This window comes from Colius striatus, chromosome 14 (genome assembly GCF_028858725.1).
Source record: "Colius striatus isolate bColStr4 chromosome 14, bColStr4.1.hap1, whole genome shotgun sequence".
Classification (NCBI taxonomy): Eukaryota; Metazoa; Chordata; class Aves; order Coliiformes; family Coliidae; genus Colius; species Colius striatus.
In genome coordinates, this window is record NC_084772.1 from 17,700,900 (window position 1) to 17,768,562 (window position 67,663).

General features: G+C 39.0%; 3 protein-coding genes across 4 annotated transcripts; 2 read left to right on the forward strand and 1 right to left on the reverse strand.

Annotated features, from left to right (window-relative positions):
- Window positions 1–25,323: 25,323 nt before the first annotated feature.
- Window positions 25,324–46,010, reverse strand: CMC2 (C-X9-C motif containing 2). Of its 2 annotated transcripts, none has more exons than XM_062007707.1 (4): window positions 45,863–46,010; window positions 31,434–31,550; window positions 27,411–27,482; window positions 25,324–25,587 (listed from the first exon to the last, which is right to left on the reverse strand). In XM_062007707.1, exons 1-4 carry the CDS (start codon window positions 45,914–45,916, stop codon window positions 25,513–25,515), a joined length of 318 nt encoding a protein of 105 aa, XP_061863691.1. In that variant the 5' UTR covers window positions 45,917–46,010; the 3' UTR covers window positions 25,324–25,512. The 2 variants fall into 2 exon arrangements, with proteins under 2 accessions (XP_061863691.1, XP_061863692.1); XM_062007708.1 differs by lacking the exon at window positions 45,863–46,010 and adding an exon at window positions 36,281–36,429.
- On the forward strand, window positions 36,545–44,102 carry CENPN (centromere protein N). Its single transcript, XM_062007705.1, has 11 exons — window positions 36,545–36,780; window positions 36,999–37,180; window positions 37,626–37,671; window positions 38,411–38,467; window positions 38,825–38,901; window positions 40,748–40,924; window positions 41,631–41,732; window positions 42,292–42,349; window positions 42,769–42,881; window positions 43,516–43,636; window positions 43,932–44,102. Exons 2-11 carry the CDS (start codon window positions 37,010–37,012, stop codon window positions 44,045–44,047), a joined length of 1,038 nt encoding a protein of 345 aa, XP_061863689.1. The 5' UTR covers window positions 36,545–36,780; window positions 36,999–37,009; the 3' UTR covers window positions 44,048–44,102.
- A 107-nt stretch (window positions 46,011–46,117) lies between the features above and the next one.
- ATMIN (ATM interactor) lies at window positions 46,118–59,703 on the forward strand. Its single transcript, XM_062007501.1, has 4 exons — window positions 46,118–46,367; window positions 50,176–50,301; window positions 51,283–51,482; window positions 52,446–59,703. The coding sequence occupies exons 1-4, from the start codon at window positions 46,137–46,139 to the stop codon at window positions 54,274–54,276; spliced, it is 2,388 nt and encodes a 795-aa protein (XP_061863485.1). The 5' UTR covers window positions 46,118–46,136; the 3' UTR covers window positions 54,277–59,703.
- The last annotated feature ends 7,960 nt before the right edge of the window (window positions 59,704–67,663 follow it).

A 67,663-nucleotide genomic window follows, 5' to 3' on the forward strand; every position in this document is an offset into this window, starting at 1 on the left:
TAAAATATGAAGTAATGGCTCAAAAAAGAGTAAAGTATATCACAAGACAGTTTTAAACCATCGCGACCTGATCTAGGTGACCCTGCTTCTGCAGGGGGGTTGGACTAGATGATCTCTAAAGGTCCTTTCCAACCCCTACCACTCTATGACTCTACCTCAGGTCTTCTTCTCTTTCAGGATCAAGATCTCCTATCCTTCTCATGACAAGAAAATCTTTTGCTGCTCAACCATTTAGAAAGACTATTCAGATGGTTTTACTTTTACATTTTCCAAACCTGAAACACCAAAATGAATGATTACAAGAGCATTCGCCCTTGCTATTAGTTTTAGAGCCCTCTAGGGTAAGCTATTTAATTCTTGTCTTCAAGGCTAAAAACTATTTTTTCTTCTTGAGAAGCAGTTCAGAGAATGCCACGGGTTTGATCAAGAAAGATTTGAAATACAGAATAAAAAATTCTTCATATGGGCAGATGCTGGGAATCTCTTCCCCTCACGTCTTTTTCTGTCTTTGAGGAAGAGAAATCACTAAAAGTTTAGACATATAAAAAATAACAGCAGCAGCAATTTTGAGGCAATGTATATTTCAGCAGACAGCATATCAGTCAGTTTGGTTTATAGAATCTGAGCAAAGATGTTTTAACTTTGACTACTGCTTCTGTCAGTGTAGAAAAAATGTAGTTTTTCTGCTTTGGAGTACAACAGATAATACTGTCATGTTCAAAATTATACTTATTGCTTATTCGTATCATAACTATAACATATGTCCTGCATTTAATTTAATGTCTGTGTTCTAGTGTTTGCTTGGTTAAAGAAAGAAAAAACAGTATGAGACTGCATGTTTGTTCATGTATGCAAGAGCATTTTTTAACATGCAGTGGAAACAAAACAACAACAAAAAAAGGTGTAACTGCCACTTATTTTAGCGAAGGCAATTCAAAAGCACTATAATATTAACCTAAAAGTTAATTACACCCTAGCTATGGCAACTGCATTTCTGCAACACAATGGCAACAAGTTCAGACCAAAACTTTCAGAACTCTTCAGTTTCCTCCCGCCCACTGTTTGGATAACAATCTCACCAAGCTGCATTGGTCTTTTTCTGCAAAACTAACACATTTTAATGCATTCTTGGTAAATCTTTTCTTACAGAAGATAAAGCTTGAGCAATCATTTTCGTAAAGGTTCACAATGCCAGAAACATCAGGTGTGACATAAGCAGTACCAATGAGACCCAAGAAGGGATGGCTGTCCACTTCCACCCTGAGATGGTACATCCCTGTCATCCCCTTGAATAGCTGTGGTGATTTAGACCAACAAATAAAGCATCATATGATATACCATTCCAGAAACATTACTTCATTTCCACTCTTGGAAAGCTGTCTAGTTAATAAAATGTTATAAATGCCAAAATATTATTATTAAGCCAGAAACATATTATTCAGTCTAACAATACCTTGAAAGAACATGTACAAGTAGCAGTACAGCAAGATCAATTACATTCAGAGGACAAGAGGACAACAGAACCCTGAGGGTTGGTCTGCTTGAGTTAACTGACAATCCACAAAGACTAGATACAACATGTATGCCTGGCAGTTTAGGCTCTTCACAAATACACTGTCCTGGAACAGCAAACTCTCTGACCTTGATGGAACTAATCTCTATAAACCACACTCACTGCCCCCAAAATTCCCTACTGTAGACAGTCTCACAAATTATTGATCTTATCCCTTCTGTTTGAAAAATCATAATAAATATTCATTTCACATTATTCCTCTGCCTTGTCCCTTTTAAGTTCTTCAGGGCAGAAACCAGGGTTTTTTCAATGCTGCAATGAAAAGTACTAAACCAAATACAGCTTTGAGCACTAATTTGCTTTCGGAACAATAAAGGTCTACTTCATCCAAACACTGCTTAGTTGGTCAAGAAGTCTCCTCCTTCTCTGCTTCTTTGCTATAAGTTTACTAAACTTTTCACTGGGCCCATCACTAAAATGAGTATTTGACGGATAGAGGACCTGTAGTAAGACTTCTTCAAGATGTTGCTCTTTCCTATACTTCTATTACTTTCTGTTGCTGGCCCTTCCTATTTTCCTTCTCTGTCTATGCATTATTACGTTCGCGTGCGTGCATTTCCTTCTCTACTCTTTTGAGTTCTTCAAAGCTGCTGGTGTTTACATCAGAGCAAGTACAGTGCTCATCATCAACACACAAAAGCAGTAAGGGAAACAAGTAAGACAATCTGACTTAGGACTGCCTGAGAAATGCTATCAGCTCAGTGGTTCAAATCAGCACCAGCCATTCATGGTCAATGCCCCCTGCCAGCAGTGAGACTCCTGCTGCAGTTCTACAGAACGAATCAGCCCCTTCCCCCACTGCAAGAAATCCCTCCCTAGCCTCCAGCTGCCAGATGGAAGTGACAGCCAAGGGTCAGATCTCCCTTTGTTTCCAACATGCACTTATTGATCTGTGTCCCCCTTAAAGCACAGAACCCCAGCTCAGCCTCAGCTCTCAGACCACAAGCTGATTTAGGTCCTGGGGCAAACAAAACATTAAAGCCTCATAACTGGGACCACAGTGCATAACATTCTCTTTCTTTTTACTCCCCCAGCCAGTTTCTTACACTCACCAGTGGATAACTGGCACAGGAGCCTTTATACCATGGCTGTGAGAGACAGAGCAAGCTGAGAGATGTGAGATGGCAAGGCATTTCTTCACTTCTTTAGCTCTCCCAGGCCCCTTATCATTGCTAAGAAATAACATGATCTCTCTTCTTATCCTGGTCACTCCTGACCTTATATTTTAACACCAAAACTCAAATTCTGAGCTACTGTCCCAAAGAACAGGCAACTATCAACAACAGCAGAGAAGAAAGAGCCTAGGCTAAATGGCAAAAAGGAGAAAAATCACTGAGAGCACCTGTATCCTCACTCTGATTTTCCTTTCCTGCTTCTCCATGTTTTTGTGCTACATTTTTGTTAGTGTGAACCAATATAAGCTGTACCTGCTTACTTGGGGGTGGCATCACAAACTTTGCAAACATCCGTATCTGTACTCTCCAACAGGATGCCATTGCCATCATCTCCTCAGACATGCAGCGTGATCACTGCCTCAAATGTTTCAGCCAAATCTGCCAGGCTACAAGACACAGCTGTAGGAGAGTTCTCTAATTCAACAGACACAGGTTGTAGAATAGCTTCAGAATCAGATGAAGTCTGCACCCATCTCTACCTTCTCATTGCTATCCACCAGGTCAGTATCCTCCAGCAAAGGCAGACAAACACCATTAAGTAAGACTTAGGAAGTGCTCACACAGCTTCTGTTGCAATACAGAAAACTCTTGCAGAGAAAAGATCCTGAGGACAGCAGACTCTCCCCAGCAGCTCAATGATCTGCAAGAATGAGCTTCAGTTTATGCCTCAAGAACCTCTGAAATACAAGAGGTACAAAAGAAGAAATAACTATAGTGTGGATGGAGCAATTACATAGCTGCTCTTGCTTATGTGGCTGAGATGTAGGAGAGCGTACCAGGCAATGGAAAGTAGAGGCAGAAGCAAGAAGCAACTCTCTTAGTCCTTCATAGCATCTCAATAAATCTATCCCTGTGAAAACAATCATTTTAATTTAGTGACATTCTTCCTGTACTTTGCACAAGTATAAACTGTTGGTCAACAAATTGACAAACTGCAGCCTGAGCAAGTGCTGCTTGTGTGTGAGTCACTGCCATTCTCTGCCATTTCTTCCAACTGCCTAGTCACAAAAGCAATCCCTGTGTCCCAAAACTGGCCTGAAGTACCTGAATCTCCAGTTATCCTTCTGATTGGATGTATGCTAATGAGAAAGGGTATTTTCAGAACAGTTTTAGGTATGGATATGAACTAACCACTGTCAGTAAGATAAATAACAAAAACCTTGAAGAATGGTGCAGACTTTCCAGGTATGTAATAACCAGTTGTCTCTAAGAGATAACAACAGCTACAGCACTGAATGCTGAGAAGCCTCTGCTGTCATTTCAAATATTGTCTTATTTTAATACAATCTTGCTTTGATTTTCACTAAGAATCCAGCCCCTTTCCTGCACCAGTAATTTTATGTCTTCTAGACTGCTGTACCATAAGAAACACTCAACACTGTGATGAACACAAGCTCTATTCCAAAGAACTGGTGATGACACGACATGATATTTTCAGAACTAGTTTTAATCCATTCCGCTTGGATGCTGAACAAAGCAGGGGACTTTCCCCTCAGACATACAGAATGGAAAGGCTTGCTCCAGTAACAATATCAACATACATATTAAAGGAGATTCAAAGAAAAACTAAGCTCTATTTCAGAAAGTCTATGCAAATGGAAAACCAGGTACATTGTTAGAAGTATCAGGCGGCCTTTCATAAGATATGAAAGAAATGATGGTGTGTCCAAGTTCCACCCACTCTCATCTTTTGTCTGTATTCTCTATAAGCAAGTTGCTGCCTTCTTGTCCCGCTGTCTTCTATACGAGTTCACAGGAATCTGAGGATATAGAGAGGTTTGCGGTTGTTTTTGGTGGCAAATTCCCTCCCTGAACATCCCCATCCAGTGCTCCATGAATGTGTTCAGTGCTATGCGCAGTGCCATGCACTTCCCAAGGAGTATTCAATCTAAATGCGGCATGGCAGAAGAGTTGTGTAGTGCAAGGCGATAAAGTGTGATTCCTAACAGCATTCAGTAATGAACCAAGTGGAATTATTTGCTTCAGCAGCCTATAGGCTCATCCTAGTTAAATTCATAATATTTAAGTGCACTAGTCTCTCTCTTTTTTCTTTTTTCAGACTAGCAAATGAGGTCACTGTGGACAGCTCAAGTATCTTGTGTTTGCAGATTAAATGGATGCTTCTGTGGGGTTCGCACTACCAATTAACTTTCCCAAGTAATGAGCTATAATCCCCCCTGAGAAAGCCTGCCTTATCTGTCATATAGTCCCTGCAGAAAAGTAGAAACCTCACAGCCTAAGTTCAGATTCATGAGGTTTTTCTTTTTTTATATATTCTTTGAGAAGCTGGAGGAATAAAAAATTGACGTGGGAGCCCTTCTACTGTTTTCCTCTCTGGGATAAATACTATATAATCAGTGAAGAGTGTTTTAATACTAAGAAAGGTAACAATATTTTATAATCAGTGCCCATATAAAGCTATGTGTATTAAAAACTTTCAGCCAATCTCTATAGAAAACAATGAAGATAAATTACTGTTGTGAATTAGTTCAGGACTGCTACTATAAGATGTTTCAGTTTCTCACATATCACAGGTAGTGAAATTTATTATTTATTCTGGGTTTTATTCACTGCCACAACAATTTGTCAGCAATGTAAATAGTTTCCCATCAACATGAACAGTGTCAGTCTGTGGACCTGTATCTGTTTTCACTCAAACTCAAGTAAACCAGAAGTTAACCACTTAAACATTAGCTGCACTGACATAAGTTTCAGAAGGAAGGAGTCAGACCTAAGCATTGATTCTACATGCCCTTTGCCAATGAAACCAGCTCTGCTATTGTTTATAGCCTAATTGAATGCTATCACAATCATTTGGATACAATAAACAGCTTTTGCAGATGGCTGACTGCTAAAGAGAGGAAGAAAAGAAAGAGATGTATAATGGCCACACTAAAAGGCTTTGATAACAACACATCAACTTCATAAACTTGTGTCCTGGAGTAATACAAGTGAACATTCAGTAGACCACAAGCAACAACGGAAAATACTGATGACTTCATCAGCCATTAAGTCTGCTGTGCCCTGATCTAACAGCATGATTCAAAACTAAAATCAAGAAAATTTGTCAACAAGCATTTCCTCAGCTCAGAAGAATCCTCAATTGTTGTGGCTTTCACTCTGCACATTTGGGAGTGTCTAACAGACCATGAATGGGGAGGATTCTGAACAGACTGTCCCTGTACTTTACCAATTACAAATCAATAAAAACAGTCCTCTGAGGCAGAGGCTTAGTCTGTATTGGTTTTAACTTTATGCCAGGGACTGGAACTGATACATGCCATCGTAACTTAGGGTGGGAAGGAAAATTAGTAGCTTCATTTCTTCCTCTTGCACCTAGACCTCCCAGGTTTGTTCAAAGCACAGCAGAGCAAACCCCTGCAAATCCATGTGACAGTGGTCCTGAGGATGGAAATTCATAGTGCCTTTCTGTGTCTGGGGAAAGATTTCTTCAGCAATATGAGTTACATGGAGAACTAGGAACAGATTAGATGAATATTCACTATTCAAAAGTAGGATTAAGAAGTTTTGAGGATGTAATTTATGAAACAGCATGACACAATCCCATACCATTTAAAGAGCACCTTCTCAAACTGCCCCCATACTTTCACACCTACACTTTCTCCCTTCCCTTAAATGTTAAAGAGCTAGGGAAGAGGCCTAGTGCACAGAAACTGCATATGGATATATATCCATTTTTTCATATATTTGTGAAAAAAAATCTGAGCTCTGGAATATGCAGGGAAAAAAAATGCACACAGAAAGAATCATTCCAAGGCATATTTTACTCTTTTAGCCAATAATTTTCTGAAGTCATACATGGGTCAAAATTCGATTTTTCTGATCTAGAATCTTCTCACATAAACACTGAGAGAGTTTTCAGTACCAATATGGGCGATTCATATGCATCTTTACTGGCTTCACGCTGTGCTTTATCAATGAATTCAATCATTTTTCAGTAATTAATGTGTTGAAATGTTATTTTTAAAAACTTCAGATTTTAATCTTATGAACTGTAACATACTCTAAGATATTGATTCGAGTTCTATCCTTTAAAAATCTACTTTTTGGCAGGTGTTCAAGGCAGCATTTCTATAAATCGCAAGTGCAAATATGTCTTGTAAAATGCATTGCAAACAGAGAATTGAGAAGACATTTAAGAAAACACAACTGCATAAAGCAATGACATGGATTACAGGGGAGATTTGTGTTACATATCGGTATTAAGGCAGCTTCGTTCTGACTGAAACACTGTTTTTTCAGACCTCTCTGCTGTGCAGTATTCCAGAGAAGTTTCTTTGTACTCCCAGTTTTCTAGCTTTTATGGGTTTCACTTTCACAGAAAATTAAAGGATTCTGAAAAATTATAAAACCGACCTACAGAGAACCAAACAAACTAAAGCATGTGAAGTAAGTCAAAGCGCTCCACTCATGGCTGAGAATCCTTACTTTAGAGACATGGGAAAAGAAGCAAAGAAATGGAGTTAGCCTGCCTAACCTCACAGACAAAATTAACAGGACAGTCAGGAACAGAATCCTCTTTCTACCTCCTACCCTAAGCACCAAACTACAGTCCTTAGAATTGGGAAAAAATATGCACAAAAAGTCTATAAATAAGAGGGTGGGAGAGGACAGTGCCACTGAGGTAAATACTTGTTTGTGGAGATAACTCACCAACACTCTAGTGACCACCTTGTCTGTACCCATAATTAGGGCAAGCCCCTCTGTAACTGTGTGAGGTCATGTTTTTCTTTCAAGCAGCAGTAAATTACCATGCTTGTTATCACTTCTCTACACAGACTTCCTCAAAAATTAGATTATCTCCAGGGTATTTTGTCAATTTCAGTATCACTCACTATAGGAGGAAAAAAAAAAATCTACATTAAGAGTTTGAGAAAAAGAGATATATTCATATATTAGGAGGGAAAGGAGTAAAAGAAGATCATCCTGAAACTGCCAATTTCCTGTATCCTTTGAGAATTAGATCCAAGCTTATAATTTCAGTCAGCAATTATCTAAATAGAAATGCTCTAATTGCACTAGGATTGTGTTTTCTCTGGAGTGTTATTTCTTTCAAGCATCCTGCTGTTTATTTATATTCAGCTAAATAAAAGGTATGCTGAGCTACCCAGTGCTTTACGCTGCAGTAGGGATGTTCCCATTGATACACAGGAGATCACTGGTGTAGCACAGAAAACCCTCTAGGCTGTTCTAACTTACTAGAACTAAGCCCATTCCAGTCTCTGTCTTATAAACTCACAGTTTAATAAAGAAAACAAAGCAATTCTTCCTGGATGATTGTCAATGAACTGCTTTGTTGCCTCTGGAATCACTGCCAGCTCAGGGAGAAGGAAAAAATAAGGCATGATGCACAATTACCCAAGGAAAACAGCTTACCCAGCTTGGTTCTGCATGGATCTGGAAGCAGAAAACACGTTAAGGGAGAGACCCATGGAGGCAAAACACAGTCACACATATTGTTCCAGCAGTAGGAGTTTACACTGATCATTTCAACATGCTATTATCAATATTACAGACACACTGGGAAAAAAAAAACAGCACTAAGACAAACAGTGAAGACATGACAGATCAAAAAATTACTTATTTTTTAAAGTTTCATAGCTAGTAAGAGTAGAAAGGTTGTAAGGGTTGGCTTCTATCATTATGCACCTTACACATGATTTCTCAAAGGTTAACAAGCCTGTAAGGTGTACACACATTTGAGGGAATCCCTCCTTCACAGGGAATTGTGGTGATTGTTGAAAAATAGCTCCCATTCCTCCTTCTCCAGCTTTATAGTAAAATGCCAGAAAGAAAAGCAGCAAGGGGAAACTCAAATATTGGCACACTCTGCTTGAAAAACAAAATGGATCACTTTAGGAAATCTTGGTGGCAACATCACAATGTGGTATACAATTCTTAAACGCTCAGGCAACGCTGAAGTTTCCTATTGCATGTATTCATATCAAAAGTTACTTAACATCCTAATTTGTGTTTATGTTCACACACAGTCACAGACACAGACACAAAGGGGAAAGGGTCAAAACTAAAAACTTTAATAAAATTCAAGAGAATCCATGAAAATTATGTGTTACAGGTACACCAAGGATTGGGTCAGGAATAATTCCCTAGAAACATCATTGCTTTTTCCAAATTTCAATCAAGAGTAACTGTTTTATGTTAACAGTACAGAAATGATGACTAGCATGTTCCTCCTCTTCTTAACATGTCATCATTAATGGAGACTTGACAGGAGTGGTAAGTGAAGAGACTCTTTATCTACTTTAATTTTATTTCTGTGTAGAATAAATTGTACAATTCAGTTTAAGAATTTTTAAACATGACAACAACTTTTAAAATCATGGGTCAGATCTCATTTCAAACCAAAGAAGCATGACAAATAGGAGCATGCATACAAGCCTAATTTTTGTACGAAATCTTACCATGCAAAAGATGCCCACAGCACCTGTTGATGAGCCAGAAGCATCTGTGACACAGACCAAAAATAAACCACAAATATATGTTAACTAGCAACTAAAACTATAACAGCCGATAAATTCCAATCCCTGACAGGGACTGAAAAACATACATTTTAAAAATACACCTACTTAAAAGCTAATTTTCTATGCTGCTGTAAACACCACCAGCAGAGAAACAGGATCTACTCCACTGTCCTTTAACAATGAGGAAGATGACTGAGAAGAAAATAAACATGACAATTTCTTGCCCAAAGCTGTCACTCAAATTGATGGAGCAACTGGATCTTTCCACAGCTGAATTAAAGCAGACATATACCTGTTAATTTTATTGCTTTTTTCTACTTATCCAACTGAAGTGAGGGCCTTTAGAGCCCAGGACATGCAACATCAGAACAGAGGACTCATATATACAAGCATGCAAAAACCAAATTAGCAGCAAAAAAGTCTGCAGAAACAGACCAAATTCAGAAATACTCTTGAGGGAAAAATCCTACTTAGTCAACTGGAAGTTCTTCTACAGCAGTGGCTTTTTACCCTTTAAGTTCATGCTTCACTTCAGTCACTTAAGAAATATTATTGCCTCACAATATTACTAAATTTTCACACACAAAATTTTCTAAGGCTGGTGCATTTTAATGACTAAGCATTTGGGACAAGAGATACAAATAAATCTTTGCTGCCTTCTCATGCAAGCTTAATACCTCAGAGCCACAAGTCCAAGGATGGAAAATCTCCATGCAGAAGCAGAAATACACAATATTAATTAAGGTGGGTTTCTCCTTCAAAGGGTCTAAAGATCGGTTAAAAGGGCAATGGAATGCTATGCAGATTATAAAGCGTCCTTGACAGCAGAGCACTCAAGAATCCCAGACCAGTCTTCAGTTCTTCCATGCCCCATTTTAGCTGAAAGGGTAAAAATGTGCTAGCAAACAACTTGGTATTTGGGACATCATACACAGATTTCAGTGTCTACTTTTTGCAAATCCTGACTGTTCATCATTCTTTTTCTTCTTGCTACAGATGAGTTCCGAAACAGTGTTAAAAACCAAAGCTTTCATGGGATTTTAATGACCTTGAGATGCCCTGCCCTTTGAAGAAAACCAGGTTCTCTATGTGCTCCAAGGTTGATGCATGCCCTTCTTCATGTAGTATTGATGTTTTCTTTTTACGCGGATATCGTGACGTTCAATGGTGAAAAGAAAGTTTTTCTAAAATATAAATTCTTACCTTGTTCTGTCTTCCACAAAATGAATTTTTTACCATCTAGTTTGGTAAAATGCAATGATACAATTGCTTTTGCAAATTACAGCACACCATTCTGATTTCCAGAACACAAGTCTATTCCAGAAAACTATATTTAGAATTGAAAACCTGGAGGGTACTCAATAAAGCAGGACCTTAAAATATAAACACAATTGGTAGTAAACCACGAACTTGTAGCAATATTTTTCACCACTTATTCTCAGCATATAGCAAAGACAAAGGACAATTTGTATTTGATCATAAGAGCCTCAATATTTATTATATACTCCCTACTAAATTCAATTATGTTGCTATCACTGCCAGTAAGTCCTTCTCTGGTAGATTCATTCAGTTGGTCCCACTATTTCAGCAGAGTAAGGATTTTAGGATGGTGTTATCTATCAACTGAATCTGTGAATTCAATGTGTTCTGTTTGTTAATATACCATTGAAATAATTGGAATTATAATAACCTATTACAGATTCATTACTGACAAGTTATCTAATTTCAAGACAAGCTCATGCTCCTTGACCTACTAGTTTCATTGAATAAAAGTTAGATATTTTCTGGCTAGGATGAAAAATAGTTGAGATCACTAACTGTAAGACAAAATATGAAGATCAGTTTTCTCTACCATTAATTTGGTATTTTAATTTTCACAAAACCATTCAATGAAGGCAGTATCATGAAGACTCTGAGTTTCCTAGATACTTAATGGAAAACCTCAGGATTGTGAAGCCACAGTTTGTATCTCAAGCTTAAATTTTACTTCATCTTTGCTTCATTATCTCCACCACAGTGGAAGACATACTGGTTTCTGTGTTATTACTGGTTGCACTAGTATTGTATTTCTACTTATTATTCACACAGCATTCTCTCACCACACATTCTTTTCTAGCTGCTTCAATGCTGCTGACTTTTTAAAATATATTCTTTGAACTGTGCTCTCAATTTCTTGTGAATTTCTCTCTCTTACTTTCAGCTGTCTCCTAAGACAGCCTACTCTCTCACACGTATTCAAACATCAAATAGAATTTGTATTTCTACTGTAACTTATTCATTTTTTTGATAATAATAAAAAACCAAGACTTTTAAAGCAAAAACGAAATCAATGTTCCAGTCAGATTCCTCAGAGATTCCAAAAACAGTGGATTGGCTGCTTTCCTGGTGGAATTTTACCTAGAGTTTAATTTGGCAATGCTGGTTAATACAACCGAACAGATAGGCACTGGCCCCTTTCACAAGGAACAAACTCACTCTGTTCTGTTAGTATCCAAGAAACAGGCAAGCTCAATCAGTTATACCACCACAAGAAATTATTCATCATCAGTGTTTTTAAATACTCCCTCTACTTATGGACAAATATTTTCAGTCCCATTCAGTGCACAGGCCACCATAATGAATCAGACACAGGCATGCAAACTGTTTTCACACACCATTTTCATCCTCAGTCCTCACCTTTCATCCACAGCAGACACAATACACACATGCAGAAATAAGCATTTTATTGTCACCTTTTATGCTCCAGAGCAATCACAGTTTTTCACTTAATTTAAAGTAAGTATTTGAAGCCACCACTGTCTCCATTAACTGTTCTTCTCTAACTTAAATGAAGGGAAACCTCATGCTGTCTCTGAATTACATGTTTTTCATATTATTTCTGTCCTAAAGTGGTCATTAAGTGAAGATGTTTAATTGCAAATGAAGAAGTAGCTACACTATGTTGGCACTTGAGGCTCTAGGAGTAAGTAAAACGCTAGGTTTGAAAACTTTACCAGTTTGCAAAGTTTGTGAAAGGCAGAGCAAAAAGAGATACTGAACTTAAATACACAGAAGTAATTGAAAGCTTACACTAAATCTATGCATCATGTTCCACAAAGTGAAGAAGACAGTATCAAATGGGTTCATATTAAATAAGGGGAGAAAAATGAGACTATAAGACAAACAGAAGAACAATTGCACAATTTAGCATATTTGTACTTGGGTCAGATCCAATTGATTGCTTTGGAAAAGATTCTGCTCAAAAGGAAAGGTGAATGGAGGAAGGGAAATCAGGAAGGAGGTAGGTGTTTGTCATTAAAAAATAATTTGGGAAGATGCAATGATTAGTGACTGAACAATGTTGAAGTAAACACTCCAAATACTCAAAAAAGTACTCAAATACTGTAGCAGTGTATTCATTCCCTGGATTGTTAGTAAGTAGAAGGCAAACAAATGTTTCTTCGCAGAAACAGAGCTTGGAGCTCTGCCAGGAATGGTCATGTCTAACACACATTATTTATGACTGTATAAAGTGCAAGAATATTAGTCATTTAATGAATAGCTGGAGGATGTCTGTCACGAGACATGAAATGCTCAGAACTTTTTAAAGGTAAAGAAGGGTAAAAATGGGAATTTCTTCACTCAGGAAGCTGTTGTGAGGCCAATACAGTCTCCACCTCAAGTGTACGGAAATGCATTTCTAACTTCTGCTAAAACACTCATCACAGGCATCACTGATGGCTTTTCAAATGCAAGACTTGTCTTCTCCTTATTGTCTCTTACAATCCCCCATCAATATCTGACATGAAAAATTACTCATCTCTCACTAAAACTTCAGTTTGGTACTCCCAGTGGACTTCCTCCCTGCCTTTCTTCTCAGAGCTACATTCTCTTCCTCCTCCTCCCTTCAAACACTGTGGACATTTTCCAAGGGGCTCTTCTCTACCACATTTTCACATTTTCTGTCTTTACTCTTCTGTTGACTTCATTCACTCGTGTGGTCTTCTCCTCAAGCAGGGACTGACAACCCTCATAGATTCCTCTTTTGCATATCTACCCCAGCACTTTTCTCTCCTCTCATAGATATTGCAATACTAAATATAACAATAGAATTACATGTTTATCCCACCTGACCTTATTCTAACCGTTTCCTTTCTCTTCAAAAGAACTCTTTTACACAGCTACAGATGATGGATTTGAGACAGAGCAGTCATAAGATTTTTTAAATTTATTTCTCACTTATTTTTCTTTTTTTTATTATTTATTTGGATACTAAAAAAATGCTCATTAAGTTCAGGGAAAAAAAGAGCACTCTGAGAAGCAGAAATTCTCTTTGGATCTGTATTCAAATAAGGAGATAAAACAGGACATCAAGAAACAATAGTGCTTTTTTGTTGCTCAGAAGGTACCTGAAATTTCATGAAACACAGAGGCCTCTATATATGGAATCTAATTACATCCAGTGTTCTGTACCTCTGCTGCTGGATTTTGTGAAGCACAGTGGGTTACAGGCTTTGTTGCTTGTTGTTTTTTTTTTTTAATTCTGGTTTTACACTATTTTGTCTCTTTTAAAGCAGCTCTCCATTTTCCTAAAGAACGGATGTTTCCAGTCATCAGACTTTGCTTTTGCTGCCTCTGCTATAACCAACTGACCATGCCTGGCTAACTAGTTGTTCGAACTCTTTATTCAGTTTCCAACACAGCTCAGGCTAACACAGTATTTCTAGCATCATACATCATATAGATCATGCAAAAAAATTCTCTCAAGCATAATCATGGCTTGTAAAATTCAAAATTTGCCACACAATGACAAGGTCTCCACATTACCAGAATTACATTCCCTCCTCCTCCACCCCCACCCAACTACTCATCAGTCTCTATCATGACTCAACCCAGTTGAAAAGCAGGAGGTTTACAAGTCATTTCATTTCCTTCAAGGGAGATACATCATATGGAGGAAATAAACAAAATGTTTTACAAGAGTTATTTTCAGTGCCTGGTCTCTGGTGGATAACAGGGTCTAGCCAGTTTCATAAACTGCTTCTAACTGAGGATTTTCCTATGTAAGTTTGGCTTAACCAGCATGATGTCACCATTTTGAAGTCCACTCTATGATGGCAGCAGAATCATGCCCAGTAGCACATCAACGTTTCCTTCCAACTCTTTAAGCTGACAAATGCATTTTGGACCTATTCCTGTTTTTACAATTACTGCCTTATCTCCAAGACTGCGGGCAGGGGAAAAACTGCCTTTGCACAAATACATTTTTCCTAAGGTCCTGTGCTGAGGGCCATCTTTCACTTGCCAAAATCCCAGCCAGAGGTTTTCAACATATTTTTAACAATTTCACTCCTAAACAGTAGGCAGCTTATTGGCTAGCCAAGAGTTGTTTATGTATATGTTCTTCTTTGTCTCCCTCTCACTGGCCCATTGTTAGTGTGGTGAGCTGTGTTACAATTTATACAAAAGAGGGAAAAAAAGAAAATTACTGTCATGTATCATCCTGAGGAAAATGAAGTTAAAGTATCTTCTTTCCAGTAGTCATTAGGGATTGAAACAAGAAGCAAACATTTATCTGGATGTAGCAGAAACTGATACATCATTATGATTGCAGCTTCTTTTTTTTTTTCCCCTACAAATTCCACGGTGTTAAATTTTGAGGATTAATTATGCCAAGTTTTGAGTATCCTCTGCTAGCTGCTACTTGCTCTTACTTCTAGTCAAATTGCATGAACTGATAGCTGACAGCACTGTGCAGAATTCAGAGCCCTCTTGGAAAAGCATCCCTAAACCTATAAAAATAACTGGAAAAGAATCAAATGGGGGAAGTGAGAAAAAAGACCAATGAGGGCTAACAGAGGAGAGGACTGAAAAGGGCCAGGTAGTAGCTGAAATTTCAGTATCATAAATAGGACATTATGTAGCTGAACTAAAAATAGGGGTTTTATTTTTACTTAATGTTCCTCACTGCTGGCTGCTGACCTAGAGAAAGAGGACTCAGAAAGGAGAATTAAACAAGTCCCCACAACCATGCAAAACAAAACCACTAGCCTGGCTCCAGTGTCTATTTGTAAACTAAGAATACTGTTTCTTAACCAATTTCAAAAGATGTCTAATTGAAAGAACTCCCTAATGTTGCTGTGAAAAGAATGTAATAGAATACAACAATTTCTGCAGAAAACCAACTGCAATTACAAATTCCCTGTCTACATACTTGCTTATAACAGAAAATCACTGGTGTACCTAATCTGATTCCTTCATGCACTTTATATGTAGGCAATTGTTGTCCTATGCTGTAAGCAGTCCCTGCTCAACAGTAATAATATATTATCATTCCAGTACTTGGTTTCAAGTCAAGATTGAGAGGCCCAGCACAGGTCTAGAGGAAAATGTTATGTCAACCTGCCACCTGCCAACTGTCTCAGGGCAGCATCTTCTGTTCTTCCCCTTCCTAAGGACCAGATAAACTGAGAGTCCTAATTTAGCTATGGTAAAACAGCAGATTATATGGCCAGCGAAGGAGGTGTTCATACTTTGTTTCATTAAAAAAAAAAACAAACAAAACAAAACAACTCAAACCCAAAACTAGCAGAAGCCTAAACCAACAGATCTGGATTTAGTTTCAAGCCCACTCATCTAATCCTCAGAACAAAAGAGACTTGAAACCATGGTTTTGGTTCTGCTTACAAAGACAAAAGGAAGCTGTAAAGTAAAAACAGATCCGAATCTGGACTTAAGTTCACAGATGTTTAAGTCTGCAGCTTTTTGGGGGGCCTATCACTAGCTAAAATCCAAGTGTCTCAATAGATTTGAGGTTTCCCCAGGCTATTTTTGGCCATATCTGGTAAATACTGGATTTTTGTAATGTACCATAGGTCCCAAGGGGCTATGTGTAAGTATTTATTCATCACCACTTTCATAGAAAGCTGAAATAAAGATGAGAATATGGTGATTTAACTTTGAAGAGTAACCCACAATTACTTTAAATAATTATGGCAACAACAAAGATAAACTGCATTACTTGTCATTGCCGCTTGAGTTGAAATAAAGCTAATTATTATTTTAAAATATTATCATTATTTAAGGAAAAATACTTAACATTTGTGTAGTCTGTATGCAAATCTACTAGCCACTCATGCTTTCTCTTGGGCTGAAAAATGGTAAATTCCTTATTTGCTGTATTTTTACACTATTTGCACCCTGGTATTAGCAATCTGATGCATTTGCGAATGGAAAGATGCAGAACATAATTCTGCACTTAGCTTCAATAATTTTAAAATGCAGATTAGCACAGAGGCAGATGATAATTCAAAACTTCTTGCTGCTATTTTAGTTTGTCTTACTATCAAAGCCAAGTCAAACACACCTAAATTAAAATGCCTATATGCAGTATCTCAAAAGACAACAGAAAGATTCATGTATTTTGTTTTTTCTCTTGATTTTAGGTAGTGTGTTTTTTTTCAGATGCTGAATCAAAACCCCCAAATAAAAGTAAACATCATCACTAAGGTTGTGCTGTTGTACTACCGCTGGGTTTCAACAGAACAGCCACCTTCAGAGGAAAATAAGTCATGCACCTTCCATATTTGAAATGTTGGCTAAATCTGACATTTCCTTTCTTTCACTGTTTTACTAATTTGTACCCATTTATACATACACATATATTTACATGCACACACAACACCACTTCAAGTCAGATTATTGGATCCACATTATTGCATGCTACTAATAATTTCAACAAATTTACATTGCTCCCTTTACTTGTTCTTCATCCCCTTCCCTAAAAACTCACCTAAGACAGATACGAATTGCTGTGCAACCTCTCAGCTGCAAATGGAAGGCAAGCCACCAACTAAGGAAAAAAGAGCCAAAGACCTAGCTTCACGTGATCTGCACTTGCTGGGCATGAGCTACATCACTTAAGCACCATTTCTGGTGTATAGATAGGAGGAAACTTCAACTTAGTGCTCTACGATGCACTACAACTGGCCTGTTGATCTATAACCACAAACAAGACAAGCCCCATCAAACCACAAATAAAAGTTCCTATGACTAACATCCCAAGTTCTTTCCCAGATAGTCAACCTAGTAAACCAAAGATATTTTCATATGTGCATGGTTTCCTGCCTGCCATTCTGCTCAAAGGGAGAATTCTCACTTCATTTGCAGGTATGGCCTTTCTGCTTCTCCAGTATAACATATAGTACACATCTTCTGTACCCAGTATCTTCTAACATCTGGTAAGATCTAATAATAGAGCCAACATTACAACACCAGCACTGGACACTGGAATTGGTTTCCACTTGATACATCACTCCCTGAAATAATATGCAACTCCCAAGGAGGAGATTTAGTACAACTACATCAATTTCCCCCCTCACTTTGACACAAACGCAGAAAGAGAAGCCCTTGAACACAAGTTCAGCACAGAAAAATTCAAGGGAGAACGTTTTGCTCTTGTCATAACTAGAACATGATATAAGAGTTTCCACTTTGAAGACCAAGAAGTTACAGAGGGAAGTTTCAGGTTTCCTTGTTGCTACCCCTCTTTAGCCTTCATGCTATCTATTCTTGGCCATCCTGCAAAACAGAACCAACAGCAGTACAGCTGCATCCAAACCAGGGCAAAGTGACTTTCTGAAGAAACTTTTAGTATTTAAATCTTTTTCTCACACAAAATCTTGTAATTCCAATACCCCTCTTCAATTTCCCTAGTTAAAATAAACAAACTCTTTTATCACAAAAAAAAAAAAAGTATCTCAAAAGCCATTCTCTATAGTGGCCATCTGCTAGCTGTATGACAGTGAACAGTGACCAGATTTTGGACTGTTTGCTGTCATATATCACACACTTGTACATCCACCCAAATGAAACCACTGTGGACTAATTATGAAAGATTTGTTATTCCACTTGGAATGACTCATTTGGGGATTTGATTTTTGATTTGTTTTCCTCTGAGGTTTTTTGGATGCACTAGTGGGATGAAGATTAAATTAAACTGGGACCATGAGCATCCAAAAGACAACTATGCAGTAGCACACATTTAATATTGATTTAATATGATTATGTGGGCTGGTTGGAACCACAGCTGTATAACTAACACCACAAACACACAAAGTACTTTATATATTCATTACCAGTAACGTTAGAATTTGAAGTGAACCAAAATATAGCAAAATAATCCACACATTTAACTCTAAAAGCTACAGAAAAGTGGAAGAATTAAAAGCTGGAATTTTAAAGACAGCTCAGGTGGATTTTTTGTCAATCACACGCAAAGTCTAAGGTGTTACTGGATACACAATATTACAGAATATAAAAAACAAGTGAAGAACCAACAACTACGCTGCCCAAAATAAATCACCAATAAAATAAATTGCAACAATGCCAGGTGTCTTTGAGGATGACCTTGTGTTCCTTGCCAGTTTCAGTGCCAGGTCCATCTAGCAGTTCAAATATCCTTCTGAGTTTTGGAAAACAGGAATGCTTGTACTAATGCTTGTATTAGGGCACATCATTGCTGTTTCTAAAATACTATTATAGCTCTACCTACAAATCCATAGGGGTGGAAAAAGAGTGAGGTGTCATCTTCCAATCCTACCAAACACCATGGAGAGGATTATTGACGACATCGTCGTGCCCTGCCCTGATCTGTGATCACACTTCATGCCCTGTGCTAGGGCCCTGCCCAAAGCCAAGCACTGCAAAGTCCAGCCAATTTGCTTATTTCAACAGTGCTGTTCTGAGCACAACTCAACTGATATTAAAAAAAGTGATAAAGTAGGATTGTGCAAGAGAATTTGCCATCAACAAGTGATCAATGGCATCCCTTCAGTGTTTCAGGGCACAGGGGCCACCTGTGAGAACTTTGGCCCACAGCACTCACTGGCAGATGAGTGTATCATTTTACCTGAGGCAAAGGCCGTAGTTGGATTGCAGAGACTTCAGGGGCGATGGCAACCATGCAGAGGCCTTCGGAGGACCGCGGCCATTCCTCAGCACGACGCCCAGCTCCTGAGCACAGCCAGGCTGAAGCGGTGCCCGACTGCCCGGAGAGGCGGGCGGGGGCCAGCGCCCACCCAGGGCCCCTTCAAGATGGCGGCCCGTCCACACGCCGCCCCACCCGCGCAGGGCGGCGAGGCCGCGGCGTCTCGGTGCGCCCGCGCGGCCGCTAGGCGGCGGGCCGGGCCGTGCCCCGCGGCTGGCGGCGCTGGCGGCCGGGGCCGCGGCGCTAAGCGAGCGGCGCCCAGCCCCGGCGGCTCGCCCGGCAGCGGCCCCAGCAGGCAGCAAACGCCGCCCAGCGCAGCTCTGTGCCGGCGGCCGTGCCCGCCGCTGGGGCCGGCCCGGGGACGGCTGCGGCTGGGAGACACGTCCGGTGGCTGTTACCGTGGCTGGGAGCAGCAGTGCGAGGGCTCGGGGAAACGACCGAAACGTTCCCCGTGTTGTTCCTTGGCAGGCGGCACACGACGGGTTTCCCCGACGCGGCCGAGCGCCTGCAGGGAATTGCCTCCGTCAGGGGAGCTGGAAATGCAAAATATCATCCTGAGCCTCCCAAAAAACCCAAAGGCAGTGATCCAAACGTGGGGAAGCGCCACTTCGGCCTAGAGCTGGTGGAGAAATTAGCTTAATGCTTCACATATTTACTTAGCGTTAAAACAGTCGTGTCCAGGATTGCTCTCAGCAAAGGTCAAGCACGGGTTTTAAACAAGGGGTTTGTAAAGCACAGTATTGCTATTAGCAAACAAAACGTGCTTTGTAATGTGTTCTTTCAGCACCTTAATGTTGGGGATGAGATGGTCCTATCCGAGTTCTGTAAAGTAACCCAGTCACACCTCTCTGTCCTGAAAGGTATATGATGTTTTTCTCCAAGCCAAAACAAATCACGTAGGGCTGATGTCTGTGCTGGGGATGAGTTTTGTCAAGCCATCGGATAATGAATACCCCAAAAGACATTTCTGCACAGTTACCTTTTTGAAATGTACCTGGTTTTATCTAGGGTTCTACATAAAAAATAAGAACGGTCTAACTGGTTAAAGTGACAGCTCCATATCAAAATTCACAGCCTTTAAAATGTCACCAAATACTTCAAAATAATAACTTTAAAGCATGGTAATTCACAGGAATCAATTTTAAGCTAAATATATATTTTCTTCCTATTGATATGTCTTTTTGATACGTAGCAATTTAAATGGGCTTGGGGAACCCTGATGTGAATTTAGTATTCACTTAAAACCTTTTATTAATAGACCTTCATTTACCAAAACACAGGTTGTATTGATTAGCATGGTTACCACTGAGCCTCAGTTACACCAAATACCTCCTTGCCTTGAGTGATTCAAACACCTCTCCAGAAGAGGACAGACCATGAACTTCATCAGGTTCCTGCTGTTACGCCAAGCAGAGTTAGCATTAGCAAATTGCACGTGAAAGGCTCTGTAAAATAAAGATCATCTAATGGGGCAACTAAGATTTACAATGACACTCTGTTTTAGTGAATGTTAATAAAATTGAATGAGCAACTTAATTCTATAGCCCTAAAATCCATTATGCTGTTCAGGTAGAGAATCCCCTTTGCTTAAGCACAAGTGTTAATAATTCACTTCTAATTAAACTCTCGGATTCTTATACTACAGTTTTCCTGTTGTTCATGTCATTTGAGGTATTCAACAGAAATGTTTTTCATTCCTGTGAGAGATTTTATACTACGTGTCACGTGTTCTTTTGAAACACAGGCAGTGCCAACATGAAGAAAAGCCTGAGAGCTGAAGCCCCCTTGCTCATGGGGTGGTGTCGTGGTGTAACCCAGCAGGCAGCTAAGGCTGCACAGCTGTTCACCTGCTCCCCACAGGGACACAGGGCAGAGAACAGGTAACAAAGTTAAATTCCTGGGTTGCGATAAAGACAGTTTAATAGGACAGAAAAAGAATGGCAAATAATGATAAAAGAATATGCAGCACAAATGATGCACAATGCAATTGCTCACCACTTGCAGACTGATGCCCAGCTTCCGCACTGGCAAGGCAGGGTGACAAGCTGGAAGGTCCTTGACTTGTGTAAGCCCTGTTCAGCAACCATCAAAACATCAGTGTGTTATCAACATTATTCTCACACTAAATCCAAAACATAACCCTGTACTGGATAGTAGGAAGGAAATAACTCAGTCCCAGACAAAATCAGGTGTAGAGCTTTAGCAAAGCGTGTAACATCAGAAATGTTCACTACAATGATTCACAATTACAGTAGACAGAACTAACTTTTCAGGTGTATCTTTTACTTATAGTTATACATATCCATTATTCCTGTGGAGTGTGTACCAAGACTACATTTCTTAAAAGGGTTTTTCTGAGTACACTCTGATATTCGGTTATGTGCACCTATACATTCACAATCTTCTCACCCCTGCCTTTGTGAGTAATTACCCAGCTGAATAATCAGTGTATCAGCTGGGAATCAGACAGGCTGGAATGCTCACAGAACTGCAGTCCTCACCCAAACTGTACAGTCAGCTCAACTGAATCGAGGTTTTACTGCAATGTCTAGAAACTACACATAGACTTTACCTACAATAAATGCTTCTGCTATAATTGTTACCAACCAGACTGAATGTAGTGGGTTGACTCTGGCTGGATGTCAGGTGCCCACAAAAGCTGCAGGTGGATCTCTGCTCCTCTGTGGCCTCCATGGTTGCAGCACCATGTCCTCACCATGGGCTACGCATGAAGCTCTGCTGCAGCACCTGGAGCACTTCCTCCTCTCCTTCTTGCTGTTCAGAGTTGTTTCAGTCATATATCATCACTTCCCTCTTCAGGCCTCTGTTCTGCAGTTTTTAATCCATCTTAAACATGTTACCACAGTGGCATCACCACCATCACCAATGGGCTCGGCCTTGGCCCACAGCAGGTCTGACTTGGAGCCAGGCACTCTTGAACACAGAGGAAGCTTGAAGCTTCTAGTAGCTTCTCTCAGAAGCCACCTCTGTACCCCACTGCTACCAAAACCTTGACAAACAAAAATAACACAGTGAAACGAGGAAAGACACACAATATATTCTTAATATATTACACTCAGCACTGCAGCTTAACAGTAATAGCAGATTGAAATCCTGTTGTATAAAGAACCGTGCAGTTATGGCACAGTTTGACCCCAATGCCAAAAAGTCCAAAACCCGAGGCAAAAGAGATGCAGGCTATACATGAGATGTAAAACACTATAAAAAAAGAATCATGAAAGCCAGTATTATAGCTCTTTATCAACTTAATTATTAAATTAACTCCAAGAAAGCACAGATGAAGGTTAAGCTGGATAAATAGATGGTGATGTACTGAATTCTAACCTCCCTGTCAGTGTGGAGTCCACAAACGCAGATGCAATCAATGCTGCTTATGCTCTAGTATTTTGCTTGCAAGGCAAAGCCATGCTGCAGCAGGCCACTCACTGCAGATTCAGGGTGTCCCAAGTTAATTTATGGCCAACTAGCCACTGAGCACTCACTGGAATGTATCTCACATTCATTTTCCCTGACAGACAACTATTGTTTCAAACTATTCCTAGTAGAATTGAGCATCAGTGCAATGATCTTTGCAGGCAGAACTTAGCACCAGAGCATGAACTAGCCCTGCTGCCCTTACATTTTGCTGCTCTTAGTCAGTAGAATAACTTTCCTTCTGCTGGGAAAAAAAGAAATAAAAAAGGGAAACCAAGATATTAGCAATTCATTTTCTGAGAAAATGCATTACTGATAGTGTTACCAAGAGTTTCTGGGGGATCTGGATGGATTTTGCTAGGTAGTCATCACTCCCTTGCACTTATACTTCTCTTGTCTGTGTATTCTAGACTTTTGTTGCACTTGAATATGGAAAAAACAACACTGCTATGGCCAGGTCTGTATTACTGCTGCCACTTTCCCTTTCTGTTTGTTTCTCCTTTTTCACTTTCCCACATGAAGTGCCCAAGAGCTTCTCACATGATGCAACACAAAATTCCATCAGATTTCTTTTTTTTTTAATTCCCTCTCAACCCTGCTCTTTCAGAAAGAACAATGGGGAATATGCTTCTACACACAGATGGCCTTACAATAAAGTGTCTTCAAAGTCCTTCTAAATGAGGTTTATTTCATGCAAGGTGTCCCTTACCATTCAGCTCACATTAGGAAACAAGAAAACTACATTTACCATTTCACCCTTACCCTCTTTTTCTGTCAGGAAAAACTTAAGTATTATTGCATTAGAGTTTCACAGCTTCAAGATCAAATTAGCAACAGAACTCCTCAAAAAAAAAAAAGGGAACAAACTCACAGGAATCAATGGGTGGTCTCACATCACACTACCTGTGGGCAACTGGCAAAGACAAACGGATGAACGCGACCATTATTTTTACTAGACAAATAAAGGTTGTCTGTAAAATAGATTTATTGTGAAATGCAGTTCAAGGTATTAATAGAAACTGTGCATGCCATTTGGTCTTTCATTCACTAAGCACACTGATACTTCTGTTGCTATCCCAGTGAAAGATGTGGACTTATAGAAGCTGATGAAAGAAAGAAAAGCTTCAGTGTTTCTGTGCTCAGATACAAACTTCTCAACATAATCTTTAGGACAATTCTCAATTTATGTATTTACTTAAAGATTAAAAACATCATTTACTTAAAGATTAAAAATATAAATCCCATTTAAGAGCTTGCCTGAAGTAGATTTTGTCACCACAAATGAAAGAAGGATCAAGGATACACAGTTCCTAGTTAGGGAACTTCACTAAAAAATACTCTTCAAAAGTCTTCTGAAGAGTACCAATAAAATGACTGCACCACTTCCAGCCACTCAAGTACTTAATTCAAATACACATTTACTTCTAAGAAAGCAGTCATCATGTCAAAAGGTGCAGAAGGAATTGCTTTAGATTTAATTTTAACTTTCACTGAAAATGCTGTTCTATCAATTTAACTGGGTCCATCCAGGTATTGAAAAAATAAGTGAAATTATTCTAATTAAACTTCCAAAATAGATCACAAGATGCAGCTTTCTTCCAAAAACAGACGCATGCGCTAATTTCAAGAATGAGTCTCAACAACAAACTGGAGTATTCATTGTGGAATGGGCACCTTTTTTTCTAAAGCTTTAAAGACACTCAGTGTATCTGGCTCAATAAAATCTATTTTTTTTAATAGTTTTTTGTGGCTAGGCAAAACAGCAGTCATTTAAAAATAAGACAAATCCAGAGGACACCCAGAGAAACAGAGCCATCACTGTACAAACCAGCCTCTTTTAACATCAAATCTTCTGAATTTGAAGACTTGCCTTTCTGCAGTTTGATAGTAGATTTTGACAGCTCTTACAGGCTAACAAGGCAACTTGGTTAACACAATACTACTTGACTTGCTTAACTAAAAGGCAAGTTACACTTTCTTTCACTTCAATGGGAGTTTTCAACAGCAATATTCATGACTTACCTTCACCTTTGGATGAGAGTAAGTGGAAGAACTATTTAGCTTGTATTTTTGGCAGCACTCCTCTTCAAAAAAAAATAAAGATAAAAACCCAACCCAAATCATTCAGCACACATTGATTGTACCCAATTAAAATCAAGGCAAAGCTTTGTAAATCCCTGGAAGCATTCCATCCTGATTTTCTAAAGCTGCTTGCTTTGAGTATGATGAACAAATTGTCTTAAAACAGTCTACACTATACATACAGTTGGCAGGAAGGATTTTTAATCTTCTCAGTATAAGATGGTAGTTTCATCATTTCAGCTCCAATAAAAATACTAGAACTTCAATTATGACTTGAAAGGCAATTTACAATCTCAAGCCACATCTGTTTAAAATTTCTTTTTGCTAATTCATTTAAGCAGTGTTAGCACAACACTACGAAGAGTAATGAAAAAGACATTCAGTGTTTCACAGGAAAAAAAAAAGATACGAAAGAGAAACTGCTAAACACAAAGAAATAAATACAGCTCCACACAAAGTAGGGAATAGAGCAGCATTGGATATATAATACTTCACACACACTGATTCCTCATTGCTTAACAATCATAACCAATCTATTTCAAGAACAAAGACTTGCCACAATACTTTTTTTAGAGGTCAAAAACTAAGTTGTGAGTGATCATTTATTATACTTCTTTTTTCCACATTGTTTGCCTTGCTAGCAATGAGTACCTATTAGGTGCATTTATATTTTCACCATCTCACAAACAGGCTGAGCACTGGTGATGGGAAAGTTTTATTCTGTCAACTTTCTGCTGAGTGTCCCTATTGAGATGCAGCTGTCCAGCTGAGCACAGATCACTTCTCTGACTCTTTCTGAGCATTAATTTGCTTCCACCGCTTCGCCTGGTTCCTGGCTCTGTTTTCTTCATACTGGAAAAGAGATAAGGAAATTAACAGATCAGCTGTTACCATTGAATTGATAAGTCAAACTTAAAAGTGTAGAGTGTTTATTACACAGTAACAGAAAGAAAATCTTTGACTCATGCATTAAAAATGCAATTCTTATTAATACCTATATATTGCTTCATTTTTACTTTGAAATTAATATTTATTTTATTAAAATACATTTTTATGGGTTTGAGGTTATTAAGCCAAAGGGTATTAGAACATTCTAATAAAGCAGATTCAGCTAATCTTATGGAGAAACTTAATTATACAGCTATCTTATATATGACAGCTATACTGCCCACATGAACTCGGAAAGAAGTTGCATTGGTGCTACTCTAGGGCACAGGTCATCCTTTTAAAAGCTACTGATTAATGTGTGTCTGCCTTCTGAAACATGAATTTGTCATCACAGACTTGGTCTATTTTTGATGCTGGTGATTAATTATGTGCATAGATGAAGTAATATAACAAGATGAAAGAAACTATAGCAAATTTAGGGGTTTGGGGTAAGGCATTTTGGGGTTTTTTTTGTGGTTTAAAAAAGAAACACAATGGAGACGGGATTTCCATGTAAAACAGAATCAAGAAAGCCTTCACAGTTTACAAATATGCATACAAAGTCCATGCTTTCAAGCATGCCCCTGCACTAGCAAAAGCCTGAACACTGAAGAACCTAACTTTCTTTCATTGCAGCCAAAAAGGAAACCTTTTCATGACTAAAAGAAATCAAAAATTACAAATCAATGCATGACTTGATATAAATTTCATGAGAAGCAAATTATTCCCAGCCTGAAGTTAGAGGATAGATTTGTTCAATTTTTTAATAATTGGTATCAAGAATAAAACTCAAGTAACCCACAAATACTCAGTTATCCATCTAATGTAATGGACTAAGGAGATTGATTTTGGAAAGGATTTGCCATTTTTCACTCATTATACTGATTGGTTTACAACTGAAATAATGGCCCGAAACATTACTTACCATTTACAGAATGCTTAACTTTTCCCCATGCCAATATTTACTTTTTCAATAACTTATCCATGTTTTTATGTAGAATGAGAACAACAGATCTTGAAAAGCTACACCTGTATCTTTTCTGTACTCGTGAACAGCCTTTCAGGGGCTTCCTACCAATAGCACATCAATGTAACCATATTTTAAGAAGGCAGGCAAATATGGCCACCAAGAACTTTAATGTAAAGACTTCAGTGGAACAAAGAAAAAAAAAAGATTACACAGAAAGAAACATTACTTTATTATCTTCCAGATCTGTGCTACAGTTTTTACAGAAGGAAAAAAAGAAAAGCTATTTCACACAAGCAGATGAACTTAATTCCCACAGACTGGCAGAGGGGAAAATAGGGAGCCTGAACTGTTCTGGGTCTCATGCACTTGAAGTTTCCCTTTTCAGATATGATTGTGAAATTTATGTCTAAATTAGCAAGTACAATTTCAAGTCAAAAGGTGTGTGAAAATTTAATTTACCACTACTAAAAGAAAAAAAAAAAGAAAAAAAAAATCAGAAGCAATTTGGAGTGTCAGTTCCTACTTGCTTGGTTAAAATGTGTGTTTGCCTATTTTTATGTATCCAAAAAAACAGTTTATGTCATTTGTTCCAGACAGATTTTACCTGAAAAGTTTATCCAACAGAAGTTTAAGTTTGGTCTGAAATGCCCACTCCAGAATCTGCTTACATTTCAAGATCTATTTACTGATTTGTACTACATAGTAAAAAGCAACTCTATTTATATCCCATGGACTTTTTTTACTTATGCATTTAACTTGTAGTAACTTTCTTTCTTACCTCTTTCTTTAAGCACTTCCGCATCTCACGGTCAATATCATTGCAATAGCCAAAAAATTTCAAAACGTTGTGCTGGCAAGTTAGGGAGAGAAAAAAAATACAATTCAAAGGTTTCCTCCTCTGATGCTCTAAATTTCCTAGAAGTCACTTGCATCTTGCACATATCCTGGTCTTCCTTTTCTCTCGTTATGAAAAATGATCCTTCGTAATTTTTTTAGAGTAGTTAGAAGTCAGAGCTGCTCCTGAACCTCATTTGAGCCACCCTGCCTTGCTGAAAGTTGGAGATATTCACCATGCTCTATAACCAGACTAAAACAGGATACTTAAGCTGAAGCTTTGAAGTTTGAATGTAGAACAGACATTGTATTGATCTAGGGATCAGTTGTACAACTTTCGCTCACACTTGCTTGAATAACATACAAAAAATAAACACCGTGAGCTCCGCATCCTGGAGACAACGTCCTCTGTGCTTCATTTTGTATTACTTCTTAGAGGCAAAAGACTTGATGCACCACCATCTTAACCACATGAAGAATATGTTGTTGAAGATGCAGATACTCTGCTTAAATGACTGAAGTGTAAGAACCAGTATAAAAACCAGGGTATTAAGCTTCTCCAGATCGTGAGGTTAATAAATGAGATGTATTTACCGTCATTATGAGACAGCTCTGCTGTGGACTTTATGCATACTTGTGTTACTAGTTTCTGAAAACCTGATGATACTCACCATAAAAATCGGTATTCTTAACATGTCTTTCCTAAAGTAATTCATATTACCAACAAATCACTCAGAATGCATCCTTCTAAAAAGACTACTTTTTCAGAGTGATGCTTACTACCATGCCACGGAATCTCATAGCAGAACCTGGTAGCAGAGCTTCCAAGCAACTCAGAAGACCTGAAGAAGCAAAGGTTTTAGTGGCTATTTACATCTATACAATCAATAGAGACAATCTGACCAATCTTTTAGAGAACTCATGAATTTCAAAAAATAGAGCTCATGAAGAACTTTGGAACTTCCCACTTCAGAGGGAAAGCTACGTATACTTCTGTAGCTGCCGAACAGCTGGATGGATTTATACAAGTCATACAGGAATACTATTAAGAATTCAAATAGTGGACAAGTTTTCAGCCAACAGAACAAATGGAACATGACTCTGAAAGTAGCAGCAGGTTAATAAAGTTTATGACAAATACTTAGCTATAGCAGTGCTATAATTAGCTTGTTTATACCTCTGTGCTTTATAAAGGGCATCAGATGACACTCTGAAGCAGTTGCATGGGATAAACGACAAGCTGATCTTGCTTTTACAACATTTTCATTTTAGCTTATACAGATCTAATTTTGTATTCTAGTCCCATACCTGCATGTTAAATTTCAAGGTGAGTGCTCACATTTCAGGCTAACCCCACTCTTACTACTGCATACAGTAAGTTAAATCCTCATTTATATAGCCAGATTCCTATGCTGTCAACTTTTTGACTCAAATGATGAGGAAAAAAAATAATCAGTTTCTCAGAAGGAGTTATTATGCCCATTACAATGATTCAATTGCAAGACAATATGTGTTTCTTCGACCTGCCACCTGTAAAATAAAGTCTCTTTAAAGTATGCACTTAGGACCAGAGCAGAGTTGTTAAAAAAACCCAAAAAACTCACAATGACATCAAATAGGAATCTCATTAACCTCTCTTCACAAGATGCAAAATTTTATATAAAGGGCAGGTTCTAGATTAGGAATAAAGTAAATTAAACTGATTTCTGTGAAAACGCACACACAGGACACCCAATTGAAAAAATAATGCTTTTCAACCCTCAGGAATGTTAATTTAAGTCGCATACGAAGGTTCTTACAACATCTTGACATTATAATAAAATAGAAGGTAGTCACTGGTAACTGATTAAGATCATTGACTTTTCAGATTTTGGTAACTTCAATTTTAAAAGAATATCTCAGTTCATTCTCCCTGAATTTTAAATGAAAAAGTATTGCTTCCTTTCAGCTGAGTGTGGAAGAAGCCATCTTCACCCTTTCTGTACTGAGATTTAGCACAAATACCCTCTCATAGTTAAGCACAAGATTGATAAAAGTAATTCCTCTTCATATAAAGATTAACTTCAAACAAAACCAAAAGAATATAATCCTGTGCATGACTATTATTGCTGCTCCTAGACCCTTCATAAGTCAAATTGACAATAGATTCCTTTGATCACTTGCTGCCAAGGAATATAAGTACACCTTTTTAGTTCCCATTGCCTCTTAAACTCACACTAGACTACATTACACAAAAAGCCTTTGACACTTGTATATTAATATCCATTTTTATTTAGAAACAAAAGATAAACCAAAAACCCACTCCAAAAAACAGTGCAAATCTGAGTGTATTTTCTTCCCTGAATGGATTTGTTTTCACAATTATGAAAAACTAATGACAACATATTTAATTTTATATTGCCTATTGTACATTTATATTGTCCTTTTAACTGATAGTCATTTTTGTTTGGCAATCCTGTTGATACTATAGTAGTTAATGTATAAGGAGAGTCTTCTGAATTCTAGCTACTGAACACTTTTAGCTACATTACAACATTAAATTTGTTGAACAAAAAAAATCAGTTAAAAAAACCCACAAACAATGAAGGTCTCCACAATCTCTCAAATTACCTCAAGCATTTTCAGGCAAATAAATTTTTTACCTAGCATAACTCCTACTCGTAATACAACTTTTGTCTATATTCTGTAGAACTTTGTATCTTAGGTTCCAAAAAATTGAGACAGTGAATGGAACAGACAGGAAATGGTATGGGAAGTGCCACCTATGAGATGACAGATTCCAGCATGCTTACATTTTAAGTTATTTCACTATAAATGCCAATAAAAATCATTGAATTGCTGAACAAGTCCAGTACAGCATACTTATTGCAAATAAATGTTAGTATTAAAACTCTGCACCCTTCATTGTTGTAACTTATAAATCAAAGTGTGGTACTGCTGAAGTTTGGTTTATGTTAGTTTAGCTACTTTGAAATCTGTAAAAGTGTTATCCCCTTTTCATGCAAAACATCTTCCCTCACATTTCTTGTATTATCAGCCTTGTTTTTGCTCTCTGCAGTAACTTTTGCAAAGAAATATTTAGAATTCCACTCACTCAAAACAGGAAAGCTAACACTTGGTATTGTCTTAAAATGTATGGACAACTGTATTAAAGAGAGTATACTAATCACATCTGAACACAGAGGTGAAACTATTGTAGATTGTGTGTAATGGTGTAAACCATTGTTTTCACATTCATATTCAACATTGAAATATATTTTTGTCTCAGTGGAAACTAGGAAATCAAGCTTTTTACACATGTAGAACATCTATTTGGGGTATATGAGAGAACTGGGAAAATAATGAACAGTATTGCAACAATGCTGCAGATAGCTTGCATTGACTCTGCCACATCTAGAGGTTTCTACAGAGCTAATTTTTAAAAGGGGTTTTAAATGAGTGAGGTGAAGATTCTGCCTTCTTGAACCAATGAAACACCTTGAGAAACCCGAAGACAATTTGGTATGTACATCTTTGTGTAGATGCCTTTTAAGAACATGGAAGTCAAACAGTAATTTGCATTTAGCTCTCCAAGCACTGAATGTACAGCAGTTGCGTGTCCAGATCCCCATCAGCACATCTGCTTATAAACAAACTGAAGCATCTGCCCAGTGGACAGTTGGAATATGAAAATGCTGTGAGCATACTGAAAGAGAGCACAAAATACTGAAAGATGTAGAAGTTATTTCAGTTCTTAAAATAGGTCCATACTTGTCAAGCTGTAGCACAGACAATTTTAGAGCACATTTTCTTTCCTAAAGAAATCACTGGCAAAGTTTTACACACAGTCATCAGATACTACCTACATTTCATGATTGTTCTGCCTAGAGGAGGTTCTTCTCTCTAGGATCATAGAATATTCTCACTATTTTACCTGACACTCATTTCCCCAACCCACCAACTCTTTTCTCTGCTTAAAACTCCTTACCTCCTTGTGACACTTCTTGAGCAAGTTGATAATTATGTTACATTCTTCAGTGTGCAGATGAGGGGACAGGTCTGGATGCATCTTTACTTTGGGACAAGAATCTGAGAAAACTTCCACCTGTCAGCATTAAAATATGAAAGTATTAACTAAAAGGTTTGAGTCAACTAAAGATCTCACACAGTCTTATTTTAACAAAAAATATTTTAGATCAAAATGCAGCTCTCATATTGCGCAGTTCAAGTAATTAAAACCAGAACACCTCTGTTCTTCTACTCAGCCAAAATGTTAAAAATTAACTAGGAGTTTATATTCTGTGCTTTCATGGACATAAGCATGTATTTGGGATTTTAATTTCAAGGATTCTCTAATAGCATTTCTCTTTCTTGAACCGCAGATTATCTTTTCATTTTTTACTTCAGTTCTCTTCTTTCTAGCTTTAAAAAAGCTAAGTAAATGTAATTTTCTTTCTACCTTCCACAAAGTTGGCCCAGAGAAAGAAGCACAATGGTATTTCATTACAGCACTTTGAGAGCTGGCATCTATTTTGGTTATCTACATGCATTTAAAAAAAAAAATCCTGTCCCAAACCAATGACAGTGCTTTAAAAACCAGTACTAATCACTTCATCTAAACAGTAATGATTCATTATGCAGAATTGGAACATCCCTTCTTGCAACTTCACATTGCTGCCTCTGTCCCTTTCATCATGCTCCTCTGAAAAGCCTCTGGATCTGTCTTCTTTATGAATCCCTCACTCTATCAGATAGGGGAAGGCAGTATTGAGGTTTGCCTCAAGCCTTCTCTTTTGAACACTAAAGCATCCTAGCTCCCTTCGCCTTGACACATATACCAGCTCTTCCACCCTCCTGACCCTTTGCTGGGCTCATTTTTTTTATCATCTCTGGTTAGACCGTGGGATCCAAAGATGAATACAGTATTTCAGATACAGTCTCAAGACTGCCAAGAAGAGGGGAGTAATAATTTCCCTTGAGCTGCTCGCTATGCTTCTAACACAGCCTGGGATGCTGTCAGCCCTTGTTGCTGACACTATCCACACTACCAGGTCCTTTTCTGCAGGGTTCTGTGAAGCAGGAGCAAACTTCATTCTAGAAATAAATTTCTGTATTATCAGATGTTTAATAAATATTCCCAGAAGTAATTTTCAAGATCTTTTGTTGAAAAGGATGAAAGCATCGTATGATGGTGGCTGAAATAAGATGACACCTTTGTTGTGGAAGATCACTTCACCAGGGAAGGGAGAAGTTCATACCAGGACAAAAGGGCTCACCTTGAGAAAATTCTACTTGTATGACCCATATTGCCACTGAATTTAAAAGATGCCCTTTGTGCTTGTTTACTTAGTATTTTTACATTTCCTCTCCTCACAGAGATCACCTTTCTAGCCACAGTGTATTAGGCAAACATCGCTGCAAGTTGAACCAAGTAGGCATCTCTGTTTCAACACCCCAGCTAAATAGACAAGGTAAATACTCGTGGTCAGATTTTACAATTGCAAAATCTGGATATTCAGCTGCAGTGCTGGCAGTTATAATCTACACTGCTAGTCCCAGAATATTCAAGTCATATATTTGGCTTGAAGAGGCATGTACACTAATGTACCCACTATTTCCCATCATGTGTTCAGCTTAACAGGAGTTTCATTCCCACAAGCCAACTAAATCTTAAAAATCCAAACAGATTTAAAAGCCTGTTGAGACCCATGAGAACATGTTCCAAGTAGCGCTGAAAACACACAGAGTGATTTCTTTCTAAATTTTTCCCTGTACTATGTAGCAGTCTAGTATTGTACTACATATACTCTTAGCATCGAAGAAGTGGGGAACTGTACAAGTTGCTTAAGGATTCTATTCAACAAATTAACAAATGAACCTTTTAGAAATTTGACAGCAGGAGCATGACTGTAACAGCAAAGTGATTAAGAACCCTGCTGTGTTATTGCCACCAGATTTTTATTGCATGCCACACAAAGTCAATATGTTTTGAATTTATCAGTAGATTTTTTTGATAGCACCAGAGTTAGCATTCCCCAGAGAGGGTGACCTGCTCAGTGACTGCACATTACTGTAACACTTGTGAACCCAGATGATTATTAAATCTCTTCATCATTCAGCCTCCAACCGTACTTCCTAAAATTGTCATCTCAGCTGGCTGTCTCAGAAGGAGAAAGCAAGCACAGTGTGCTAGTGAAATGGGTAGCACACACATCAGCACAGGATACGAAGTTAAAGGGAGCATTTCAAGGAAAGATTCATTATTTCTAAACTAAGATTAGTAATCACCGACAGTTTACAAAATTATTCAGATAAAGTGGATGAAAGCTATCAATGCCACAAATAGGTGACAGTGCACTTCATCAATTAAAAGCCTTCTACATTTCATTAAAACATGTTAGAAGGCTACAACTTTGGCTATTCTATTTTTCATGTTGCACATAAAAGTAATTTTTTTTCAAGTTCCAGTATTAAAAAATATGAATTCACATATTGCTCAGAAAAAAAAAAAAAAGACTTCTTAAAGCAAAATGCAAATCCTTGTTTACTAACTCTGAAGATGAAAAATGCACCTGAGCATCTACATTGTTCATCATGAAGCTCCTTAACCACAAACACGGAGGTTCCTACAGTACTACGGGACACAAGGTGTTTGCTGCACTCACTCAAACAACATCCACGAGGCGGCAGCACGACCGTGCAAAGGAGAACACGGACTGAGGGAAAGGCAAACATCTGCACATTCGTATGAAGCCACTGCATCACTCACCATCTGTAACATTTACTTTTGCACCTCATTTCAGCGTCTAATTTGAGTAAGATCAGACATTTTGGGTTTAAGCTCTCGGTTACTAAGTACTGTTTGGCTTTGGAGAAAAATACTTACAAACCAACCAGGAATTTGTTTACCCAAATCATGGGTGTTTTCTGTGAGATTATACAAAGTTTTAGCATTTAAAAAAGCATTCAGCTCCACAGCTAACTCGTTGGTGTTCAATGCAGGCACCACTCCTAGTACTTCAGTAGAACTTCTGCATTTGTAGTGTTATCTTTTATATATCAAGTATTTTTATTACAATAGCTTAGAATGCTCAGAAGATCAATCAATTCAGGGAAATGATAAATCACAGTTATGAACACCATTTCAAAAACCTGGTGAACTCTGAACTATAGATCCTAGTTTTAGCTTTCAGGAACACGGTTAACATCTTCCAAACCAGGATATTAAAGTATCTCTATTCTGCTGTCTTTCAGGTTGTAATTAGGAACACTGAGAATGACTCTTAACTTTCCAATGTTTCCAAGAAATTTAGCCAGACATCTTCACTTCAATAAGCCAAGTTTAACTAGATCTTCTAAAAATTAATCACAACCTCTTGAATTTTTCAAGACTACACAGTAGTTTTCCAATATTACATATTAGAATGGGGGGGGGGGAATAATTTAGATATGTATCTATGAAGACTTGTGAACAGGAAGGAAATACAGAAGGGGCTGGGGAGGAGATTATGTCTACTTTTAAAACATTTATATAAATGTATTGTATTTAGATTGTGTTTACTTTCCCTGAGCATAAATTATAACAATACTTTTTAAAAACTTTGATTAATAAGACTTATAGGATTTTAACTGTATTTTTACGTGACCACTTTTCACCAACAATTCAATATCCCTTACATCAGCACAATGAGCACTCACCTGCTGCTTTTTAGAATAATTATCTGATAAAACTATATCATACCTGCTTAGTAAAAGCAAGTTAAGAAAGCGTTAGTCCTAATGAATAAAGCAAGTTGAGTATCAAGTAATTTCTACAGTTTTATTTCTGGCTAAACTAAGTGATCAAGTGAAGCACAATAGGGTATTTTCATCTCCTGGCTATTATTTAAGGTCATACTCAGAATGAAAGCATAGTTACAAGACAATTACTAGAATGTTTTTATTATAATATGCAGCAAATTGCACTGCACAATATATGATTATATCACAAAAGATTACTGAAGCAATCTTTCTATTCCTGCTTTGTCTATGAAGACAAGAATATACAGTCAAGGATGATGAGAACCAGCCAGTACACGAGTAAAGCATGCTGAAGATTACACTGTTGCCAAATGTCTGTTTTGCAAGCTGCTCTTGTACTTCAGCTCTATCCACTAGACTAAGCTTTATTTTAGTACTACTGCATTCATTTCCCAATCTAGCAGCTAAGAACACTATGAAATTAGTGCTGCTGAAAGAAATTTGTGGTTTACTGTAGAACCACTTTTCCCCTTCTGAAAGAAAGGGATCAAGAGGATCGTGCTCCCCAAATGCATCAGGCAGAACCTCATCCTTTGAGCAGCGAGAGGCCCTCAAGAAAAAACACAGAGCACTTGGCAGAACGTAAACACTCTCAGTGGAACACAGCTTTGCTATCGGGTAAAAGGGGCTGCTATACTGTCATCAACAGTTACAGCTGAAGGGCGCCCTGAACTAACTCAGTTTTCAGTCTGTAGTTCTTCGGTATTCCAAAGAGTCCTTTCAAATAGCGAGGGATACACAGGGACAAGCAAGCTTACGGCAGTCTCAACGGCGTACCCCCTGTTCCTACTCAGAAGAGCCCTTTCAAAAGCCCTCCATGAGCCCCGAAGAAGAATTCGGGCTCAGCAGGGGGGCCCAGGTTCCAGTCCCGAGTTCAGGTAGGGCACGACTGTCCCAAAACCAGGCGGTGGGGAGAGAAGCAGGCGATGGGAGAGGAGTCTCTACACGTCCCTTTTTTTCCTTCAGGGATAGAAAGGAAACACTGCCCGCTCGGGTCCGGCCAAAGCCTCCCCTCTCAGCCATCCTCGCACTTACTCCAGTCCTCAGAGGACGAGCCCGGTGAGGTCAGCACCGAGCGCGGCACACCAGCCACGCAGGGCCGGGAACAGGCACCGGCAACCCCCACAGCCCGGACCGGAAACCCCCTCAGTGCTCCCGGCAGCCCCGGGAAGAGCCCTCACGGCGTCAGCGGCAGCGCGCTGCGGGGCGGGAGGCGGAGAGCTTTCTGATTGGGCGGCTGAGCACGGCGCGGAGGCTGATTGGGTGCTTCGAAAGGCGGGCGGTGGTTGGCGGGGCGCGAGCCGCGCGGCGCGCGGGAAGGGTCGGTGCGCGGCTCTGCTGTCGGGCGAGCGGGCGCTTTGCTGTGGCTACTGGGGATCTGGCGTTCTGTTCCACCCCTCGCTTCCTTTCGCGTCTGCTCACGCTGTCTGTGGCCCTCAGGACACTCACGGGGCCAGCCCAGGCCTGGCAGGGAGTAACGTCCCACAGCGAGGGCCAGTGCCCTGTTACTTTTCAGAAGCTCAGCCCAGGCCTCGGTGAGTATGGGAAACTTCTGAGGGCTTCAGGAGAAAATACTGTAGAAACTCGCTGTTGTTGGTATCTGATGAAGTCTGTAGTAGTCATGTGCTTAGGACTAATGCCAATGTTCTGCTAGTCCTGCCTAGGTGCAGCTTTCTACACCTTACTAAGTGAGCGAATCTCTTGAGCCTTCCTGTGCCTTGGTCTTTACTTCTTTAACGTCTCCGCTTTTCAGGTGGCTTCATCATGGATGAAATTGTCGCTGAGTATATCCGAAGAACTGTACTAAAAATACCACGAGATGAAATCAAGACGATGCTACAAAAATGGGGGTTTCTCTCTGAAGCGCAGCTGCAAACTGTAAACTTTCAGCAGACAAAGGAAAACATTTCTCAAGAAGTTGTTCAACTCTGTGAGGTAATGATTTTCTTTGGGAGCTGCCTGTCAGTGACATACGGAATGCACGTTGAAACACTGACCAAAAAAACCCATTCTTCGGAAGAAATTAATTCTTTTTGGCTATAACAGCATCAAATTACAGTCTGGCAAATGTAAAGCTGAACTGGTAATACCATTAATTTTGTCTGATGGATAGGAGTTCAGGATTGACCCATATCCAGTACAGACATACGTGTTTCTGAGCTCTAAGTTGCTCAAGATGTATAAAAGCTCAGTATGAACATTGGGATTGTAATTAGGAACACTGAGAATGACTCTTAAGTTATAGAGTCTCTGAAGAGAGTGTATATGCTGTGGACTTCAATGCAGTGTAATTTAAACTACAAATACAGAGGTTTTTCACTTAGTGTGACTGAGCAATCTGGACTTGCAGTTCACTGTGCGCTGTTATTCTCCTTTCTAGGAAAATTCTACAGACATAAAGCAAGCAGCTGTCCTAGACATAATTTGTAAGTAAAAATGAATTAAAATAACAGTTTTAGGGGTTTTTTTCTTAGAAACTCGATAAAGCCTTATTTACATAATGCCTCAGTGAGTTACAGATGTGTTTGCTATAGAGATTATGTTTTAGATGATGAATCTTACTGGATCTGACCTTCTTTAAAAAAAAAACTTCAGAAGCTCAAAATCAACAAAAGCATGTTTGCTTCTTCTGAGATGTGACTAGCTCTAAGCCTGTAGTAAGTCCCATCCTAGACAGAGATATAAATGTAGAGAGATATGTTTGTTTTTACTATGCACTGAACCCTAAAATCAGCAATATTGTGCTCCAATATGGTGACAAAACTAATGAAAAAATCCAGTTGGAACTCTTAAATTCCATATTAATTCACAAGTTGATAATATAATAGTTTAAAATCTCAAGGTTTCTTTTAACAGTCTACACTTTTTATTTTGTGTTTAGACTGAATTTCAGTCACGTTTGGTAAAATCCCTCTTTAAATGTTGAACCTCTGAGTAACCCTTTATTGGTTGGTTAACTGAATTACAAAAGATCTTCCCATCTCTTCTAATAAAAAACTATTTGCTTTTAGGTTTGCTGTGAGTAGTAGTTAAGAATACTGAATAAATGCTATTGCATTATCAGAAATAATCTTTAAAATAAACTGTGCATAACAATATTGTAAAGTTATTGTTCCTTTAATTACCATTTGATATATGTTATTGAGCAATTCCCATTTTTCTTAGACAACAACATCTACCCAAACAAAAGGGTGTGGAGTGTTTACCAGATGAACAAAACAGGTAAAATACCTTTCTTTGCTGTAATCTCACAGTTCAGCAACTTACTGCAGTTCTGCCTTGTATCATACATTTTAAACACAAATATAGTCTAGTATGGATTTTTTTTCAATGGAAATACCTTTAGAGGTTTCAGAATGCTTTCTTTTAACTTTTCCAGCAACTATTAAATGAATAGCTACTAATTAAATATTAACCTTTTCTCTATGGGAATAGTGAAGCTCAAATTTACAGTTTTTCATGTAAGGCTATACAACTTCAGCTTTTTCTGCTTATTTTTGTTTCAACAAAACTAAAAATAGCTCTAAACTAGTTCTTGGAAACATGATTTGCATTTCTTTCTTTTTTCTCATGTAACAGGGGAAGAAATGGAATTTTTTGACTTAACAGAGTTCAAAAAAAAATTTAAAAGACACCTTCGATCAGCCTTGAAAAATGTAAGAGTAAATCCCTTCTCAATTTGTTACACAGCTTTGGTGTCAATAGATTGTTTTCATGGCTTTAGCAAGGTATTTTTTATTCTTCCACTCTGCATCAAAAGTTATTCATTTGGAAATGGTAGGAACTGCATGTGAAATAAGAAACATGTATTGCTTATGTGTTCTAGCAACTTTACAACTATGCTGGAGTTAAAGAAAATGTGAGTTTGCCTTAAAATATGACTGGCTTCAATTAAGGCAGTATGTTTCTGTTTTCTTTCAAATCTTTGCTCTGTTTGAGTGTCCTTTTTGCCTAGGTAAGTTGAGAACTCCTTTATCCTGTTACCCGGTAAAAATACACAAACAATAAGAATTGCAGCAAATAGAAGACAGGGACTTTGAAGTAGCCAGTAAACAGGACAAGGAAGTTTAGTTATTGTGACTTAACTGATACAATTTTGCTACTAGTTTTTTCTTTTAGTTCTGAATTTGAAATGATATTTTGTGATGTCTATGAGAACTTGGCACAGGTACTTAATTACATTATAATGACTAGATGACCACTGTCAATAGCAAGAAGCAACTTTTAGTCTATAACTGTCATCTCACTTTGTTACAAAGCAATTTCCAGAAGCCTTTTCTTGGCTTTAGTTCACTGGTTTCATTTAAGCAGGTTAACAGAAAATGCCTCTGCTTAGTTAGCTGTGTCACTTCCTGCTGCACAAAGGATTCCCACTGGCAACAAATACAAATCAGGCTAATAGATAATAGGCTGCAGTTCATGTAACTCCTTAGAATAAAACTTTGAAATAGTTTCAAATTTTAAAACCACAAAAACCTTATGAGAAGAGGTATTGCTCCAGCAGTTTAAACAGTTTTATCATCTAGTTGAAGTAAAAGCTTGGCTAATGTGTGCTTCAGTCAAAGGGAGGAGTTTGGTTTTTAAAAGGACGTTTTCCTCACTCTTAAGTCACCCAGATTGATTTAAGGTAAAAAGAAGTAACCAAGGTTACTAGGTCTACCAGAAGAGGAAAGGAAATCTTTACATTTCTGATTGTGTACTTTTGAGCAGTGATAAATTATATTCAGGCCTAAAATCACAAGTTGATTGAAAGTTTATATTCTCAGAAAATGGATGTACTGGAAATATTGCCAGAGGAGACTGAGAGGAGATCTTACTAACATTTACAATAATCTAAATGGTGGGTGTCAGGAGGTTGGGACACCCCTTTTTTCTATAGTAGCTAGCAACAGGACAAGGGATAATGGGATGAAGCTGGAACACAAAAAGTATATTTAAGAAAAAACTATTTCACTGTTGAGGTGAGGGTGCAGTGGCACAGGCTGCCCAGAGAGGGTTTGGAGTCTGCTTCCTTGGAGGGCTTCAAGACCTGCCTGGACATGTTCCTATGCGACCTGATCTAGGTGACCCTGCTTCTGCATGGGGGTTGGACTAGATGATTTCTAAAGGCCCCTTCCAACCCCTACCATTCTATGATCTAAATAGACACCTTTTGTTATGTTGTTATTTTCCTAAAAGAAATCAAGGCTTTTGTAATAAGCTATTTTTATTTTCACCCTTCAGAAGAAAGTATGTATCAACAGGAAGAAAAGTGTAATATATTACTGTTTGAAAGGTGAATTGTTATTTTTTCTCATAGTTTTTGAGGTTTTCTTTTTTTTGTGAACATTTAATCTTTAAATACAGTCCTGACCATACTAGTGGGATTTGTTTCTTATTCAGGCAGTGGTGTCCTCAATTACGTTTAGGTCTTGTAAACACGGGGCTAAGAGATGACAAATCTTTACGGACAACTGAGTGTGCTGGTAAATCTGAGCTTTGCTTTTTTTTTTTTTCAATTAGGTCACCATCAACTTTAGAGAATACGAAGATAATGCAATCTGGATCCGAATTGCCTGGGGAACACCGTATACAAAACCAAACCAGTATAAAACCAGCTATGTTGTATACCATTCACAGACTCCTTACGTCTTCATTTCTGTCTCAGTGCTGAAGAGCAACTTGCCTCTGTTGTGTCAGGTACAGAATAAAACAATGTAGAACCTGACCTCACCACAGTCATGCAAAACTGTAATTGTGTTAGCTTTTGAGAGAATGGGTAAAGATTCACCATGTAACATAATTTGCTACATTACAGTCTTTTTTATCTTATCTCCGGATGAAAATGGGGCAAAAGCCAATCTTTGTGGCCTTTGGAATAGTGCATCGTGAATACATTCAGTTTATTGGATTTTTGCTGACCTTGAATTGTTCTAATTTCTTAACTGTTAGGCAATACTCCGTTAAATTGTCTCATAGAAGTTGAAGAATATTACACCAGCACAGTTAACTTCAAGAACTAAATGTATGAGCTCATGAGGGAATGCTATTAGTTTTAAAAGACATTTTCTGTCAGCTCGTGGTGATCAGCATTGGTGGCCTTTTATTTTTTAATGCATTTAGCAGATTTCCATTCTTGTAACTACATTATTTTCTTCAAGTGTTTGTTTATTTTTCAGCTGATAAAGCTATAGGCTTATCTGGTTAATGCTGTGAATGTTCTTAAATATTAAGCTTAGTAGGAGTCTACTCATCATCTCCGACATGAGACTCCTGCTAGTTAAAGGGCAGTTGCTTAACTTGAAACAAAAACATTGTGGTCTAGAAATACTTTATTTCTTCCAGATTATAAACACAATGATAAGATTAAGAGTGATGTTAAAACAATTTCAATTTTTATTTAAAGGCCCTGATCGCTGCTTCCAATTACCATCACATACGTGAAATGGAGCTTCGAAGTCATTCCTTAAACTCTCTTAAAGATATTGTGTTTAAGAGATACAGCCAGGTGAGCCACTTCACAAGTATATCCTAAGATAAGTCTTGCTTTTTGTTTCAGGCCTAGTTCTCACCCCCTACGGGGGGAAAAGTCACCTCTTCCAGGAGACCGTCAAGTTAAAATAATATTGAAGTACTGAGGTGGACAGCTTTTCATTAAGGTAACATTGCAATGGGGATGTCATTACTTGCTATCCCATCTACTCTTTATTATTTTTATCCTTGATGGTTAAGCTTAGTCTAAAAATTGTATTACTAATTCAGTCCTAGGACTTTTTAGCATCATTTCACTTTGCTTCCTAGAGCAATAGTTTGGAGGCTGTTAGAATGGGCACTTAATCTGCTCATCCATTTAATACTTAAATACAGAAATATTCACAAATATCAGAGGCTAGGCATTCTTTTCTCAAAGTAACACTGGGCTGTCTGACTTCCAGTGATTGTCAAAAATTGGAAGAATATTCACTTTTAGAATGAGAAGTAAAAAGAAATCTGGAATGTTCTTTTCATTTGCAGCCTCTAAAAGTGTAAGTGGACTAAGATATTTTTTTTTCTTTTCCCTCATTTAGAACTTCCAAACTTATCATCCGAGACCTCTACAAGAAAGGAACGGAGCACTAGAATGTGGTATGTATATTTTAAATTCAGTGGCATTTTGACTGTCATTACTGCTCTCTTAAGAGATGAGACTCTGCATGGGAGATGTAAATATGTTACATTTACATTATATTATCCATCCTTGGTGGAATGTTGGAATAGTGGCTATCACCAGGAGAGGGAAATATTTCCCCATGACTGTTATTGGATCGGTTATGGAACCAAAAACACCCAGTGCCCAGAGTCTACTTATATGTAACCTTGTATTTTCTCTCTTGGTAAGAAAATGGAGACAACTAGCTTGTGTGAAACAAAAACTTGATTAGTTATTTAGAATTATTATTTTATTATTTTCACTGGACCAATTACCTGATTAGAAAAACAGTATTATATCGGCTAAATAAGTTGTCTTTCTGCTTTTTCTCCTCCTTTCCCTTTTCTCCCTGTAGTAGATTTAAGGATAGTTCAAGAAAACAAAAAGGAGAAAGAAAGAATACAGAGATTGAATCGGGAAGCTTTTGGCGATGGTCCCCAACCAAAACTTGAATTTGCACAATATAAGGTAGGAAAAACAGGAACAAAAGTTTTTATATCATGTTTAATGATATAAATATTTAGTAGCCACATTAGAGAGCAAGTTAAGACAAATTTAGTATTTCTTCAAATGTTAGAGAAGACATTTTAAAATAAGTGAGTTAAAAGAGTCTTTAAGAAACATTTGCACTGCGATTTGGTCAGACTACTAGATCGTGTTTCAGTCCTTCAGCCTTGTGAACTAAGCATTTTGACTTGTTTTTGTGATAACGGTGGACTTAAACCAGCACTGTGGTGAATGAGGAATCAGTTTATTTGAAGTACACCCAAAACTTACTCTGCATACACCACCGTAATTTAACCTCTTGGATGATGCACAGATTTTTATCTGATGAACAGAAATACTGGAAATTCTTAAACCTAATATTTTACAGTATCACTCAACAAACTGCCTCTTTCAGCAGAAAACTCTTTACCACATGGTGGCACCCTCTGATTTTATTAAAACGTTCCTACAGCCAGAATGATGTTAAGGTTAGCACTAATAGACAAATAAGATACAGTTTTATTAGATACTACATTAAAAATGTGATGTTTAAATAATAACATGAATAGAATATATTAATTGCTTATATCCCCTGCTTAAATTTTTGTGTTAACAGCTTGAAACAATATTAAAAAGTGATCCTAAAATGGATGTTTTGGATAAAAACCCATTCAGATGTGTGGTCAAATTTTCTAGTCCACATCTTTTAGAGTCTCTGAAATCCTTGGCACCAGCAGGTAAGTATTCCAACTCTGTACAACGGAGGAAAAACCCACACTTGAATATTTTTGTCATCTTACATTCTGGTTGTATCCCTTACAAGGGAAACCCTTCGCGGTTTGTTTAAAGTACAGATAAATGCAGCAGAATATAAATGTTACCACTATAAAAGCTTAGACTTAAATACATACCAGTTTGGTCTTAGCATTAGTCTTTGTATATAGATGCTGTAGTTGTGGTTTTAGTTTTATAGTAGTCATGAAAGGTAAATATGGTTTGGGTTAAGCTATAATTATGTGTCTCTCTCCCCAGGTATGGCTGATGCACCACTTTCACCACTACTTACATGTATACCACAAAAAGCTAGGAATTATTTTAAAATTAGAGAGAAAAAAGGTGTCTTTCCAGAAAGCTTTGTAAGCCCTTAATTTAAAATTGATTCATAGAGCTCGTTCATACAGCTCATTTAACACTGGTATTTAATGTAAATCACAGTCAACTTGAGTGCTGTAAGATTTTTAAAAAATAACTTATTCTGATAATCCCTTAAACCATAGTTTCTTTGAACTATTTTTTCATGTGTGTCTAACAGAAGTTAGCCCTTAATAAAAACCCATTAGCTGCAAAGCTGAAACAGAGATCGTGGTTATTTTAAATTTGAATGGGAACACTGTTCTTAACTACATTTTAATAGTATTTGTGAAGTTAAAGCTTAGTAAAGATACAGTAAGGCAGCTGTGGCTATTCTGTTTGCTCTCCTAGCTGTAGATGGCCCAGCTGCTTTATTTCAGCTCCAGTTCAGCACTGTAAGGGAATACAGGCCCCAGTTTGAACAGGTGAATAGTCCCATTCAAAAAAGTGGGACTGCCTGTCTGCAGGTCAGACTTAAAACTGACTGCAGGTCAGTTTTATCTTAGTAGACACAGATTATATTCAGACAGGCATGGGGAGGAAGGGACACCTCCCCATAAAATAGAGATTTCAGTAAGAAGTTCCATCCATCTTTAATGGACATTAATTCAGATCCAGAGGTTTTACTCACCAAGTGAAACAAAAACCTGTGATTTGATATTAATGCCTTATGAAGTTTTATCTCTACAATGAAACAGGCAATAATTTTCTTTTGAGGAAGTCTGGTTTTAAAAGTATTTCATTTAAGCTTGGATCCTTCTGCGCCTTTGCACGTTACCACTTCCTTTATGCTTGGCAACACAAAGATTGAAGGATCAACAGGGCAGCCTTCAGTAACACGAACAGCAGCTTTGCATGGCAGTTCTTTAGGGACGCTAAACTGTAATGAGTGATCATATAGATATTTCTATGTAATTTTCTGCATCATTTTTCATTTGAGATGGATTTGATCTAAAGATTCTGTTATCATGTACAAGTATTTCTTTTTAATCCTGCTACTTGGAAACTTGCATATACTGTGTGTATATGGAATCTACAACTCACTTTGGATGGGTCAATGTGCAGCAACAGTCTTCATAACTTCACACACTGTATAAATATTTTGTGAAGTTGCATGGGAATATCTTTGGTTTTCAAACTGTAAATAAATATGTAAATTAAGTCTTCTAGAAGTTTGTTTGGCCTGACTTAGAAACACAACTTAACCTACACTGATTTGTTTCATGGGTTTGCTTTTCTCTAACTCACCCATAAAAGGAAGAGACATTAGCACTGTCTGCTAGTGATACATTTTTAGGAGTTCCACCTTTCTGATTTAAATGTTTCTTGGGAAAAATACTTACCATAATGTTAGGATTCTGAAGCAATTCCAGGTTTTGTGTATGAGGCTGTGATAGGCATTAAGCAGTAGTTCTTGAACCCTCCCTCAAACCCTCCCAGAGCCTTCCGGGATTCAGACCCATTCAGGTTCCCATACCATTTCACCCTCTGCAACTTTTTCTTCCCTGTGCTCTCTCCCAAGTAACCTAAAAGCCTGAGGTGACAATGATTTACCATAAGGTTCCAAAACATAGTGAGTAGCTGGCCTCTTCCTGCCTTTCATTTCTAGGAAAGGTACCTCCATTCTCTTTTTAACAAGTGAAAAGCTGTATATCTGATTCAAGGCCCTTATAGGAACTATGAAGCACTTCTAGACAGGCAGGCAAGCACTAATCACAAGCCCCAGAACCTCTGCAGCTTGAGAGGACAGCACTATAGCTGAACACGAGGTCCCAGCACCTCCTGGGAGCTCCCCTCCTCACGTCCCTTTTCCCCAGTTAACTGTATCGTACATTTTTTCCTTGAAAGGGCCGACTTCTAGGGCAAAACCTCCTGGACTTCAGCATTGCTTCTTTAACACGAGTACAGGCTGCAACGTAGGCGGTGTGCGGAGCGGTGCGGGCGCTGCTCCCGCCTGCGCCGCCGCCCCTGCTCGCTCCCCAGCCCCCGCCGCGGGGCGCTGACGTGGGGGGCGGGGCCAGACCACGCGCCTGCTGAATATTCAACAGCGGCGGCGCCTATTGGCGGCCGCCCCCGGAAGCGGGGGGCCCAGCAGCTGACAGCAGTATGGCGGCGGCAGCAGCAGCCGGGCGGCGTGGCGGGGGACTGGGGCGGCCCCCGGCGCCGGCGCCTGTGCCCGTGGGGGACCTGCCGCCCGTCGGCGAGCTGGTGCGGCCCTCGGTGACAGAGCTGTCCCAAGTGAGGACCAACATCCTGTGCACGGTGCCCGGCTGCGGCAAGGTCCTGCCCAACAGCCCGGCCCTCAACATGCACCTCAGCAAGGCCCACCCGCTCCAGGTACCGACTCGGGCCCCGCCGGGCGCCTCCCTCCTGCTCATCCCCGCAAGGGCTTCGGCGGGGGCGGCCCCGCCCCTCACCTTAGGTCTGTGGGGCTCTGTAATGGCGCAGCTCCTTCCGCTCCGGGCCGTAACGCCCGGGGCCACGGCGGGGGCCTCCCAGTGGTCCGGCCTCGCCCCGCCAGGCCCTGGCGCCTGGGCCTCCCCTCCGACCCTGCCCCGCTGCGAGGAGTCGCCGCAGGCTGCCGGTTGCCGCGGGTGAGGGGATCCGCTCCTGCTCGGCGGGAAAGCGAGGCTCCGCGGGGACCTGCGGCCGCGTACAGGCCCGAGGGGCGGCTGCCGCGTTTGGCTTTGGTGGGGTTTTCTCAGTGGAGCGTGTAGTAAGGCAGGGGGCGGGGGGTGTCCAAAACGGGAGTAATGTTGCGTTTGTCCTTGTCTCGTGTCTAACTCTCCCCCGGGTGAATAGTGTGTGCAGGTATGCCTATAAACACACAAGTGTGTGTGTGCACTGTCTGGCCTCTCATGTGGAGAATTCCACTAAGACTTCGTGTATAAAATAACAAATTTTATACAACCTTTAAACGTGACTACTTAAAAGTTGTTTAGCACTCGGTTTCTTGTATTTCCTTTGCTTATCACTTGTCTTTCTGCAGTAAGACATTCTAGCCCCACTTGTGAGGTGCTATACAAACATACTGCATTTCCTACCCTGAGCAGTTGGCAAGCCATCATAACTGAAATGCTGAGTGCTTTCATGCTGGGCTTTTTGTGTGTTTTTTTAAATGTCTGTGAGCCAAAAAAGCCCTAGATGGATGCCATTTTGGAAACAAGCCCTCATTGCCATAGTACTCTTGAGAAAACATGTACAGGGGTGGGGAAGAGAGTCACAGTTCAGGAAGTGTGTATCTGAATATGAGCCTTTCAGAAAGATATTGTTATTTTTCTCAAAATGGTAATGCCAAGTGTATGAAGACAAATCCTATTCCTGGAAAACTTCAAATGCAGCATTCATAGCTGTATGCTGAAAATGCAGCTCCAGTGGGCAAACAATAAACATAAAACATACTTGTTTTATGAAATGGCTAATTACAGAATCAAGTGTGTGTTAGATGATCTTTTGCAATGAACAAAAGGGAGTAGTCTCAAGCATACTTGCAGTCTCTTATCTGTTTTACGTTTACACTTGCCAGAGCTATTTGGTTGTACACACATGGGCATTCAGGGCAACGCTGCTGTGAGAAGGGCAGGCCTAAAATGTCAGAAGGATATTCTATCACTGCTGTAGGTTAGGAATCTGATTCGAACAAGCTAAGATGACCTCTGAAGAGGTGTAGAAAGGGCTACTCAGGATGATAAATAACAACTGTGTCTGACAAAGTGAAATTAGAAGATTTTGTCTTGTTTGCCCTAACAAAAGAAGACATTACAAAGTGTTGATATGTGTTTGTTTTGCATCTCTCCTTAACTAAGAGAATAAAACATGAGAACAGTGGGTATAAACTGGCACTGAATTAAGGCCTGAAATTAAAAAAAAAAAAAAGAAAACTCTTTGACCTTTTGTCTGTGATATTTTATAGAGAGAAGGGGAAGACTTCTGTCTAGTTTAAAAATGAAGCTAGAGGAGTTCAGATAAAGGAGAGGATTCTGGGGACTCCTATGATAGGAGGAAGGCTGTAGCCAGTAGTGAACTGGAAAGGGTAGCTTACACTTAAAAAGTGTCATGGGGGTGACCAGGGGGCTGGACCAACTAGATTTCTTTGAGTGATGTTCCTGTTTTGGACAGTGGCTCTAGGAAGTGCAAAAATAATCACAGGAATCATTCAGCAGAGCTAAAACAGGGCTGTTCATGAATGGTTTGTCCATGGGGAAAACTACTGTACATAAAGACACTCAGAAGGTTAAAATTATACATGAAAACTCCCTTTTTAGAGAATTATTCCAGGTTTTCTTGATAAAATGGCAGCTGAACATTTTGGTGAAGAGGCTTTAAACTTTGCCTGAGTATGGTATGTCATTTAATAAAAATAAACTTGAGGCAGTGTTAGCCAGTAGCAGTGTTGAGTGTGTGGAAATAAAACTGAAGTACTGCTTGAAGGGATTACATTTCACATGTAGTATCTCAGTTTAAGAAATGATTTGAGGAAAAACAAAATCATTGAAGTGTCCCACTCAGCTGCTTCATAGTTTTCCTGATGTGTAAATGAAATGAATACTTGAAAAGCAGGTTAGGAATAGCTCAGCACACAGAGCTGTTGGGTTATGAGTGACTGTAGCTAGGTAAGCAGTGGGGGCATGAGCAGTGAACCCCTTTACATTCTGGCAGCTGCAGGATATACTTTTTGTTTGCTTCACATGGGAGGACTATTGAGAGTTGTGGATTCGTTATGTTTGGACTAACCTGTGTAAACACAAAGCAGCTCGAAATCTGCTCAAGGAGGGTAGTTAGGGAGCAACTGGTGTAAAATCAACTTTCTGTCACGAACTGTGCTTACTGTCACTGTGGTCAGGCTAAGGCAAATTAGGTGTAGAGCTCAAACATGGCATGCTCCAGTAATTCTTCCCTGAATAATCATCTTGGGGATGCCACCATGGGCCGCTGTCACTGGTTCTGGTGACTTGATTGGCCTCTTCCTCTGTCTCAGCATGTAAGGAGACTCATAGCTACTCTGAGCATCAGATTTATAATTTTTTCCTTGGACATAGATACTTGATACTTCCACTGAGACTTTTGCAGATAGATGTGTCTAGAAGAATACATCTTGTCTGGTTTCCATAACTGTGTTCTCAATAGCAGTAGATTCTATGTGGTTGGACAATCATGGCTATTCCACTAGTATTCCACTATGTATTTTTGAGGTCCTCTTTGAACAAGTTCTGTTGCTTGCTTCTATTGTGCACGTGTGATGGTCAGCAAGGCAGATCACATGAGAAGCACAGGTGTACCAGTCAATGTTTGAAGCTTCAGAATTAGCATCCCAGTTGCTAACTTCATAGGCTTAAATGAGATTGGCTTTATGATCCGAATTAAGTGGCAGAGTATACTTGGCATTTTTCACTTTATTACAAGTAAACTCTAAATAATGCCAACAGAGTTCCAACGTCAGGGAAGTGTCGTGTTACACAGCGGGTGTCTAATTTCAAAGGAGCTTCAAGTAGACTGTGCTACTAACAAATAAAAGCACAATGAATTGGCAGTACACTGTAGAATCATAGAATCATAGGATTGTTTCAGCTGGAAGAGACCTTTAAGATTATCTAGTCCAGCCTTTGTCCCAGCCCTATCAACCACTAGACCATTTCCCTGAGTGCAACGTCCACCCAGCTCTGAAACTCCTCCAGGGATGGTGACTCCAGCACCTCCCTGTGCAGCCCATTCCAATGACTGACAACCCTTTCAGGAAAGAAATTCCTCCTCATACCCAGCCTGAACCTCCCCTGGTGTAACTTGAGGCCATTTCATCTTGTTCTATTGCTTGTTACTAGTATCCGTAGGGAAAGCTTTTTGTCTCAACTCAAAAGGTGGTTATGATTGTCTTGGGGCAGCGAGTATCTTGATAAAGGTAAGTAGTATAGTACAACTGCATTGTACAGCTTGTCATTTCACTTGGTAATTTTGATGATATTTTTTGCACGATAGTGTACACATAGGTCTGAAAAACTCCATTTAAACTTTCAAATCACTTGGGAAAGTGCCTTGAATTCACTGAGGTGTGTAAACTCAGTGAGCCAAAGTTGATGTGTAATCTTGAATGTCTACAATTCTACAGGTTTGCATATTAAAAACAACTTGTCAATTGGTTCTTTTTCAGGGTGGAAAGCATAATGCACCAATAAGAAAGGGTTTGAAAACTTCACAGAAATTCTACTGCTGTCCTATTGAAGGCTGCCCTAGAGGACCAAACAGACCATTTTCCCAATTTTCTCTTGTAAAACAGGTATTCCTATTTCCTAAAATATTATTTTCATATTGATATAGTCATGACTGTCTGCACTCCAAAGAGCATACACATTTGCATTCAGATCTGAGCAAAGCCTCTCAGTGTTTATACAGAAGTTGGAAAATTTATGCAGAAACTCTACATGGGCATATGGTGAATGAATTTGCATGTTTGCATGTTGATATTGGAGGACTTAAACCTTTTGATCAGGCAAATGCCAGTACATTTTGCTAAACTAGAAGACAGCCCCTCTCCACAAATTAAAAAGATGGAAAAAGATCAGAAGTGATTGGGGAAGAAATCACAATAGCAGCCAATAAAGGTTTTAAAATGTGGTTGATGCTTTTAAACTGCTTTTTCAGGTAGTCAAGAATTGAGACTTTTTCTCTCCTTCAGTATCAAAACACATTTCTTTACTAATTACCTGTTTAAGAATGTAAGACTTGTTTCTGCATGAGTGAATTACAAAAGCTCTCTTCTGCTGTTAATTACCTGTGATAAGATGGGGAGGCTATAAGAGATGTGTGACTAGCATTGGGTGCTGTCAATGAAAAGGAAAAATTCTGATATTTGCTGTGAAGTTGACCTGTTTGACTTGAGACTGTCTGCTGAGTTGTAGATCTTCAGGAGTGTGCACATGTTGCAACATTATGTTTACTGTGCTTTTTGGCAATATTCATCTATGGCGTCATTAATATCCATAGGAAAACTCCAATAGCATTAGGACATGTAAACATTTATCTGTGTTTTAAGATGCATGTAGCACAAGCAGATTTGCAAACTGTAAATTCTTTCTGTTTGTTTCTTTAAGCTTTTCATTCATTCCTAGTGACACTTCAAAAAAAAATTAATTCTACTCTCAGTGCTATTTAATGACTGAAAAAATGCAAATATTAATGTCTCCTCTAAACATGATATTCTTTCCTTTTTTGTTATCTTGGCTGAAGGCTAATGTTTACTTTTCATTGTGTATTCTAGCACTTTATGAAAATGCACGCTGAAAAGAAGCACAAATGTGATAAATGTAGTAACTCCTATGGTACAGAATGGTATTTGAAACGGCATATAGAGGTCTGTGGCAAGACTTTCCAGTGTACTTGTGGGTGCCCTTATGCCAGCAGAACAGCATTACTGTCTCATATTTACAGAACTGGCCATGAAATTCCTGCAGAACACAGGTAAAAATAAAAGCAGTTAAAGTAATGATGTTTATATTCATCACCAAGTCCTCTGTCTGCCATGCACTGGCTTTTTGTCTCCTTTCTATGGATTAAATTAGAAATAGGCTCACATTGGTTTAGCTGTAAAGCAGTTTGCAGTTTCTTTGTTCTGTTGCTTTTGCTAGTTTCTGTATTGTTGTAGGCAATGATGATTATCTAATGAGTAAGATCAGGTTTCCACTCATAGAAAAAGTACTGATGACATTGCAGTGCACTGCATAAATGCTAGTGGCTCTTGTTGCATCTCCCTTCACAACTGTATGAGAGTAGAGATGATTTGGAAATGTTTACAGCTCATAACTGTGGTATGAATGCAGTTTATTTTCTTTTATAGTCTAGTCATCTTTGTAGGTATTAGTGGATTATTTTTTTATGCCTATATAGGCATGTTTAGTTCTACGGTTGTCTTAATGTGTCCATATACATCATAAAGGATAAGCTGTTTCCTGAGGCCTAGCCTGTTTGTCTTGGAGATTCAACTGCTACGAAATAAAGTTTTCTGTGAAGGAGTGCTAACTGTATCTTCAGTTCCCACGAGAGACTTTTACCTGTACACTCATTTTAAAAGTGCTGTCCCTTCAATGCTCAGACTTTGATCCTAACTCAGAAATAAATTAAACGTGTCTTCAAACTCTGATTAGAAATGTGGGGAAACCACCTAAACTTCCACCTCCATTTAGAAATAGGCCTCCATGAAAGAGGTAACCTTTTTATTCCTTCTTAAATGGGAGAGGGAGTAATGAAATTTTACAGAAGTGAAGTTCATAAAGTCTTGTGATGTTTTAATGAGGATTAGTTGTCATCTCGTATCCAACCTCATCTGTGACTTCATTTTATATTTTCAATGCAATGACTCAAAAGAATGGAAGGAGGATGTTTTGTGCTTGAAAGGAGTATAAATTATTGATCTCATGTTCACAGGGATCCTCCTAGTAAGAAAAGGAAAATGGAAACCTCTGTACATAATCAGCAGTTGGCAGAGAAAGCAAATGAAGCATTCATCAACAAAGACAATAATAATCCTGGCTCTCAGGAACTGGAGTCTTCTGAAGTGAAACTAGTGGCCTCCCTTGAAGGCTCCTGCAGCTCTAACTTCACAAACCAAATGCAGCCAAAATGTACACCGAAGATGCTTTTACCAAAGCCCAAGGTGGCTTTGGTTAAACTTCCAGTGATGCAGCTTGCTCACTTCCCTGTATATGTACCTGCAACAGACTCCTCTGTTAAACCTGCTGTAGTGGCCGTTGATAATCAAGGTTCAGTAGTAAGTGCTGTTCATTTATTGCCTCAATCTATAGGAATTCTGATTCCAGCACTGGAGGCAGAAACACTTGTATTTAAAGACAGTATGCCTGTTTCAAAAGTGACTAATTCTGGTGACCATGAACCAGTAAGTACTGGTGTACAGGTTGAGTTGGATAAGGTTGCATCGAATAACACTGGGCAAGAGCTGGGGACTGTTTGTCACAAGGCTAAAGTTTCTTCAGTAAACATACAGACTGACTTATCTTGTATTTCACAAAACTTTGTACCAGCTCCAGCCTGGACTCCCAGTTCTTCTGTATCCTCTTGGTCTCAGACAGATCTGTCATTCAGTTCACAGGTTTCATTACCCATCAATGTACAAACACAGACACTACTGCCTGCTTCCAAACTGACTTCATCCATAGCTGCTCAGACAGATGCTTTTAGTCAGGTTTGTTTTCCATCGTGTGGCATTTCTAGAGAGACTCAAACCAGTAGGATGCAGGACTCTGTTGATGGAAGAGTGCAGATGGACCAGGCTGTAATGTGCAGTGACATCTTTGACAATGTTCATTCATCATATGATGTTTCTACTCACATTGAACTTCCGGAAAACAACTTAATGACTACAAACATAGATCAAACCTTGCTGCAAAGGAGTAATTGCAAGAGCCTAAGTCAAGATACGGAAAAGTCTGAATCCCTTATCAGCTTCAATACACAGACTAATTTACTTCCACCTCAAAATACAATGGATAATCAAACCCAGACAATGGACCTACTAAGTGATCTGGAAAACATCTTTTCAGGAAACATGTCTGGCCAGACACTGGATAATCGTGGCCTTTTGTCCGAGACGAGTTCTAATGCTGACACACATCTGCCCTCTGGTCCCTCACAGAGCACGGGAATAGACTTTGACATTGAAGAGTTCTTTTCAGCATCCAATATCCAAACTCAGACTGAAGAGAGTGAGCTTGGTACCCTAAACTCTGAGCCAGTTTTGGAATCACTAGACATTGAAACTCAGACTGATTTCTTATTTTCAGATAGTGCCACTCAATCATATAGCTGCCGAGGAAATTCTAACTTCTTAGGTTTGGAGATGTTTGATACGCAAACACAGACAGACTTGAATTTCTTTTTGGACAGTAATACCCATCTGCCTTTAGGAAGTATTCTGAAGCAGTCTAGTTTCTCCATGAGTACTGACTCATCTGATACAGAAACCCAGACAGAAGTATATCCAGCCACTAAAAATGTACCTACTCAGAATATTGAAAGCAAAGTCCAGCTCAGTAGCACTGAAACACAGACCATGGATAGCTGCTTTGAGAATCTGGGGAGTTTATTCCTTACCAGCAATGAGACACAGACAGCAATGGATGACTTTCTTCTGGCTGACTTAGCCTGGAATACAATGGAGTCCCAGTTCAGTTCAGTAGAAACACAGACCTGTGAAGAGCTGTGCTCCTTGTTTCAGAGCTCTGACAAGCCCAGCCATTGAGTGCTACATAATATAACTGTTTCCTGTGGTTTAAAATTAAGTTATTGGGGTAGGAGAGATAGCTTGACCAAGTTATCCACTTTGCATTATTGAATGTAGTTATCGTAAGCAGTTGGCCTAAAAGACTTTTCATGGAGAAGGTACTCTTTTGAATATGTGACTTCACTTAAGTTAGGTGTGTGTACAAGGGGGGAAGGGGAGGCTGTAACACGTTAATGTACATTTGAACCTTAACAAAAAATGTGGTGCCTAGTTTTTCCTCCAACTTTTTTACAAAGCTGATAGTGCTTTCAGTTAAACAGAACTTTTAAAGTTGTTCTATATATATCTATATCTATCTATTCCAGCTTACATATAGGGTTCCAATGTGCTGGACCAAAACCTTGACCTGTCCAAGTCAGCTGCTTCCCTGAACTTACGGGGGAGGATTCTATTAGTGTAAGCTACTTCTGTTTACTTTTTTTAGTAGCTTGTATTTTAAATCCGGCATGAACATTATAAGCCGTATTGTCTTCTTTTCTTTATGCCTTCAGAGCTCTTTCTCCTGCATAAGTTGCTATTTTCCAAATAGCTGTCCAACACACTAGACACATAGAGACTCTTGAATTGTTATTTATTAAAAGTATGTAGAAAGCAATGTTTTTTGGTTTTTTTTTCCCCTTAGCAGCACTGATGCCCTTGGAAGGGTTGCAAAATACTTTGAAATACATAATTATAGGGAAAATGAGTATGTTGTCCTTTTAGCTAGTGTAATAAAGGGGACTAACATTTTTAGGGTCTTCAGAAGGGATTTGCTTAACTTATTCTGTCTGTAAGAAATGTGTGTGCCTCAAAGACTGGAATAACCTGTTTTCACTGAAATTCTCCTAGCTTTATTACGCTACAAGTTGAAAAATGTTACAGTGGTTTATACCTCTGTTACCTTAACAGAAATCTTAAGAAATGGGGAAATTAAATTCTCTAAAATATTCACTCTCCTAGACTTGTTTTCGGACTTCCTCCTCCCAATACCAATTGGGTTCTTTACAACAGAGCTGGGAGCTCAGCTCACAGAAGCCCTTTCAGAATGGCTGTTACCTTGCTTTTGCACATTGATCTGCAGCCCTCAGTTGCTGCAGCTTTTGGGGAGTTTTTCTGAGTATAATCCAATTCAAGCAAACTCTTCAGAGGAGAAATGTGTGACCTCATGGGATTTTTTTTTAATGTTCATCTTGCCTCTTAAACCATTGTTTGCAGTATTTTTTATTTGCATGAAAAAAAAATAGGCCAGTTGTGAATGTACGTTGGAATTGGGCCTTAACTAATTTTTATCTCTTGCTATAATACCTACAAAATATCATCCTCTGGTTTTTGTCTCAGACAAGTTTTGGTTTCTGTTACCTTAAATGAAAAGAGAAACCTTCTGGTGTCAGGTTCCTGGGCCTGTGCCAGACTTTACTCTTCCACTGTGAGAGAAGGTGGTGTTGGCTGCCTATTTACTAGGCAGCCCATCAGTACATATGTATGTCCAAGCCTTAGTTTTTGATGACTCGCTATGCTTTCTGCTTCCTATCCTCAGCTCAAGGGCGTGGGAGTTAAGTTACTCATCCATTGCAGCTAGCTTGTTTTGTTGAAAATGAGCAATACCTTTTTTTGTCTCTTCCTACCACTCTCTTAAATTGCCATAGGTAACAGGCCAATATGGTGTCTCTACTTTTACTGGAATTTAACTCTTTAGATTAACCCTGAAACTCGTCTTTTCCTCCTGAAAAAATTCCTGAAACTGCAGCTGTGTTATCTGGTTTAATTTGTCAACATTTTTGTGTAAGTTCAGACACTTCCAGTCTTTGGCTGAAGAAACTGCAGACAGGGATCTTACTGTTACCCTCAGAAACACAGTAATTCTGTGTTAGGGAAAGTCCTCCCGGGTTTCATAATGCCTAGAGCTCTGATCTTAGAGGTGGGATATATTACAAAAGGGAGGCATTGCTTGTAATTCTGTTTCTTCTAAAGATATGACTGTTTCATAAGTACCTACTTACTTTGAAACTGGGAGATAAGATAAATGACAAAATTAGGGGGTTTTTTTTAGTGCAGTTTTTTTTTCTTTTGTAATGTTGCATCTCCAGGTTTTAAAGTGTTTTTTCTTCTCGTTTCTTACCCCTGTCTGGAGTAGCAGAGAACAGTTCATACGTAGGCTTCTGTGTTTCCCATGTGCAAGTTGTCTGTACTGACACATGAAAGAGAGCACTTACTATACTCATTGAGGAAAGCTGCATTTTCCACAGCTGCAGAAGGCAAAAGTGGGAAACTGGTTTATTACCTCTGGATTACCTCTGCAAGAGCAGGAAGGTGATGAGGAGCAGAGTTACAGGAGGCTTTGAATTATAGCCATCTGAGAGGTGATGCAATCTTACAATGTAATTGTTACTTATTTAGTGTGCTTTGTAATTAAAAGTATTTGAGCTTTGTGTGTTTTATTAGGACATGCAAATACCATTCCCTTCCCTCATCTTGTGGACTTAAAATAGTTTGAACTTTAATTAGGTGAACACAGTTCTGCAACGTGAAATCATTTACTGAAATTGCAGTAGTAAGAAATTATTAACCATGTCTGCAATGTCTCGGTGAAGTGGCTCATTCTCATCAAAATTAACTTCTTTCTCTACTAATCTGCTTCTCCATAAATTATTCATAAAAGTCAGAGATGGGTTTGAATCTGATGTTGCTGGCAACATGATATCTCTCGGTTTGGATGTCCTAAGTACCTTTGTGAAAACGTGAAGACCGCAACCAGACTTCGGTTTCCTGAATCCACAGTAAACCTAATGAAACTTGATCTGAAATACTGAGTATTTGAACAAGTTATTTAAAATGGCTAAGTTTCTGTTTGGGTCATTGTTTCAAAACTAAACGTCCGTCAGAACTATTTATTGGTAGCACTAAAATAATAATTATCTCCCTTTTTCTGCAGTTTTGTCTCTGATTTGATTTTCAAGGCACTGTCTCTATTGTAAGTATTGGTCAGCAGAGACTTCCTACTTTGCTTATTCTCTTTTGTATTGCTATTTTAACTTCTGTTTGAAAAGTAACATCAGATTCTCTATAGCCTCTTAGCACAAACGTTATTCACAAGTGAGACTAATATTGCTCGTACTTAGTCTTTGCATTTCCTGCTTAGTTCTGTTACACTGTGATTGCTGGATCTTGAGTTGGATACCTGTGTAAATGCTACTCTAAAATTGAATTAGTTTTGTAGTTTCACTTGAGCTTTTCTTTAGTATATTAAAAAAATCAAACGATAGAGCGGAGTTGGGACATGAGAACATAAGCACAAAACAGCTGAAAGATGAGAGGTCTGTCCTGTTGCCTTCCATGTTTGTTTGTCACAGTGCTAAAAATTCCTGTGATGGTAGATGTTTTTTCTACTTTTGGCTTTGTTTGCATCTATTTCCACTAATATGCTTGTAAATACTTCTTTCCGTGTTCAGTGGGGAGAGAATCCTCCCTCAAGTCTTCTTGTCAGCATAGAGAAATTGGTAGTTTGAAGTCAGAGTTTTCTAACAGTATGTATCCTTAGCTATGCAAAGCTGCTTGTGTCTAGAAAATTTTGACTTCCAAAGGATCTGAAATCTTAAAATACTCGCAGCTGTAAATTGAACATCTGTAAAACAAGCCTTGTGAGATTTTGTCTGGTTTTGAACAATTAGTGTCTGTAACATACTGTATGTAACTAACACTCCTTACAAATTTTTATTCCGAGGCATGCACAGTTATTTTTCCTGTTGAAAGCAAAGGCTGCGTTTCCTTGTTAGTCATATGTACCTTGCCTGGGTAGAGCAACAGAACAAAGAAGGATGACCTCCTTCCAGTGTTTTAAATCTTGATCCTGCTACCACATGCTCACGTACTCAGTCAGATCTGAATTGATAGTTTTGTGAGCATTGGCAGGATTGTGGTCTTAGGGTGTTAGGGGTTTTTTTTAATAGCCTTCCAAATATGGGGTAAGTCAGTAGGACTAATACATACTGAATCAACGTTGGGTGCTCAGCTTACAAAAGAATATGTTACTGAAATGACAGCTTAGCAGTGAACCAAATGTACTTGCCTTTATCAGTAAGGTTGTACAGTTTCCTTTGCTTTAATGTATTTCTGACGTGTTGGTTTTTTTTTAAAACGTGATCTTCATGTACAATTTACTGTTCCAAATACATTCACACCAAAATGGTTTTGACATTCTGGGCCTTGCAAGCTTTTTCATTCGTGTTTGGTTTAAGGTGCTGCTACGCTTGTGTTCCCAGTAGAAACGGCCTCCTGCAAACAGCCTTCTGTGAATAACTTTATATGAACAGTATGAGGATAGGGTTGTTCAACAGTGGCAATCTTCAATGCATGGTGCAAACATGCATCTACTCTTTCTTTTGTTGTTTTTATAACAGTTGATGTGAAGTGTGTGCTAGAAGGATTTGCTGCTTAGAGCATGACTGAATTTTCTTGTTTAAATGCCATTGCTATGCAATGAACAGAGTCAAGGAACTACATTGTTCAACTCTGCATTGCCTTGCCGTCAGGGCAAGGGGATGTTTGTGTTTGTGCGCGTGACTCTTCCACTTCACCGAAAATGTAACCAGACAGCCTGAAACAGTGTGAACTCTTGAAGGAACTGCTCAGTTAAGTAACAGAAGGCCTTTACTTCTGATTCTTTTTTGTATACTGGCTTTACAGCAGTACCTTCAGTGGAATACAATAGATGACTTGCGATGATGTAAACTGTACATTTCACAACAACTAATGCTTTACATGCATGCTTCAAGCACTTGCATGCAGAGCTGGAATGACAGTACTGCTATCTACAGATATTTGCAAGGGCATCTATGATACAAGTAGATATGAGAGACAGCCATATTTTTTCAGCTTACAGAATTCAACAACTGACTGTGATCTAATTTAAACTTGTAATTATTTGGAATGAATGAGTAATAAATCTCGTGGGTCTTTCCCAAAGCATGTGTGAGTTAGTCTCAGTAAGGCTGAGAAATGTCCTTAAATTTTTTTTTGTTTGTTTGTTTTTCTTCTCATCACTGGTGGGACTTTGGTCTAGTAGACAAATGTAGTTTTCAAAGGATGGCCATGTTTAACTTTTGCTATTTAAGCCAGTAAACTTGCAATGAACAAACAAAAGCAAGCATTAATTTCTTAGACCTGTTTTACAAGAGACAATCCCAAAGAAGGAATGTTGTCCTAGTAATTGTGAAACTTTTCTGTATATTAATGCATGCAGAGAAAACCTTGTGCCAAAATACTGTTTCATCTTTCCTTCTGTTGAAAACTGAAGTGTACACAAAGCTACTAGTAAGTTATTCACAAGTATTGAAATGTTTTGTTCTCAAATGAAGCACTTAGTCCTGTAAATTATACATATTTTGGAATAAAGTTAACTTCAATCAATTTTTGCCTTCTGTTTTAACGGCTGTGATCCCCTGCCTACAGCTGCACAGATGGGAGTTGCTCTGTGCCTATTGGCAAGTACCACCCATAACACCTGACCTTTGAAAGCTGCACATCTTCTGAACTGTTAAGAGATTCTGTAAATTCAAGCTATATTACCTTGTCAGTCCTTGATCTCCAGAGCTGGCAAAAGCTTTTCATGTGGTCCTACATCTCAGTGAATCCTAAGAGGTTTAAAAACACAACTGTGAGCAGAATGTCAAGATGCTGCATTTCCCAAACCTGAAACAAAGCCATTTGAGGGGCTCTGTGTGGTACACGAACCTATGCATAGACTTCCCTGTGGAATGGGACACCTATGGGGCAGTTAGAGGATATAAAATGCTGATTTGTACTCTTATCTGACTATCTTACATATACAATGCAGAGTAGTTGAACAAACAGACGCTCCTGGACTTAAAGTTCATCGACTGTTCCATCAGCTTAGTTACAAGTGAAGCATTCCCTGATGTGTGTAGTAGGCTGCTGTTTTCAGTCCCTTCATAATCTGAGGTAAGTATTGGCATCAGGCAGCATTTGGGCATTGTGGTAACAAAATATAGAAGGTATTTACATGGGGAGCATAATGTAAGTATCCAGAAACTAAATTCCTGTTCAGAACACTTAAAATTAAGCGAGAGTCAAATGTGTAGGATGCTGACTCTCCTTTCAGCCGTAATAGCCCTGTGTCTGTTGTACGAATGACTGATTAGTTTAGGCTGAGTTATTTCAGATATTTCATTATCCAGAACATATTTGGCCCGTGGACGAAAGTCAGATACTTTTGAGAGGCTGATCCTCATGAAGCTTTCTCAAATGGTACAGTCTAAAAGGCAGGCCAAACTTTAACTCTGGATTGAGAAGATAATGGCTGTTTAGAAGGGAAACCTCATGTATTTTTTAACTACTTTCTTGTTTGCTGTTGCTGAGAATTCACTTGCTGCTTCTGGCAGTGAAAGCATCCCTGACCAGTTTGTGTTCAGTTCCTGGATTTCCTTCACTTAATGAAATTGCATGCTGGCAGGCTGATTGTTTTCTGTCAAAACAATGGAATTAAAGACCTGGGCAGATTTGCTGGCTCCAGGAGTTGACAGTGAATCCTCTGCAATCAGACCTTGAGAAGTTTGGAGCTAAAACAAAAGGCGAAAAAAAGGTTGATGGAACTTTCAGGTGTTCCATCATTGTACTTTATATGTTGTCAACAATTTCATTTTCACTTGTTTTGGTTTGGCACCTTGAATACAGGAAGCACTTCTAGCTGATCTAGCCCCTAAGTTTATTTCCTTTCCTTGAACAGGAATGGTTTTATTCTTGAGAAAAGTTACACGTAAACAAGAAGCTGCTGTTTCCTGTGCTAGAAGAACCTGGTGAGTGTATTCAAGGGCATGGAACTTGATTTAAGTGTACAATGCCTGAAGTATCGTGTATTTGTTTATGTATGTTTTAGGCCTTTAATTAGCAGTTTTTCTAGGCTTCTGCTACATGTGTAGCAATAATCTGCGAGTATAGTTCTTAGAAGTAGTATTTCGTATCAGGCTGTACTAAAACCTGTGTCTAACCTTTCCGCTTGGACAGTTTCAGAAATGTCATCAAAAATGTTACCTGGTGTGAAAGACTGGAAAACATGAAAAGACAATTTATAGTTTTCCCTGCAACTTTATTTTTTTCTGTAGTCCTAAAGAAATTGCCACATACCTGCAATGACTGCAGTTTATAATCACTATAGTGAAGATGTTTGACTTCGCTTTTAGTTGGTAATGCAGTCCAGTTTTCGGTTTCTGACAGAAGCAGCAATGATTTGAACTGTCAGAATGGGTGAGACAGTCTTCTCACCTTCTAGACTCTGGAAAACATCACTAATTTCACAGATATGTATATGTTTGAATGGTGGAAATCAGGGCTGAAACAAGTATATATCAATTTATGTATCTTATGGCTTTTTATGAAGGATGCTGCTGTCGTAGAGCTTGCATTTTATATCTAAATATGAAAATCGGGATTAAAATGTTACCATGGGGGAAAGTACAAAGAATGGGAAAAAAGGGCATATTATAGAGGTTGTCTGTGTTCTGTCTGCATGATACTGCACAGTGTAACTGCAGCACCATAATCAAATAGCAGTTTGGACATGTTAACAACAACAAAAAACCCCACAAAAACATGCTTCCTGGAAATGAACAACCAAGGTAGAGTTTGGCTCAGATTTTTGGCTGAGATTTTCAGATGCCCAGAGTACTGACAGAGATAAAGAATCACATAGATCATTGTATCAACTACAATGACCTATTTTTTTTAACATATCTTTATAACTTTTTTATAAGTTCTTTATAACTTTCCCTCTTGACTTGCAACAAAATACTTAATGGGTACAAAAAATTACTGCTGCTTCTGATTGAAAGGTTGAGCTTCTGTTCTTTAGGAAGAGTGAGGGAATGCAGAGACAGGCTCTAACAAATCTATCTAGAAACTAAACCTACATGAAAGTCACTGGCATTCATCAGCTTATAATTCTATTAATAGCATCTACAAAAACTACAAATATCCACATTACTCAAAGATTATTTTATTTTGGTCCCAGTCTAGCAAGCTTTAAAATGCATGAAATTAGAGTGTAGAAATGTTAGGTCAGTCTAGATGGCACTGCAGCTCTAGCAGTTTGTATGGCTGTTAAGTAAGGTATTCCAGAAAGCAGTAGAACCTCCTGCATTTTTTATTCATTTCCTTCCTTGACCTCAACATACCTGCTCCTGACATCATCAGTTAACGAGCACCAAGTGTTATGTTGGTTCTAGTTTGTATGTGGATTCTGCATACAGGCACCATGACTGGGTTTTGGTTTTTTTAAAGCAACAGCGTTAGAAACAGTTGCGATACTTTTGTGTGATGTAAGAGGACAGTGCGTAGGATCTTGCAAGAGGGAGACTTTTGTGTGGCTTGAGACAAAAGACAATTCATGCATTTCTATTTTTTTTTTCCTTCACTTTATGATTCGTGATGTCATCTCCCTTTTCACCTTTCTCTGCCACTGCTCTAGCATCCTGACTACAGGAAGCAATCTCAGCTGAAGTACCATTGAGCATCATCTTATGAGAAATAATGGCTTTTGTATTCTTAGAAGAAGGGTTTGAAGTACCCTTGGGAGTAGCATCTTTCACAGATGGAAGTACTTGTGAAGGCTTAAGTCAAAGAGCCATTTGGATCAAGTGTGTTAATCTCTGTGCATTACAGCTTTTGGATTTTTTTTTTCACATTGGACATTTTTTTCACCAGGTTATTCATACAGTAGTGTTTTTATTGGCAGGCTTTTCATTTCACCTTGGAATGTTTGAACAGTGTAACTTGTAACATACTTCCATTTTAATGCTGTATGTTGCAAGACAACAGTTACTAGAATAGGTTGAAATCTCTCTTCCTTCTCTGAAGCTGTATCAGCTATGGCAGCTACAGTTAATTCGCCCTCTGTTTTTGACTGATTTCATGTGGTCTTGTTTCTTGACTTACACTGTTGTCAAGAAATTGCAACATGTCGAAGCAAAATTGGCACGTGTTGGAAGTGCCTTGGATTTCTTGGGTTGCTTTTACAGCTGGAAACAGGCAAATGGATCAGTTTTACACCAACCTTGCACCTGGTAATAGGGAAACATGTTAAATCTAAGACGAGACAAAGGATTTTAAGAAGAGAAATTTAGAAGAAATAGTATTTGCTGATGTAACGGAACACTTGTGCTATTCATGTTGTCTTCTGCATAGAAAACAGTGAGCAACTAATTCCTCACCAGCCGTATTTTGTACTGTTGCATAGGAAAAGACCTCCTCAGCAGAAAGGGGGAACTGAGGCCTTTCCTAGTCCCTCTGAGGGTGAGGGCTGTTCAGTTTTATCCCGAGAGAGAACAGGTTAATGTAACCTCTGACGCCAGCATTTGTGATAGGTGAACACTGCTGCCTCCTTCGGGAGCTTGGAGCGCTCTTCAGGGGTGCAAAACGCGTTTGGGAATAAAAATAAATCCCCAGCTGCCCATAGAATTGTTTCGGGACGCTCAGCGCTGGCGCTTGGCGTGTGCTGGCTGCTCCCGCAGCCGCCGCCGTGGGCTCGGGCCCCGGCCCTCTCGCACACCCCCGCCGCCTCCTCGCTGAGGCGCGGCCGCCTCCCGCCCCCGGGGCGCGGCTCCCTCCCCGCTTGGGCCTGAGGCGGCGGGGGCGCCCTCCCGCTCCAGCGCCTCCCCGGCTGCGCGGGCTGTGGGGAAATGGCGGGGCCCCGCCGTGAGGGGCAAACCGCCGTATGCGCCTGGGGACAGCTGCCCGTCAGTGCGAGGCGGCTGGGCAGCTCCTGCCGCCCCTCCCCTCCCCACACCATCCCGCGGGTCCTGTGATTTGCATGGATAAGGCAGAGCCCCGTATCCACCAGGCCTGAGGTGCCCGGGAGATGACCGGTGGGGAGGGATGCGAGCCTATTGACAGGCCGGCGTCTGGGAACTCGCAGCCCAAGAATGGCAAACGGGAGAAGCAGAACAGGGCAGCTTGGAAAGAAAAAATGGAGTGCCAAAAGGGGCCGAAGGAAGGACAGCACCTATACAGAGGTTTAAAAACGTGGTAGTGTGTATGAGAAAAATGGATGTGAAACGACCAAATAAGGGAGAAAAGGAAAGAAAAAAACCATGAGGAAGGTGAAGAAAAGAACAAATGTTTAAAATGTAGCAACAAATTGATCTTACAATGCTCATTCACGGTGAATCACTGCATGACCAATAGATCTTTAAATAATAAAAAAAAATCAAGCAATGAGCATATTTTCATGACTAAAATCGTTACCTAGCACTACTGAAACCATCTGCGGGTGACAGAAAGGACAGTGGTTGTTTTATAACGTGGCATAATGACTAAGTCACAAGCAGTCTTACCAGAAGATGGGACTGGGGACATCCTGAAGTGCATTGATGTTCATATGAAAATCTGTATTAAAAGTTATAGGACTGAAAAAGTCCTAGTTGTGCTAGCTGTTACTTAATCCTTGTTAAAAATATTCAGTCATTTTAAATACAGCAGAACTATTTCTATAAGAAAAAAATGTTTTAAATACTCTTCATCATCTTCTTCAAAAAATAAGATATATCTGGGGTTTTTTTCTTCTTTTCCACTGTAGTCTTAATTGAGGCTTTTTTAAGCTTATGCTCTCTCCAGAAGTCTTAAGCCAATCACAGGCATGGTTAATGCTTAACTAATAAAACTGTGTGTGAGCATCATACAGTAAGGCAGATACACAAGGTCATGAACTGAGGTAAACTGAACAGTTTTATTTTCTTGTTAATATTGTATCTTCATTTGGATCTTGATATTAAAAAAAAACGAAACAAACAAAAAAAAACAACCACAAAGCAATCTTTCCAAGTGACACATCTCTTTAGCAGCCTTTTGGAATTACTCTCTTTGACATAAAATGTCCTTGATACAACTCTGTGAATCATGTAACTGGTACCTTAATAGATAAGGACTGCATATCCTGGTCAGATGAAGATAATATTTGATACAGAAGTTCAATATCATTGTTCTTTAACAGAATACTTTACATATACATACCTAATGCACATTACCTGACTCCAAGATGTGACTAAGATGTTTTCATGAGGAAATAAAGTCTAAGTTAATCATGAATGTGAAACAGTGTGGGAAGGTATTTTTAAAGTATAAGCCTGCAGAACTGTCAGTGTAAATACCATTGTCAGATTCGTGTAGTCATATAAGATTGTTAAACTCTCGGGTGATATTGTAGTGTAACACCTACATAGTTCATCAGCTTCTGGGGAGCTGCACAGATAGGAACAAGAGTAGAAGCTGACCTTTCCAATTCACATACTGAGTCACAACTTCATCTCAAAAGCTGATGTAATTGTAATGCACTTCGCCTTTATCCATTTTATCTTCCCACAATTCTCGTTACTAAAAATAAACCTGTTCTGGAAAGTTAAAGTGGGCATGTGACAGTGGCCACTTTGGATAAGCCCCAGCATTCAGACACTCCTCCCTATTAATGGTTCCAATGTAGTTCCACCTAATGCTCCCCTGAGCTGGCATTTGCTTTCTCCTAGATTACCTGGAGTGAAGGCAATTGATAAATGCAGCAGAAGAAAGCTCCCAGTTCATTGCCTGCATCCATTCTGCCTTTATCTTTGTGAGTCATTTAAATCCTAACAAAAGAGGGGAAGTTCCTGTTGGAAAGGCTCAGGCATCAGAGGGATTTGTAATGCAGTTTGGCACGGCAGAAATGTCAGGGTCATTCTGTGCTACATGGGCAGAACAAGAGACTGTCTTTAACAGTTTCTGATGCCAGCTGGAAGATGCAGAAAGAGGTTGACAAAAAGTTATATAGGCCAGTGTTATTAGGACAATTTTTTAGCCTATAACAATGCTATTTAAATCTGCTAGAGAGATCTGTAGGAATGAAAACAACACCTTCTGATTTTCTTACCCAATAACTGAGCAAGACTGTATCACTCTAGAATTTACATTATGACTGCTCTGTTCCTGCTGGCACCTTCAAAAGTGTCTTGTCATAAAAATACTATTTCCTGGTGAAAATATCTTTAAAGGGGCTAGCTAGGTCACTACTAATGATTTTTTTTCAGCTTTGTTATTGATGGTACTCTTTAGAAAAGAGTCTTGGATAATGTCCTTAATATAGCACTACAAAGGAACAGACAGATCAGACTTTTAAACTTACACGGTCAAAGTTTGGTGAACTAAATTAAGCTAGAGAGGAGGTGGTGCCTGGATGCCTACCACTGCATATATTAAGCCCTGGTTTTCTGTGTGTGTAGTAGTGCTTGCACTCTTCTAAGGATTTAAGCATTTGCTGTGTACAAATATTTACAGCAGAGAAAATCAAAAGAACTTCCTTTTACAAGTGGTGTCTGATGCTTCCCATTTCAAACTCGTACCACAGTTCCCACATAACAGAAGGACACGGAAGGCTGCAGGCTATTTGAGGGAATGTCTCTGCATGCTTGTTAAATTTCAGTGCTCAAAACTTTTACTTGCCATGTCTGTCTTAAATTCATTGGATGAGGAAGACCAGTGTAGTAATAAGGACACCCTCAGAAGTGAAAAATGTGGGTAAGAGTTCCCACACATTCACCCTTGGCAAGCAAGCAAGAGATTAAAAAGAAAGCAGCAGCACACCTCCCACAGTAGATTCAGTGAGACATGTTGGCAATGTTCTGATCAGAAGGGGGAAAAAAAAAAAAAGAGAAGTACCTTTGATAGGGATTCTGGTGGTTTCAACTGTGACAGTGCTCACCAGAGACAAGACTGAGGTGCTTCCACATCTGCCAGAATTTAACAACCTGCCTGGGGGAAACTACAGGTGAAAATGTGAGCACCTCCAGAACTAGCTGGTGAGTTGATGTTTTGATGATTAAAGTACCATTGAATTCAATCAGAATTTTTAAAGCTTATAAATGGCTTTCTTCCACTCTGGTCCACAAGAGTCACATAATTCACAATAATTTCACAAGAGTGAAATTATTTACACTGCCTATGTGCTTAGATCAAATCTCTTTCTACCCTCTTCTGCCCTTTCCGTGTGGCCATATAGTACTCTCATTCTCTTACAAGGTTAAAGAACTACCAGGCTTTACCTGTTGATGAGCAGACCAGAACTGAAACATTTCTGAACTGTGTTCTTGTTATGTCAATCAGGTTATACTGGTGTTCACCTGCAGCCCATGTTGCCTTGACCCGGATAGTCCAAAGCTTATTGTGTTGGGTTTTTCCCTTCTTTCTTATCACAGGCTTTTCTCTCTTTTTTAATGCTAGTATTTCATTTACTAACTCCAGAGAGTATGTGTTTTTAACTGGGTTACATGAGCTACGTCACCTACAATCACCAGTGAAGAAAGGAGTTGGCTGTTGGGGTTTTTGTTCCGTG

Bases quoted from the DNA above. Each gene is read 5' to 3' on its own strand.
- CENPN (XM_062007705.1), top strand. From the start codon at position 37,010: ATGGATGAAATTGTCGCTGAGTATATCCGAAGAACTGTACTAAAAATA. The intron at 37,672-38,410 runs GTAAGTAAAAAT...CATTTTTCTTAG, and splicing joins AGCTGTCCTAGACATAATTT to ACAACAACATCTACCCAAAC. The intron at 38,468-38,824 runs GTAAAATACCTT...CTCATGTAACAG, and splicing joins TTACCAGATGAACAAAACAG to GGGAAGAAATGGAATTTTTT.
- CMC2 (XM_062007707.1), bottom strand. From the start codon at position 45,916: ATGCTGAAGTCCAGGAGGTTTTGCCCTAGAAGTCGGCCCTTTCAAGGA. The intron at 31,551-45,862 runs GTACGATACAGT...TAATGCTGACAG, and splicing joins GGCCCTTTCAAGGAAAAAAT to GTGGAAGTTTTCTCAGATTC. The intron at 27,483-31,433 runs GTAAGGAGTTTT...CTAACTTGCCAG, and splicing joins TCAAGAAGTGTCACAAGGAG to CACAACGTTTTGAAATTTTT.
- ATMIN (XM_062007501.1), top strand. From the start codon at position 46,137: ATGGCGGCGGCAGCAGCAGCCGGGCGGCGTGGCGGGGGACTGGGGCGG. The intron at 46,368-50,175 runs GTACCGACTCGG...GTTCTTTTTCAG, and splicing joins GCAAGGCCCACCCGCTCCAG to GGTGGAAAGCATAATGCACC. The intron at 51,483-52,445 runs GTAAAAATAAAA...TCATGTTCACAG, and splicing joins GAAATTCCTGCAGAACACAG to GGATCCTCCTAGTAAGAAAA.